Source organism: Gastrolobium bilobum, unplaced genomic scaffold (genome assembly GCF_033153095.1).
Source record: "Gastrolobium bilobum isolate Gb01-03AN ecotype WA unplaced genomic scaffold, APGP_CSIRO_Gbil_v1 utg26386, whole genome shotgun sequence".
Lineage (NCBI taxonomy): Eukaryota > Viridiplantae > Streptophyta > Magnoliopsida > Fabales > Fabaceae > Gastrolobium > Gastrolobium bilobum.
This window is the reverse complement of record NW_026895189.1, coordinates 3,480-75,324: the sequence shown is the minus strand read 5'-3', so window position 1 is coordinate 75,324 and position 71,845 is coordinate 3,480. Positions and strand designations below refer to the sequence as shown.

General features: G+C 33.9%; 5 protein-coding genes across 12 annotated transcripts; 1 reads left to right on the top strand and 4 right to left on the bottom strand.

Moving 5' to 3' along the window:
- Positions 1–3,772: 3,772 nt before the first annotated feature.
- LOC133298884 (RNA demethylase ALKBH9B-like) lies at positions 3,773–10,754 on the bottom strand. 5 transcript variants are annotated; one of them, XM_061498292.1, is made up of 8 exons: positions 10,511–10,754; positions 9,887–10,384; positions 7,693–7,778; positions 7,247–7,557; positions 7,034–7,105; positions 6,007–6,937; positions 4,329–4,413; positions 3,773–4,252 (listed from the first exon to the last, which is right to left on the bottom strand). In XM_061498292.1, exons 1-6 carry the CDS (start codon positions 10,686–10,688, stop codon positions 6,592–6,594), a joined length of 1,491 nt encoding a protein of 496 aa, XP_061354276.1. In that variant the 5' UTR covers positions 10,689–10,754; the 3' UTR covers positions 3,773–4,252; positions 4,329–4,413; positions 6,007–6,591. The 5 variants fall into 5 exon arrangements, with proteins under 5 accessions (XP_061354276.1, XP_061354264.1, XP_061354283.1 ...); XM_061498280.1 differs by lacking the exon at positions 4,329–4,413 and having other exon boundaries at positions 3,773–4,328; positions 6,007–6,051; positions 6,130–6,937; XM_061498299.1 differs by lacking the exon at positions 4,329–4,413 and having other exon boundaries at positions 6,007–6,051; positions 6,130–6,937.
- A 1,405-nt stretch (positions 10,755–12,159) lies between these two features.
- LOC133298962 (chorismate mutase 2-like) lies at positions 12,160–14,614 on the bottom strand. 3 transcript variants are annotated; one of them, XM_061498355.1, is made up of 6 exons: positions 14,537–14,614; positions 14,008–14,239; positions 13,360–13,446; positions 13,121–13,264; positions 12,808–12,900; positions 12,160–12,653 (listed from the first exon to the last, which is right to left on the bottom strand). In XM_061498355.1, exons 2-6 carry the CDS (start codon positions 14,230–14,232, stop codon positions 12,420–12,422), a joined length of 783 nt encoding a protein of 260 aa, XP_061354339.1. In that variant the 5' UTR covers positions 14,233–14,239; positions 14,537–14,614; the 3' UTR covers positions 12,160–12,419. The 3 variants fall into 3 exon arrangements, with proteins under 3 accessions (XP_061354339.1, XP_061354344.1, XP_061354333.1); XM_061498360.1 differs by having other exon boundaries at positions 14,008–14,233; positions 14,537–14,605; XM_061498349.1 differs by lacking the exon at positions 14,537–14,614 and having other exon boundaries at positions 14,008–14,292.
- Positions 14,615–31,222: 16,608 nt separating this feature from the next.
- LOC133298933 (formin-like protein 18) lies at positions 31,223–49,773 on the top strand. The gene is given in 19 exon segments (XM_061498327.1): positions 31,223–31,360; positions 32,002–32,741; positions 32,743–32,796; positions 33,600–33,881; positions 33,989–36,660; positions 36,774–36,900; positions 37,380–37,451; positions 38,985–39,083; positions 39,197–39,238; positions 39,580–39,660; positions 39,766–39,816; positions 39,903–39,984; positions 40,224–40,318; positions 47,551–47,622; positions 47,718–47,834; positions 48,331–48,399; positions 48,503–48,569; positions 49,063–49,446; positions 49,549–49,773. Coding segments are annotated over 18 exon segments (4,980 nt in total). The 5' UTR covers positions 31,223–31,287; the 3' UTR covers positions 49,248–49,446; positions 49,549–49,773.
- Positions 49,774–49,946: 173 nt separating this feature from the next.
- Positions 49,947–52,498, bottom strand: LOC133298949 (WRKY transcription factor 18-like). Of its 2 annotated transcripts, XM_061498344.1 has the most exons (5): positions 52,222–52,498; positions 51,608–51,871; positions 51,382–51,498; positions 50,612–50,675; positions 49,947–50,470 (listed from the first exon to the last, which is right to left on the bottom strand). In XM_061498344.1, the coding sequence occupies exons 1-5, from the start codon at positions 52,231–52,233 to the stop codon at positions 50,280–50,282; spliced, it is 648 nt and encodes a 215-aa protein (XP_061354328.1). In that variant the 5' UTR covers positions 52,234–52,498; the 3' UTR covers positions 49,947–50,279. The 2 variants fall into 2 exon arrangements, with proteins under 2 accessions (XP_061354328.1, XP_061354324.1); XM_061498340.1 differs by having other exon boundaries at positions 49,948–50,675.
- Positions 52,499–64,114: 11,616 nt separating this feature from the next.
- Positions 64,115–65,830, bottom strand: LOC133298941 (probable WRKY transcription factor 40). The gene is made up of 4 exons (XM_061498336.1): positions 65,629–65,830; positions 65,165–65,506; positions 64,750–64,866; positions 64,115–64,651 (listed from the first exon to the last, which is right to left on the bottom strand). The coding sequence occupies exons 1-4, from the start codon at positions 65,686–65,688 to the stop codon at positions 64,298–64,300; spliced, it is 873 nt and encodes a 290-aa protein (XP_061354320.1). The 5' UTR covers positions 65,689–65,830; the 3' UTR covers positions 64,115–64,297.
- Between the last annotated feature and the right edge of the window lie 6,015 nt (positions 65,831–71,845).

The window sequence follows — 71,845 nt, the reverse complement described above, 5'->3', positions numbered from 1 at the left end:
CCAGCTCAATCCGCACCGCCCTCTTTTTATGTTTCCTGAAGACAACAGTTACCCAAATCATTCAAAACCAATTATTTAAAAATCCAAGGCTTAAAGAACGCAAGAACACAAGTGGAAGAGAGTAATCCGAAACTGAAGTAGAAGCTAGGTTTGGGAGTTGGACACGACAACATTGCATTGGGACTCTCGCGCATGAAGTTTTCTCTATCTTTCGAAACTTGAAAAAGGTGTCTATATGTTTTTTCTTTAGTTATCTCTGACTTGTTTGTTCAGTTTGCTTGAGCTTCTCACTAGTCACTATTTTACTTCCTCGACTTCATAAAGGGTTCAATTTCAGTTGGGACCTTGTTCTAGTAATCATTGCTAACCATGTTGCACTTTCGAAATATTTTTTAGTTCAATTTCCTTCAGTTTTTCTTTGTCCGCCCTCTAACTCTGCTCCGTCACCAGCCCAACCGCACCACCTTGTTGTGCTCATATTCTCCATTTTCAATAGGTGAGTGTTTTAGTTTTTGTATTTGGCATTTCAATTCATTCTTCCAAGATGGGTTTTTAAATTTTGCAGAATTTTGTGTTTGTACATCTCTTAAGCATTTGATTTTAATTTTCTGGTTTTAATATGCTCAAGCAATGGTCAGTTGAAGACAGAGAAAAGAGAAATGTAGTTGAAGGTAAACTTTTACAGTTGCATTTTGGGAGCTCGAATCTCCAATCTGCAAAGGTTAGTTTTTTATTTTTATTTTTTAAATTTTGTTCTTTCTTTCCTTTTAGAATTTTGTTAAATTTTTTGTTTGCTTCCGATATGAAACCATCTTTCTAAATATTCTTAATTCGTTCAATCAGCTTAAAATCATTGGTCTATCGATGCTACAGTGTCGCACATTGCATTATTTTCGTTTCTATAAATACTGATTTTGGTTTTTTTTTTCATTTTCAATTTCGATTATCGATTATTTTAGGTATCTGGCAACCTTGGAAGCATGGATGAAGATGTAATAAATTCTGCAAACTTCAATGAGAATGAAGATGACATGCTTGATAAACTGGGAGATGACATATTGAATGAACCAATTAACAATATGTCAAATAGTATTGTGTTGACGCCGACAAAGAATATTGATTGTTTGATTGAGGTTGGAATGGAATTTTCTGAACGAAAGGATATATTAGACTTGTACACAACATTTGCTAGGACAAGAGGTTTTGGAGTTCGGGTTAGAACAACTAAGAAGACCTACATGAAGGTAACATGTGCTAGAGAGGGTTTTACAGAATAAAAAAAAAGAGAGTGTTGATCAAGTTTCTCACGGTAATTTGATAAGGAGGACATCATCAGCACGCATAGGGTGTGAAGCTTGTATTAAGGCTTGTACAAATGAAAAAAATAAAATTGTGGAGAATTACATATTTTTCTGACAACCATAATCATGGTTTGGTTTCTCCAATGAGTGTTTCATATCCGAGATCACACAAAAAAATGCCTGCTGCTGCAAAATCATTGATAGAAAAATTCAATGATTCGGGTTTGCCCATCGGGAGGCAATGATGTATTGTTTGATAGTCGAGATTGTTATAATCATATGAAAAATGTGAGAAAAAATATATATGATGCAGGGGATGCACAAGCTGTGTTACATTATTGTGTTAAACAAAAGACATTGAATCCAATTTTTTTTATTCCATCAAGTGTGATGAAGATGATCGCATGGAAAGCTTTTTTTGGTTTGATGCAAGGTCTAGGCAGGCCTATGAGCTTTTTGGGGATGTCATCACCTTTGTCACAACATATAGGACTAATAAGTATTCCATGACATTTGGACCTTTTGTTGGGGTAAATAATCATTTGCAGTCAATCTTGTTCGGATGTGCTCTATTAAAAGATGAAACCGAGCAAACTTTTGCTTGGCTATTTGAGGAATGGCTTCGAGCAATGAATGGGAAACATCTGATTGCTATAATTACTGACCAAGTACATTCAATTTAATTTCATTTTATTGAGTTGTTTCGTACATTACTGATTGCATACTTACATGTGTTATTGAATTTGTAGGACATGGCAATTACCAATGCGGTATCCAAAGTTTTTCCAAAAGCCAAACATCGATTTTGTTTGTGGCATATTATGAAAAAATTTCCAGAGAAGTTTTCCCATGTTTATCATGAGCATGCATCTTTTGGTAATAAAATACATCAGTGTGTTTGGAACTCCAAAAACACTGAAGACTTTGATGATAGATGGAATCATATTCTTGTTAAGTATGGTCTTGATGGAAATGAGTGGTTGCATACATTATATTCAATTAGATCCTCTTGGGTACCAATATTTAACAGGTCCACTTTCTTTGCTGGTATGAACACTACGCAGCGGAGTGAAAGTATAAATTCATTCTTTGATGGTTTTGTTACAACTGGTACAACATTAAAAGAATTTGTGGAGAAATATAATCAAGCTGTAGATACTCGCTACGAGTCTTTCAGAAGGGAAAACTTTGAATCTATGCACAAAGAAAGGCGTTTGGTATTGAATATGCCATTGGAGAGACATGCAGCTAAAGAATATACCTCTAATATTTTTGACAAGTTCAGCAAAGAGCTGTGTGATAGTTTACAATACTCTACGGAGAAACTTGGAAATGACGGAGAATGGGAAATCTGAAAAGTTTTTTTTTTCACTTTACACGTCAGCGTGACTGACTGGATAGAGAGAGAAAAAAAGCAACTTTTTCGTAGGAAGAGAGAAGAAAAAAAGCAACTTTTCAGATTTACACACAGTATGACCAGTCATACTTTGTGTAAATTTAAAATTTTTTTTTTTCACTTTACACATCAACGATGTGACTGGGTAGAGAAAAAAAAGTAAAACACCTAAAAGGACACAAGCTTGTGTCATTAAGAAGGATACTTCTTTTTCCCTTTTTTAAGAAAGAAGAAGAGAAACTCAGTGGCAAAATGGAGTAAACTAGCATTTTAGTTTAACTTATTTCCTTATGTAATAAATCCTTTCATGTGTTATTTAACACGACCACCATATCATATGAGAGAATACTCATCATTCAAGGGTGAATTAACGGCGGTGATGATTTTATAATTACCTATTCTAATTTTTTTTTTTTCTCTTCGTTATCAGTCTTTCTTATCACCATTGATTCACTTGCACATAGTTATAATTCTTCTCCATGATATGATCATGTTAAATAACACATGAATGGATCCACTACCTTTGCATAATTAGCAACTTAGTTATCATTATAGTATGATTATTCATTCACATTACTGCATTTGTTATTTATCTCTAATTAGGGACTAACATGAAAGAAATAAAAAATAATTTAAATTAGGAATTAAATTGCAAGGGAGTTACATTTTCAAGTAACAAAATACCATTTAATTCAAAATAATAATAAAAAATAATAATAAAAAATCTGACCTTTGGTTGAGCCAGTTACCAAAACGTTGTAAGGTGGAAGCATGGGCTCTCTATTACTAGAAGAAGCCGTTACAAGCAAAGTTTGATTTCTGAAAGCACTGAGGCTGTTACTGTCACTGTAACTGTTACTGTTATTGGGTATGCACAAAATGCAGTCGTTGTTTATGTAAATTTATTTTTTGTAGATGCTGAATTAGAGGGATTATTTTGTGCTGTTCTCCACTATTCTTTATAGCATTTGATTCTTATTATTTTATCCAATACAGAGATGAAATTAAATGAAATGAATCATAATATCCAATACAGAGATGAAATTAAATGAAATGAGTCATAATATCATTGTAACAATCTCATTAACAATAACAATTTTGAATTTTTGAATAAATAAAAATTACATTTGATAAATAACATTGAATCTCATTGGTTGTCCTTAAATCCACTAAATCTGTTTCAACAATTAGCCATATGCATATGAAAAAATCAGCCATGTGACTCTCCAAATAACAATCAGCTTTGTGCATATCCAAAATCAGCCATGTGCATCTCCAGAAATAACCATGTGCATCTCAAAAAATCATCCATGTGTAGCACATAACTACTGTAGGAGTGTAGCCATGGAATTTTGAATTACTCTTTGCAAAGAAGTAATACAATTCCGGCAATCAGATTCAGCAAAAATGTGAAAGAAACTATAGTCCCTCAATAAAGTTGCCCCAACAGCAAGCTAGCTGCTTTAGCACCTGAGACATCCATATTTTCAGTGAGCTTCCATGATGCATCATCCATATCTGATCTCAACTAATGACCAGCTACCTTAGAACTTTCCTGTTGATATTCTTAGAGTAAGCAAGACTCATGAGTAATATACCTACACCAAGACCCAAAAAGTTCAATGGCATACCTGTGAAACAGACAAGGATAACAGATAAGTTAACTGTAGCGTAAAAGAAAGTCGGGGAAAAAGCTGACTGGGCCATAAGCAGTTGCTGAGATAAAATTGACAAAAATTACAACAAAAGACCCAGATCAAGCCTCAATAATAACTGAGCATAGAGCAGCAAAAACTGAAAGATCTCACTATTCACTACACATTTCTTCACTCAGATTATTTAACTTTTGCATCACTTCACAGGATAAAACAAAAAGAATGGAGATTTAGCCATCAATTTGCCACATTTGTAAAAGGAAGAATCCAGAGTGCAAAAGTAAGATGCTGTATTTTTTCTTGGATTATGATACACAGAAAGAACAAAATGCATGGAAGACCAACTACATAGCAATTCTTCTCATATATGCAGGGACGAGAAAATAAAACAAGCAAACATAGTAGGTTGCCATGTAGTCACTTCAAAGTAAGAGATATCAATAGCAAGTGTCCTTATTGTCCACCTCGTGAGTCGTGACTGCTTTTCCTAATATTATAACAGATTCACTCTTCAAAATCCATAAAAGAAATCAATCTTTTGAAATAATTATGTAATACCATAATGACAATCTTCATACTTAAATTAGAGTATTAAACAAGTTGAACCTAAGAAATTAACCGAGTTTGACTATTTTTCTTGTGAGAAGCCATTTTGACTGTAACCTGATTTATAGTGAGAAGCAAGATATAAATATGACGGACCTAGAAAGTAGGAGTAGGGTATCTTATTACTAAATCACGCATTCCAGCTCTCACGTATTGACTCCAAATTAAATACAAAATTTTCAGACATCACTTCCTATCCATCAATAACATATGGAAGTGAAAATAAATTTCCAGTGTACCAAGTGAGTGATGTGACCTTGAGAAATGAATGTAGTTAGTTTATCACTTGTATGGTTAATATAGCTAGAGGCTAAAAGTCCACTCACTGCACGCAGATAACAAAAAAAGGAGAGAGACGGGGCTGGAGATGAATATGAGATTGAACTTTTAAGGAAAGCTTGACTAAGAAAAGAAACTATAATAGACAGCATTTGAGTAAGAGAAACAGAATAAGAGCGTGCTTGGTTGAGCTAAAAATATACAGGTGAAAATTTTAGAATGAAAATTAATTAACACATAATTAGTACCACAAAAGTGTGGGATAATACAAATTGGAATGCAATCCTTTTTCATACCACCATATTTGTTCCATAACCAATAAATAATCCCATAGTATGAAAGTGAGCTAAACTAAAAGTACTTGTCCGTCCATTGAAACCTTTCCATCTCACTTGATTTTCCCTCTCCTCTCTATTTTCCAGATTAAATAGTTACCAAATACCAATATACAATCAGTTAAAAACATATATATCGAATTAGCCTAGAGCGACAACATTAATATTAGAATAAAATAATTAAAAAGGAGACTGGAAAGCTAATTCTGAATTATTTGCACGGACTTAAGAACTTGGCTAAAAAAATGATTCCAGCAACTTAAAAAGTTTGCTAATAAATAATTTCAACATCAACCAGCCCAGTATACAGATTGCGGCCTTAGGGTACGTGAAAAAATTTTCAAAAGGTAGCAAAATGTCTAAAATGAACCGATTAAAAGAAGTTCAAAATGAAAGAGAAGCAAAGAAAATAAATACAGCATGAAACAACAAACCTCTGAAGCCCCATCCTACCCCGAAACCGCAACCTACACCGAAACCTGAAAAACAAATATAAGCGTCAGATAGAAATCTGACATTTCGAATATGCAGAAATCATGGCACCCAAATCAGCATACCAAATCTGACATTTCGAATATGCAGAAATCGTGTCCAACTCCCAAACCTAGCTTCCACTTCAGTTCCGGATTACTCTCTTCCACTTGTGTTCCTGCGTTCTTTAAGCCTTGGATTTTTAAATAATTGGTTTTGAATGATTTGGGTAACTGTCTTCAGGAAACATAAAAAGAGGGCGGTGTGGTTGGGCTGGTGACGGAGCAGAGTCGAAGCATAAAAAGAGAATGAAAACTAAAGAGGGTAGGAAGAAGAGAAAGCTGAGAAAGAAGAAAGAAGAGAGAGATTGTCGAAAATTTAAAACTAATAATAACCGTTGATTAATATGATAATCTAACGGTAATTAACAAAGTAGTGAATGGTAGTAAAAAACCACGGTAGTTAGTATATCGGTCCTCTTTTTATACAATAAGAAAAAAAAAGAAAAAGCAGGTGCCTTGGCTTGGATGCTAATAACACAGCATCTGTCAACTATCGAGCTTTACCCTACTCCACCTATTCGCAGGCCTTTGTGAACTTTGAGCCAACTGACGAGGCTCCAAGAATCTATCACTTCTAGGTCTCTTACGAGGCTCCAAAAATCTATCACTTCTAGGTCTCTTATGAGGCTCCAACGAACTTGCATAACCCATAGCATCAGTCCTTCCACCTCTCGTGTCTCTATGTCTCTTATGACGATTTGGTCTTGGTCCACTTGACTTCATTTCCTTGTCAACTTCATAGACCAATGGTTGGATATCCTGAAGATCAGGCTCTGGAACATACCCAAAAGGCCGCTTGGATGGATCCATTCTTCTAAATGTTATTGATATCCTAATAAGAGTTTTAACAAAAAAAGAATACGGATCAATAATAAGTCATTGGTGTCAAAGCCACGGATAGAAGAATATCATAAAAGTAAGTAAATACCTTCTCATAGGAACTGCAGGTACACAGTGTTTGGCTACATCAGCTCCATTTCCATTTAAGACAAGTACAGATCTAGACAAAAAGGACAAACTATAAGATTCTGAATGATAGAGGCAGATTGATGAAGATTTTAATCTAACTCGGTCTATAGTCATGAGCAAAAGTTGAAAAACTAAACAAAGTCTAGTGGATAAATCCAGATAAAATACTTACCCGAGAGGTAGGGGAATAGTAAATGAACCATCAAATTCACCAGGGCCCACAATCTTCAAGTTTGACCCAAAAACTATATTGCACTCACTAAGAAATGAGACAGTGCAAAACGGTCGAAGAAAATCATGGCTATCTATATGTGGAGGTATACAGTCCCCTTCCTCATAGATATTCACAATGCAACTGTCTGGCACACAAGTAGGAGGGAGCACATGCCACTTAATGAGGCGTCGGATGATGACCTTAAACAGATCGGGTATGGGGTCCACCGTTACACGCGGAAGAATACCGGGTGGGTTACCATCTCTATCCTGTAAGCAGAAAATTAGATTTTAAGAGTTTCATCCCTTAACAAACTCATCAGCAATTATATTGCACCACCAAGCATTAAAGTTAACTTGTTTCCAAATAAAGAAATGATAAGTCAGCATGAAAGATGCACTAACCACTGCATAATTGTAACAGCAACCGAATTGGATAGTCTCACGTCCCTTGCCTCTCATCCATTTTTTAGGAGCCGTGAATGTCCGATCTGAAAAAGTTAAGAATTAACATCATATAGCCCCTCAGAAGTAGCACCACCCAACACATTTACCAAATTATCAACATGATATAGTCAATTGGGAAAAAACAGAATGTTTTTAATGTTTTCATTATCTTATGATGCATAGTTAGCATATCTGCATATGCATAAGGCCCAACGGATGTAAAGTCTGAGCCCCACCAAGTTTATTCCTAAAGAAGAATAATTCTTTATTAGTTCCAAAGTCATGGCCTCACTAAGTTTTGGTCAGCCCTCAAAATTCTGGAAAGACATGAAAGTTACAGCTACATAAATTTGTTACTTCCCATGGCTAGTGTAGTCAAAGGCATCAAAAGACACTGAGGCGAGGCACTAGAAGGGGTCAGTGCCTCTGGCTGGTTGAGGCACTGCCTCTTGATTGAGGCACATGCATGCCTTTTTGATTGAGGCGAGGCACACTTTTAGCACCTCATAACTGTAAGAAACCCAAAAAAGCATAGCCACCTAACTTACAATTATGATGCAGAAGGGGTAAAATCATAATTATCAATCTTGGATTGTGTAGCAGCCAACCCCAAAACCTCTAGCAGTATAGCCTCTATAGTGAAGTCCACATTATGTGATTAATTAGAGAATAAATACAAAACCATTATGTGATCATAATCATTACCCAAAACATGAAAGAGAAGTAACTGGTTTAGATTAAGAAAAAAATACTGGATTAAAGCACTAAATTCAGTCTACTACTATTCCCTGCATTAAATGCTCCCGTTACTTGCATGCTGCCCTTTTATCCCTAGGACTTAAAATATTAGTAGCAAAAATAAAATCAATTCTTGATCAAAATATGATTATGAACAAAAGAGAAAGGTCGATTCATAATTATAGGCTAACAAAGTAAACAGAGACAAGAGACGAGTAATAGACTGTTAATATAGAATTTTAAACAAACCGGTAAAAAGACCATAAAGCCCATGAAAAATGGCTGTTGGAAATTTTAATCGAGGGTAAACTTGAAAAATCACGCCATTTCACTTGCACTGTGAAAGGCTGCAATTTGTCCACAATTGCAGCCGCAACATCTTGTTGCATTGCAGCACGACAAGTAGCGGCCACCGTCCACTACCGTCGTGGGATTGCGCGCAATTGCAGCACAATTGATAATTGTGCATGATAACAAAACCAAAAAACTCCATTTGATTGAATTTATTTAAATTGAATAACATTACTTTCAATGTTTTTCTCTTTTCTCTTTCAATTTTACTACATCATAACATCTATTTTTATTGACATAAATCTCTCACAGTAACACACACATGAAGGAACAGCCTTCCAATCTCATCTCTCTCTCCTAGTTCTTAGAATTACCCCTAACTTCTTAGTAGGGGAGCAATTGGCCATGGGGTCGCTACGGCGCAATAGCGTGCTATTAATAACCTAGGATAAAATAATTAGAATGTTAAAATAAATAACTACTTGTCCATCTTTGGGAATTGGGACTATTAATACCACACAGCTTAGGGTTATGTAAATTTTGAAGGTTCTAATCTTTTATATTTATTATGAATGATAGGCTTGAGTTGTTAATTTATAAGGCAAATTTACTTAAAATAGTCAAACATTATAATATTTTCTTATTTTTCCTAATGTTAACACCTTTCTTCAATAAGATTTTTTTTTTTTTTTGGCACATCCTTCCTCATAGAGTTAAAAACCACTACCGCCTTAAGGGCGCTTAAGGAACACTATAAATAATCTATTGCATTTATATAAAACTTGCAGCACAAGAAGCCAGACAGAGTGATTACAATTTTGGACATACATCAGATCAGGTGTAGTTTATTTTCTTCTTTCTCGAATGAAAATTAATTCAGAGAACAGCAATAGCAAAACAAGGAATGGTTTCAATCAAAGGTCAATTCAATTCATGCATCATTAGACAATTACAAAACACATAACAAAAAAGACATAGAAAAATAACAGAGAACAGCACTAGCAAAACAAGGAATGGTTTCAATCAAAGGTCAATTCAATTCATGCATCATTAGACAATTACAAAACACATAACAAAAAAGACATAGAAAAATAACCTAGAAGTGAAGGGTGAAATCACAAACCTTTCAATTCTCCCTTTCTCCCCATCTCTTGTAGTGAAGCAACGTAACTGACGATCCTCTTCTGTTCAGCAGCACTGAAAATACCCGTGTGGAGTTCCAGTCCTTCGAGGATGTTAACGAGCTTCCCATGAACCCTCTCCAAACATATGAAATCCTTCTTACGCCTCACGTTCATAAACCTAATGTACTCCCTCTGCTCCCTAGGTAATGTAGGCTTCTCAGCAACAACTTGGATTGCTTCTGAAGAATTTGAATTTGAATTTGAAGCAGCCACCACAACATTAGATTTTTTATTCTTTTGTTCATGAACTACTTCATCGAAATCATCATCTTCCTGCGCCATATCAGCCCAGGACATTCGAGGAGTCTCGAAATTCGAATTCGCCTCTGCCCCATCATTCCAACTACCAAGAGAATGCGCGTCACAGTTATCTTCAACGCCGTCACTCATCTCCTGTGGTTGCACGTTCGAAACATCATCTCCTAGGCTTTGAGACTCTGCACATGCAAATGCAACGAAACTTGTGAAATTAATTTCGATGGGTGAAATCCAAGAAAATCAAGAACCAATTAAAAAAATCAAAAATTTCAAAAGAATTACAAGTTTTGGGGGGTTGATGCTACCTGGGTGAGGGTCGATGGAGCGGATGCGATCGGAGAGCGATTGGGCGCAGTTGGTGCAGAGATCTCGGGAAAGGAAGGGAAGCCATGTACCCAAAAACTCAGAAGCAATTCGGCGTTCAGAAGGGTTGTAATTCAGGAGGAAGGGATCTTTGTTGGTAGCGTGAGTTTGGTCCTCCATGGCGTTAACTCGATTTGCTTCGCCGTATCTGAATATGAAACACAAACACGTCCTAGGTCTCGAAGAGAAGAGGGTTAGCAACTTCGCGTAGGAACTACGATCAAGTTATATACTTATATATATGTTTTGTTTATTTTATTTTATTAACGCGGTAATAAAAAAAGATTATGTGTACTAACAAAAAGATCATGTGCAGATACGGTAAGATATCATACTTAAAATTTCGATTTTAATTCTGATTTAAAATTTTAAATCTGTATTTTTATAATTTTATGATTTTTTCTTAATCAAAAAAATTCCAAATATTTTTATGATTTTTTTACTTTAAATTTTTTTGTTTTGGGATTTTTTATCCTTTTTCAATGTTAGGTAAAATTTCAATTTTTTTTAACTATTACGGTAGGCACCTAATAAAATAATGCCTATCTATCTTAATATATAAAATTAGAGGTGAAAATATTGGTTGAGCCCAACACCCGTCAAAATGGGGTGGGTTGGGTTGAAGTTTCAACCCACCAACCCACTTCAAACCGCCTCGCCTAGAAGTGGGTCAAAAGAGGTTAACTCGTCGGGTTATAATTTTATTTTTTTATTTTATTTTTACAATTAGGTAATATTTCATTTCTAATTAAATTTTTGTGATATCTAATTTTTTTTTATCTTAGTACTTTATAGAAAAAATAAAGAATAACAATTTTATTTATGACAAATGTTATCTATATATGGAGATAAATGAGTTCCTAAAGAATGTTTAACAAATATTAGTATACATTTAATATTGAAACTGAAAAAAATAATAAGAGAAGTGTAAAATAAAATAAAATAAAATAATATTAGAAAAATTTATAAAATATAATTTATTTTTAAATTTTAATTAATTTTTTTTAATTGGCGGGTTGGAGGGTCGACCCGTCAACCCACCATAAAACGATGAGTTCATTTTTTCAATCCATATTTAATGACTGGCCAACCCGCCCCGCCCTGTTTTTGGCGTATTGGTGGAGGGCGGGTCAACCCAAATTGCCACCCGTGTATAAAATCTCCATCCAAACTTTGGCAACTTTGTTGACGTGTCACTCTTTCCTTTATTCTCAGGTTTGTGTTTACATTTGAAAAAATTTGAAATGTTTCTTTTTTACAAAAATTTTAAAATTTAAATTTTCAAAATCATGAGTGGGAAAATGGTTCAAATTATATGGTGGAAGTAAGATGTATTATATGGTGGGAAAATGGTTCAAACTAAATTTTAAACTTATCTTAAAACATAGATTTTGACGTAACACAATGGCGTCGCTTGATTCATGTAATGGACCCAATTTAGTGAAAAAAGAATTTTGTTGTCGATGTTTCTATGATTTTCACGAACCAATTAATCAATTATTCACTACTTATATCCTTTTCTACCTACTAGTTTATCATGTCAATGCACCCTGAAGGAAAAGATGGGTCTTGGATCCTTGGGTATGCCTCTACGAAGATATGGTCATTCCCATGTGCTCAAGGCTCGAAAGGGGTCTGAAATTTTGACTCCAACTCGTGACACATAGGTTTGATCGCATCCTAATCCCATTTTGGAAAGGATATCAGACAAAAGAAAAGAAAAAGAAAAAGACAAGTATTGTTTTGTTAGTTAATTGAGCCACTAGAAATTGGCAATAAAGGATCACAAAAGAGCTTAATCATTTGAACAAGGACATCATATTCCTTTCTTCTAATTGCATTGAAAAGTCTTCAATCGAGACGGCGCAAGAGGTACTCGACCTGAACCTCCTTGGTAAGAGGTATTACCCATTTCTGGTATAAGCGAGAAGCCACTGATGGATCAAACTTGTGATTTCCATTGTTGTCATCAACACTATTAAGGCTTATTTGCCGCCCAAACATCATGGCCTTCTTTTCAACCCTCTTAATCACCATCTCTTCAACGCTCTCAAATGTCAACAATTTCATCAATGCTTCTCTGTCCTACAATAAACAATAGTGTACCGTTTTAAAAATGTAAGCTAGAATAGCATAAAAAACTAAGATTATAATATAACACTTGGACAGTGATCATAGATATAAATTAAAATGATGGAACTAAATTTGCCTACACTCAGCAATCTGCACCCATATATACCTTAGCACGAATTAAAGGCTCATAGTCTTGAGGAGATTCCCTGAATTTCACCTCAGCTACAAACTTTCCATAATGAATCCTTCTAGAGATTGCCTGCAGATATTTTGTAGAATGAACAATCAGAATCAGCACTAGTTTAAGGCCAATAGGACACTAATGAAAATTCTCTTATAAGTTGGACCAGAATACATGCACAAAATGATAGTTGAGATTGCTTTTCACAAAAATTAAACTAGTTGTTGATTACCAAGATTGCTATACAAAAATTCATCCATAAACATACTCCTAAGAGAACTTCAAGAGAAAACCTTACCTGCAATAATGAAAGATCACTAGCTGCAGTTTGTGCATAATTGCCATCATCACCCGAAGTAACAAACAATGGAAGCAACTCATGAAAGTACATTTTCCAGATGGACTTGTTTATGTTAATCGAAGAGGCTCCTGGATGCAAAATCTAAAGATGGAATTAATTTTAAAAGAAATCCTTCTTCTTCTTAGTTGCATGAGCTATGGAAATTGGAAAATCATACTAGAGCTTTGGTGAATTACCTGTGTGAAGGGGTAAGCTGGCACAATCGATGGTGGTAAATTTTCTGGGAAGAAGGGATTTTCTTCAGGGTTTTCGTATCTTCCAGCCTGTAATATACCACATTATTTTACGTGTAATATTCTTTCAAATGCAATAACAGACTACAAAGCAAATAAGAACCACTCACGGTAATTAACAGAGATCTAATACCCTTATTATTGCATTAGTTCATAAAGTCCATATATCCCCAGGTTAAGAAACTTGATCAGTGAGTGATAACAGAAGCAGAAAATCCTAAACTAAATCTAGCAAAAGTTCCATCTCGTTAAGACACTAGGAATATCAATTTATCCCTCCATACTCAGCCACTAGGAATGCTTTGTTGGAGACTATTGGCATTCTAAGTCGTGTAAGTATTCAACATATGTCTTAATTCTAAAGTCTATGCTGCTAGATTGCAAGAGAAATTATCAGCTAGCATATTTAATAACACCCTATTCACATCCATTTGTACAACTACAACTACAATCTTAAGAATCTGCCCAAATTCATGGAAAATAAGGCACATACCAAGGTGTCAGTTAATGACATAATTTGACAACCGAAAACAAAACAAGATATGAAAATAAGACAAGCTAAGAAAAGACAAGGTAATAGTAATTACTAACCTTAGCTTGAACAGCCTCTGTATCCTTAACAACAAAGTCAACCAATGAGCCACAAAAATCCGGGATTTTAGAGTAGCTTTCATCATAGGTGTGAGAATTGATAGGGAACTTGGCTCTCTCAATGAGACAAAAAACGATGGTATCTTCTTGCCTAACCAAAGCCTCCCTCACTGAATCCAGCGTGTATCCATTCCCAGACTCAAGACTCGTTTCTGCTTTGGCCATTCTGTATCTAACAGTAGAAATCAGCAACACAAGAACCAGCAAGGGAAATCGAATCATCATTTTATCAACCAAAATTGTCAAACAAAAGACCCAAAAGAACACAGAAGATTATGATTATGATATGATAATAAGATCCACATTATATAGCATAAGGAGATATAAATATATAAATGCAATGATAAATGGTAAGTCAAAACAGGGCCGCCACCCATATAATCATAACATATATGTTTGACATCGTAAACAGAAAAGAGGCTGTACATAGTACATAGACAAAGTCAAACGATGGAAAGAGGAAAAGTACCTTTGTAATTAAGGTTGTCGAAGTTTTACGGTTGCGGAATGGAATTTGATCCTGGGAAGAGTTGTTGGAATGGGCTTGATTATAGACTAAAGTGTTTTCAATGTATATATATATAGGGAAAAGGGTGGAGTAGTACTGTTTAAGATTAAAAATATTGGTGTTGGGAAACAAAGCTTAATGGGGAAGTAGCAGAAAGTGCTTTGTCGTGTGTAACGTGTCTTGGTTGTCCCTTCCTTCTGAATCGGAACTTGCCATTCGCAAGAACAAGCGTGTGGGTCACCACACAACACCCAAACCTCCTCCTTAAGAAATCCTGCCGTTATATGGGCCCACTCCTATGCTTTTTATTGGAAGGGTGATCAAAATGTCATCATTTGACAAAAAATTTATTTAAATGGCACGTGAATAATAATTTTTACCAAACTGCCACATAAGCATACAACGGGTAGCATATTATATTCGTCAATGATTTTGTGACACGTGACACTTTCGCATGAAAAAGCTGACGTGTCATAATCGCTACCATTGGTAGTGAATTTGGTTTGTAATATGGTCACGTGTCACGAAATCATTGGCCACGAAATTCGCTACCAATGGTAGCGAATTATAACACGTGACAGTCTGATAAAAAATATTGTTCATATGACATTTGGATAAAAAATTTAGTAAAACGTGACATTTTGGTCATGAATCCCTTTTTCTTCTTCTTGCTTCAAATTTCTTAGTAATAAATTTGTTATTTAATAAAAGGGATAGATTATTTTACTTATTTTTTCGTATTTATTTTATTCATCATTTTTCAATATCATTTTATTAGAATCTCAATAGAAAGATAAATAATAAAGGTTAGTTGAGATTTTGATATAAGAAAATTATAGAGTAATAGTAATGTAGGCTTGGAAAAAAAAAGTAAATAGATTTTTTCATGCATTTCTTATCTTCTACTATCCAACACCGTTAATTCATAATCTCAACTAACATTTATCATTTCTCTCTTTTCTTGATATTCTGATATAGAAAATGATAATAAAGTAGACATAAAAAAAAAAAGTAGAATAACTTATTCCAATATAAAATTATTAAATAAGTATTGAAAATTTATAATTGCAGTTTAAAGTATTTATTGTCGAGAGTTATTGAAGTAGTCATATTTAAATGGTATAATTTATTAAATAATGTTATTGAAATTCCCTTACAGAAGTTTTTAGCATTTAATAATCCTAGAAAGATATTAACATGCTATGATTAACTAAATAACGTTATTTAAATTTCCTTACCCAGGTCGTCGGCAGTTGATTGCGGAGAGCACAAACATGACCGATATTCCGTTTCCACCTCAGCCTTGTAATTTGTATTTGTCACCGTTTACATCATCTTATGACTTTACAATTCGTTCAGGCGTTGACATTTAACAAAAATACTATAGAAATCTCTTCAAGTTCAAGGAATTATGTCAATTCATGTGATCATTTTAGAACATGAGATGGAGTCACCTAATTATTCTAAAAAAATATTTTGACTTAAATTTAATATTAAGTTCAAATATATATTTTTTATAAGTAAGAGGTATCTTCATTCAACTCCTTCCAGCCAACTTGCTTCGGAGTATGACTCTAAAACTAGCTCTTCAATGAAATAGAGGGTGCATTGAAAATTATCACCGTAAAGAGAATGAGACTAATCTTCGGTCAAAGCTCACAGTGTAAGGGTTTCGCCTCTAACCTCAAAGAATTTTGCCGATCGAACCCAAAACTCAATCCTTCGAGACACTTTGCTACCAAATGTGCCACCCCTTAGGGTTAAATATCTTTTTTTTAACCCCTGAAATAATTTTGGGTCCAAAACATAAATGGAGGGACTATTTATACAAAGGGGAAGGGAGGAGGAGAAGATATGACCTCTCAAATATTGGACTTAGAGTCTGTTTGGATCCTTTTCCTTTTAAGTTAGAAGCTATTATAAGATAAAGCTAAAAAAAAAAGCTTAAAAAAGAAAACTAAAAGCTGTTTGATAATTGCATAATTTGTTTAGCTTAAAAGCACATATTTCAAGAAAACTCTTTCTATCTCTATAGCTCTTCATTTAAAAAAAAGAGTAAATACCATTTTTGATCCTCAACAAATTTCATGAAGCCCGCTTTAGTCCCTAGCAAATAAAAAGGCCCATCGTGGTCCCTAAAAAATTCAAAATGGACTCATTTAGTTGAAATTGAGGTCTCTCACAAATTCAAAAAAAGACCCATATTAGTCCTCAAAAGGACTAAAATAGGTCCATTTTGAATTTCTTAGGGACCACGATGAGCCTTTTTATTTACTAGGAACTAAAGCGGGCTTCGTGAAATTTGCTAAGGACCAAAAATGGTATTTACTCTAAAAAAAGAAAACATTTTAAGAAAAGTTGATAAGAGCTTAAGAAAAAACTACTCCTAGGAGCTTTTGACTTTTAACCTTTTTTTATTATAAAAAAAGAACTTTTCATTATAAGAGTTTTTCTCAAAACATGTTTAACTTAGCTTCTATTTTACAAATAGCTTCTAGCTTAAAAAGAAAGGATCCAAACAGGCACTTAGATCCTATTTGACACCTCTTTTTTATTAAGATAAAAGCTAAGAAAAAAGAACTTTAAAAATAAAACTAAAAGTTGTTTGGTGATTATATAAAATTTCTAGCTTGGAAGTTATTTAAAAGCTATTCATTTCAGAAAAAGTTGTTCATTTATAAAAACAAAAGCTGAAACAACTTAAAAAATATTCTTTTTAGGAGTTTTTGGCTTTTGACTTTTTTTCATTATATAAAAAAGCTTTTTTTATTATAAGATCTTTTGTAAAAATCTATTTGGACTAATTTCTATGGGATTTGTTTTTCTCATGTTGCATGAGAAAACAAACACTTCTTACACACACCATAAAAAGGTGTGCCACTCATTTTTTGTTTTTTTAAATAGATGGGTCCCACACATGGTGTATCTATGACATGAGATTAAAATCTCCTACAACATAAGATTTATTTTTTCCAATTTCTATTTATAAAGAGAGAGAAAAAAACTAAAAAAAAAACTCCCAAACAAGCCATTAGAAGAGAAGGGACATAATTTGTATCCATATGGAACTTCAACATTTCTTTAATTCATTTTTTTCTTTAATGGTTTTAGTTATATTTTTTATCAATTAAAAATATGGATAAAATTATATGTTTTTTATTTTTAAATAATTGAGATAAAATTAAGCGTTTATAACCATTTCCCTTTTGTTTAATTCATAACATAATATTTATAATCAAGGAAAAAAAATCATAATTGTATTTTTCACGTCAACAAATGCTGATTCAGATGATGAAAAAATTACTTATTTTAAATTTAAGAATTTAAATCTTTTGAAAAAAAAATAATTTTTCATAAATTAATAAGATCAGCATAAATTTGATAACATTTTTTTCAAAAGTTGGTTATTGAACTATTTTTTAAAAACTCTACGTATCTATCTAATATCTATTTAGTTATATTCAAGTAATACATATTTAATTTTTTTTATGTAAGGTATTAGGTTTAAGTCTCTTTAGAAGAGCTAACCTCATGTTCCTAACTTGAACAAAATTATCTCTCGTAAAGAATAGGTATAATTTATAAAAAAATAAATAAAATTTCTATTTAGGTATCAGCTTGGCTCTGCATATAAGACGTTCATTAACTTTGAATCTGTGCAGAAAAAATCTATTTCAACAAATCTCAATTTGCAAACTAAATTAAACTTTATGATTGCAAATTATAAAATAAAAAAAATTGCAACAAAAAAAAAATTCCGTTGAATCAAGACGTAATTTTGGAATTTGGCCTGAAATAGTTCTTTGGTTAACCTTTTAATAGATAAAATCTTGGCCCGATTCTCCACTAAATGCGAGGATCCCTTCTCAATTTTTATTTATTAAAAGGATTAATTAGGGTAATATAAAAATTTTAAAAGCATATCATTGTGTTCGAAAGTATTTATTGTTGAGAGCTATTGATGTAATCATTTTTAAATGCAATAATTTATTAAATATTATTATTTAGATTCCTTTACCGACGTGGTTGGCATTCGCAGAAAGTCAAGGCTGTGGGCAAAAACAAAGACATCGACCATACTGACATGTTTGTGACTAAAAAATATCGATATTTCATGTTTTAATTAAATTTTGTTAAAACGTCACGTCAAATTTTTTGTTACGGCACCTAGCGAAAATAGACTGGACATGTGGCAACATTTACTTGACCAACTATTCTCGCTAAATAACCTAGCAAAAATGTCAGTATGCTGATACCTGACAAAAGTACATGTATTCTTGTTGGGCAGCCTAGCGAGATTAGCCATCTAAACAGATTTTGCAGAGAATACCTGTACTATTGTCATGTGTCAGCACCCTGCCATTCTTATTGGGCTGCTCAACGAGAATGGTTGTCCATGCAAATGCTGTCACGTGTCCAATCCATTCTCGCTAGATGGCGTAGCGAGAATGTGACGTGGCATTTTGACAAAAATTTTTTCTAATGCGACAATCTAATAAATTTTTTCCTAAAAAGTGACATATTGTCCCGCAAAAACATGGTTCAGGATTCCATTTCCACGTTTATCTCTCTCTTTCTTTAGTTTTTATTTTTCAATACATTAAGACGTTGACATTTAACATTACCATACAAAACTCAAGCTACTAGCATTGAGCGTGCAGTAGAGAGGAATTTTTTTTTTATTCGAAAATCACGATTTCTGAGAAATTGAGTTTTTTAGGAATGTTACCAAAAATTTATTTAGTAGACTAAAATATTCTCAGAAATGTTGGGTTAATTTTCTTTATGCTTGGTTAATTGTATTAATTTTTTCTTGCCATAGAAATCCTAAAATACCACCCCATGGATATTATTCTTGGATGGTATTTTCAAAAAAATTAACACATAAAATAAAATTTCAGAAAAATCAGATTCCCGAATTTTTTCTGAAATCCTAAAAAAACTTTGTACCAAACGGATCCTTAAGGGTGTGTTTGGTACAAGGTATTTTTGAAGATGACTGGTAAACATGAATTGCCATGTTTGGTCCAAGTTAACAACATGCCTTTCCCGGGCACTTTCGTTTACCGATAATCGAATTTATAAAGAAAACTAAAATTTCAGATTACCAAAAAATATGTGGTAATTGAGGAATCCAACATCAAGGAAAGCTGAAAAGCAAATTGTGAAACAAAAATATCCCAGCTCACATCAAAAGCAAGGTTTGGTGTTTTGAAAAGTTAAAGGCTAGTTTCGTAAGTTCATCATATATTACTAGTAATATTTACATCTACCAAACAACTTTTTTATACCATTCCCATAAACTCAATTCCTCATTATATGACTGGAAATCATGATTTCCAGACACTAAAAAATTTCTCATGTACAAAACACACCCTAAATGCACACACCCTAAATGCATTTTCTTAAAAGTTTAGTTGTCATCGTCTAATTTATTTTATATTTAATTTTAACTAAAAGCATATATAAGAAAAGTAAAAAGTATCACTTTTTCAATTAAATCAAGGGAGATATAGTTTGGTGTACATCATGTGACCTTACTGTTATTGAAACACTTTTTTTTTAATTAATTTATTTATAATTTAAATAGCTTGGAGCTCGGTTAATAATATATTTTTTAGAAAATTTGGAAAAGAGTATATTTCAAGAAGGTGTATTTTATCCTTCACTTTAAATTCTTTAAAGTAAATGGTGTATTTTAAAGAATAAATTGGAAGATATTATTATTAATGAAAAAAATTAAAAGAAAGTGTTTTAAATTCGGATCAATTATAAACTTGGTCAAGGCACCGGGTAAATGAGTTATTATTTGATCTGTTTAAATTGAATTTATGTAAAGATATATAATTGTTGGGTATGACTCATACTTCGCATGCTGATGAGAGCCCTTATTGGCGGGGTCAGTAGAAAGGGGTCTTGCTCTTAGGTGAGTAGGTAGGGTACGCGGGCAATTCACTCGATCCCGTAAAGGTCTGGTACTGTTATGGGCCTCTGACTTATTGTAGTTTTATTTTTCTTAATAGTTTGGGTTTGACCCATGAATAGCTGTTGTTAGAGTTTTCTAAATCCTATTTATATTCATTTGTAAACCGAATGACTTGTAACGAGTGGCGGTGAGGTGAATACAATACAGACAAGTTGGACGTAGCCTGCATTGGGTGAATTAGGGTAAATAACTATGTTAATTCCTAATCTTCCCTTTTTCTTTTCATTTTTTGATTTGTGTGTGTCGATTTCCAACATTTGGTATCAAGAGCTTTAGTTCTGCGATCCGGGTTCCTGTGATAGATTGAGGTTTCGCGATTTGGAGTTTTTTTATTGGCGTAGAGGAAAGTGTGAAATTGATCTGGAAGGATGTCGACGGGACAATCACAGGTCGAGGTTGAAAAGTTTGGATGAAAGCGGTTCGAGTTATGGAAACTGAATATGGAGGCTTTGCTCATTGACAGGGACATGTGGTACGTGATCGAAGATGAGAAGCCGTCGGTACCAACGAAAATTGTCGGTGACAGAATGTCAGAGGAAGGCGAGTCAAAGGAGTTGAAGGCATGGACCAAAGACGATCAAAAGGTGCGAAGCCTGATATAGTTATGCCTGGAAGATAACGTTCTGGTTAACTAACTTCTGAGAAGACCGCGAAAGATCTCTAGACTAAGCTGGGAGGTCTCTATCAAAGCAAGTCACTCGTGAACAAGATGTTCTTGTGAAGGAAGATGTATAATATGTGGATGAACGAATGTGATTTTTTGTCTGCTCATTTAAATGAATTTAATACTATTTGTGCACAACTTTCGTCTATAAACATCAACCTAGATGAGGAAGACAAAGCTTGCACCTTGTTGTGTTCACTGCTCAACTCTTTAGAGCACATCATTGTGTCAATTGGTACTGGTGTTATTAAATTGTCGTTCGAGATTGTTGTTACTGCCTTATTGTCTGAGGAGATGAGAAGGGTAGGTTCTTAAGGTACCAGCAATGAGGCTCTAGTTGTTAGAGGGAGGAGTGGTGACATATCAAAGTCTAGTCACAGAGAAAAATCGAGGGGGTGGTCAAAGTCCCGTGATAAATCTAAGATGATGGTGGATGGAATTTTAAGCTGCAATGGAAGCAAAATCGAGTGTCTTTCGACTCCATAAGAGGAAGATCTGAGGGGATTCTAGACCTGATACACTGCGATGTGTTTAGCCCCACACCTGTTGCATCATATAGAAAATCAAGATATTATGTTTCTTTTATTGATGATTTTTTCAGATATATGTGGTTATATTTTTTGCGCAGCAAGTGTTTGATAACTTTCGTGAGTTCAAGGCTTTGGTGGAAAATCAATTTAACCGAAGAATCATGGTGTTGAGAACTAACAGTGGAAGGGAGTTTTGTTCAACAAAATTTGATAAATTTTGTGCGAGCAATGGGATTGCAAGGCAGAAGACTACGCCATGCTCATCTCAACAGAATGGGGTGATAAAGAGGCTGAATCGATCTCTCATGGAGTAAGCACGAAGTATGCTCAGCGATGCAGGCTTGGCAGCTGAATTTTAGGTGGAGGCAGTGGTAACTGCTTGTTATCTGAAGAACAAATCTCCTACATCGACCTTGAAGGAGAAGACTCCATATGAAGCACTGTTTAGGAAGAGGCCATACGTATCTCATGTTAGAGTGTTTGGTTGTGAAGCATATGTGCATGTACGCAATGAGAGAAGAAGCAAGCTTGATAGTAAATTTGGGAAGTGTATCTTTATTAGGTACAAGGATGACGATACAAGTTATGGAATCTTGATACTCAAAGTGTAACTTACAATAGAGATGTTGTGTTCAGGGAATCTAGGCCGTATGAGATTTTTCCAAAAGCTTCTGAAGAGCCACGAACTGTGGAGTAAGATGTGGGTTTGAAAGAGGATGCAGTACACTCATAGGATGGAGTGAAATGTTCAAATTCTGAAGCTGTTGAACATAATGTGGTTGAAGATTAAGATTTTGAAACTGGGGCTGAAGTTGAAGCATTAACACTGAGAAGGTCCACAAGGGAAAGAAAACTATCTGAGAGGTATACACCCGAAAACTATATTCTTTGTGCTAGCGATAATTGTTGTGCCTTGAATATTATAGGTGATGATCCAATCACTATAAGACAAGCTAGGAACTCGGAAGATGCCAAACATTAGGAGGAAGCAATGAAAGATGAGACGAAGTTTCTGATGAAAAATCAAACTTGGAGTTTGGAGGAACTACCTGCAGAACGAAAGGCGATCGGTTGCAAGTAGGTGTTCAAGAAAAAGGTTGGTTCCAAGGGGAGATTGAGTGCTACAAGGTTCGGTTGATTACAAAGGAATATTCACATACATAAGGGGTTGATTATAGTGAGCTATTTTCACCTTTTGCAAAGTTAAATTTCATAAGACTGATTTTGTCTGTAACAACTGCATATGACCTAAAGGTGGAGCAGTTACATGTGAAGATGACTTTCCTTCATGGTGATTTGGAGGGGGTTATTTTCACGAAGCAACCAGAGGGGTTCATAGTAAGAGGCAAAGATGAGCTAGTCTGTAAGCTGAATAAATCTGTGTATGACCTGAAGTAGTCTCCTATGATGGGTTACATGAAGTTCGACACTTATGTGGTGAAGCTTGGCTTTGACCTCTGTGATGCTGATCATTGTGTTTATTTGAAAAGGTTAGAAGGTGACTTTATTATTCTAACTTTGTATGTTGATGACATGTTACTCGTTGGAAACAGTTTGAAGATGATCAGCACTGTTAAAAGGCTATTGGAAAATCAATTTGAAATGAAAGATCTAGGTGCTGTAAATGTGATCTTGGGTATGCAGATTAAGAAGGAGTGTGACAAGGAAAGATTATGGTTAAGTCAGCAGAAGTATATAGATGACTAACAACAAACTTATGTTGACTCCCATGTCTACTAGTTCTAAGTTATCGGCTGACCAGTGTCCTAAGACTGAAAAAAAAGAAGAAGAGATGACATCAGTTCCTTATGCTAGTGCAGTTGGGAGTCTGATGTATGCAATCGTTTGTACTCGTCTTGATATTTCTTAAGCAGTTGGAGTATTGAGCAGGTATATGTCCAAGCCATGAAATGAGCATTCGACGATGGTGAAGCGTATATTCCGCTATCTTGGTGGTACATCTGACCTTGGGTTATGCTATGAAGGTGTGAAGGGCTCAAGGGACAGGCATTATTAGAGCTTAGATGCTTTGTGGATGCTGATTGGGGAGATGACATTGATAGTAGAAGGTCTACAAGTGGATATGTTATTCCCTCATTCGACGAAGCTATTATTTAGATGAGTAAGAGGATGAGTACGTTGCATTGACACATGTTGTCAAGGAATCTATTTGATTGCGGAGGTTGTGAAAAGAGCTTGGCTTTGTATAAGGAGAGATGACCGTTGGGAGTGACAGTCAGAGCGCCATTTTCTTGGCTAAGAATCCAGGTTTCCATGCGAGGACCAAGCATATCAACATACAGTACTATTTCATCAGAGAGAAGATTGAAGACAAGGTTGTATTGCTAGAGAAGGTTGACACAAAGGTCAACATTGCTGTTTTTTTTACCAAGGCATAGACTTCAGAGAAGTTTGAATAGTGTACAGCTGCATTGGGATTGAAAAAACATATGAAGTATTCACCAAGTGAGATAATGTTGACTATGACTCATACTTCGTATACTGATGAGGGCCTTTATTGGCGTGGTCAACAGAAAGGCAACTAGGGTTTCACTCCCAAGTGAACGGGCAAGGGTCCGGGGGCAGCACCCCTGACCCTGAAGAGGCTTAGTACTGTTGTGGGCCTCTAAATGATTGTAATTTTATTTTTCTTAGTAGTTTGGGCTTGTGCCCATGAATAGCTGTTGTTAGAGCTTTCTAAATCTTATTTATATTCTCTTGTAAACTGAATGACCTGTAACGAGTGACGGTGAGGTGAATATAATACAGACAAACTAAACATAGCCTACATTGGGTGAACCATGGTAAATTTCTGTGTCGATTTCTCTCTTCACTTTCTCTTTTTGTTTTTCGATTTGTGTGTATCGATTTTTAACAATAATAAATATATAAATAGAAGTAATATGACAAACAAATTAATTTAACTTAGTGATAGCTTACCAAAAAAAGATTGACTCAGAGATTAACATTTCACTCCCCTTTCCTTACGTGCCATGTTCGAATCTCAAGAGTGAAATTGCGGTGGAATATTTTTTCACAATTTTCAAAAATCGGTTCAACCAGAAAATTGGTGTAGAGTTAGCACCAGTTGAACCTTGTAACATCCTACATAAAGTAGTATTTTTACACTATTTAAACTATAGGAGGATTTAACACTACCATTATGATAATTAATTATACATGAAAGAGATATTATTTATACATAAAAAAGATGCAACGGGTACATCTGTTTCATTCTAGTGATACAAACTTACTAACTATTTACATATTCTTCTCGCTCTTATCTATTTATTATACAAAGTATGACTACAAGTTTGAGTTCTATTAGTCTCTCACATTAAACTGAATAGTTTCTTTACGGTTTAGGTAAAATGTAGCAGTCACTCCACGAGTTCCAAGCATAACACAAAATTCAGTTTCTCCTTCATCAATTGAGAACGCCATCCCCATCCGTCCCCTGTGATGAAGATGCTCAACATGATTCACTTATGGGCAAGTTAGTGTATATATATATATATATATATATATATATATATATATATATATATATATTGAGATAAAACTAATGTTAAGGTTTCCTAACTATAACCACTCCAGCCGTAATAATGGAAAATATCATTCTCTCATAGTCTCATGTGTGTATATAAAATAATAGAAATAATAAATATATAACAAAATATATAGAATTTAACTGAAACTATTAAAGTCCCAACTTCTGTGGGGTTTTACATGTTAAAATTCTAATTGGAGGAGGTCAAACCGGGTAAAGCGTCCTTATCATATTATTGTCTAAATTCAAATCTTTGTGGGTCTGTTCACATTAGAATTATAGTTAAAAATTATATATTCTATAATTATTTATTTGGTACCAAATAGAAATAATTTAGCTAACAATATTTCTAAAGATTGAACACAAGAATACAATATTAAAATCTTATATAACAAATATTTACCGAAAAAAAATCTTATATAACAGATAATGAACGAAACCAGAGAAAAGAAAAAAGACTAAAGAGAGTGATTTTATTCTCCCAATATCGCCTTTCTTCTTTTGAACACGATATTTTCTCTTTTTCTTTCTACATGTCTTTTTTTTTTTATCTTAAATATTGAACTTTGACAGCATTTATAGACGTTTCCTAGTTACATTGTCTTCAAGTTACCAAGATTTCAACCTTACACGTATCTTTATTATATGGTTAAAGTTATCTTTACATTTTACTACAAATACTATTACAATTTAGTTACTTTTTCCTTTTAGTTAGTTTAGTTACTTTTTCCTTTTAGTTAGTTTTTAATTACATTACTATTTAATTTGCCACCTAAGACACTAGTACCTAATTATTTTTCAAATTCATTGTACATAGATATTTACTATATGCAACGTGTCTCTTCTTCAAAATTTTGTCAAATTTTTCAACTTCCATTTATGCATATGCAGACGTCCATTTTGATGAATACATTATGTAATCAAAATGTGTATTTTAATAAGTACTATATCTACCTATTAATCGTATATTATTTTATATAATATGTATATATAAAATAAATTATATAAATATTATAAATTCATTTATTTTATTTATTTATTATTGATTAATAAAATAAGAAATAATATCAATATCTACTTAATTATATAACCCAATTATTATCTTTAAAATTTCTAATATTAATATTTATTAATCTATTTATTTATCATAATCATTATTATTTACTTTAAATATTATATATATTTTGTTTTATTATTATTATTATTATTATTATTTATATCTATTATTTATTTATTTATTATTTCTTTTTATTAATATTATTATTATTTAATTTTAGATGTTATATTTTCCCTCCCCCAAATTTAATTTTGTCCCTAAAATTTATACATACCTTTTTTAAAAGAGCTCTAGATAACTTTGTCGTAGTTCATCTTCTTTTTCCCACCTGGCTTCGTATGGTGAAAGTCCTTCCCAATGTACTTTGATTAACGAAATCATTCTATTTCTCAAATCCTTCAAACTTTTATCAAAGATTTGAAATGACTTTGTCTTAATAGTTAGACACTCTTTAACTTGTACTGAATCTATATCAAGAATATGAGAGGGATCTGCGACATATTTTTTAAGCTGAGAAACATGAAAAACACTATGGAGATTGAAAAGATGAGGTGGAAGAACAAGTTGATAAATAACCGGCCATATCTTTCGAAGTATTTGAAATGGATTAATATACCTAGAGCTTGATTTTCTAACTCTAAGGGTTCTAACTATTCTTGTGGAAAGTTTTAAGAACATATGTTCTCCTTCTTCGAAGCCAAAGGTTTACGCCTGTTATCAGAATAATTTTTTTGTCTGCTTTGAACTTTTTCCAGATTTTCCTTAATCCTCTGAATTTCTCTCGAGGTTTCTTGGACTAATTATGGTCCCAACAACTGGTTTTCCCTTTTTTCATAATAACACACTGGAGATTTACACTTCCTTCCATAAAGTGCCTCATATGGAACGATTCCAATACTATAATGAAAATTGTTATTATAAGCAAATTCTATGAATGGTAAGTATTTATCACAGCTACCTCCCTGTTCAAGGATACAAGTTTTGAGCATATCCTCCAAAGCCTAAATGGTTCTTTCAGTTTGACAATCAGTTTAAGGATGATAGGTTGTACTACGTCTCAACTTAGTTTCAAAAGCTCGCTACAAAGATCCCCAAAATCTAGAAGTAAATATAGGATCTCTATCTGACACAGTACTCAGAGGTACCCCATGAAGTTTAACAATTTCTTTTATATATAATTGGGCTAATCTCTTTGGTTAATCGATCAATCATTATCCAAATTGCATCATACCCCTCTTGGGTTCTTGGTAAATCCATCGCAAATTCAGTGGCTACACTTTCCCTCTTCCATTCTGGTATGTCTAATGATTAAAGTAATCCTGAAGGCTTTTGATGTTATATTTTTACTTTTTGACAAACTAAACACTTTGAAACATACTTAGCAATATCCTTTTTCATTTCTGACATACAAAAATATCTTTTTGGTCAAATAAATAATTAAGGCTTTTATGATCACTAAAAATATCAAATTTGACCACATACAAATAATGCCTCTAAATTTTAAGTGCAAAAACTACTGCAATCAATTCTAGGTCATGGGTTGGATAATTTTTCTCATAAGGTCTCAATTGTCTTTACATTAAAACACATTATAATCCCTTTCTAGACGCATCACTATAAATTTCGAATTTCCCTAATAGATTAAGGATTGTTAAAATTGGTGCAGGTGTTAACTTACTTTTTATATTTTAAAAATAATCATCCCACTCTTGTATCCAAACAAAAGAATTTTCCTTTCTATTTAACCTGGTTAAATGTAATACTAATTGTGAAAATTCTTTAATAAACCTTCTACAATATCCTGCCTATCCTAGAAAACTCCTAATCCTAGTGATAGTCTTAGGTCTCTCCCAGTGAGTGCATTACAACCTCAACTTTACTAGGATCAACTAACACTCCTGCTTTTGATATAACATGCCCTACAAATTTAACTTCTTTCATCTAGAATTCATATTTTGAAAGTAGCACACAATTGCTTGTGTTTTAAAATTTGTGAACCTATCCTCATATGCTCCTTATGTCCCTTTTCCTTCCTGTAATATATTAAAATATCATCAATAAATACTACTACAAATTGATCCAGGTAAGGCCTAAAAATCCTATTTATATAATTCATAAATATAGCTGGGACATTTGTCAACCCAAAAAACATCACTGGATACTTATAGTGCTCGTACCTAGTCCTAAAGGCTGTCTTTGGAATATCCTCAGTCTTAATCCTGATTTGACGATATTCTGACCTTAAATCCATTTTAGAAAATATTGTGACCCCTCTGAACTGATCTAAAAGGTCATGTATCCTAGGCAAATGATATTTATTTTTTATGGTAACTTTGTTCAGTTGTCTATAATCTACACGCAATTTCATACTTTCATACCTTTTCTTGACAAAGAGCATTGGTGCTCCCTAGGGTGACACACTTGGTCTGATGATCTGCTTTGATAGAAGTTTCTCTATTTGTTTTTTTAGTTCAACAAGTTCTACGAATGACATCCTATAGGGTGCAATAGAAATTAGCCCTACTCCCGGTGTCAAATTAATGGAAAATTCAATTTCTCTGACTGGGGTTAAACTTGAAATATCGTCCGAAAAAACCTCTAAGTATTAAGAGATAATATGAATACTAGTTGCATCAGGTTTAGCCTTTGTGTTTAAAAGATTAAAGAGAACATACCCTTATGCTCTCTTTAACAAACTCTTCATAAGTTGGGAAGTTGACAAAAATAAATATTCATTTGAAAGTTCTGACTCTTTTGTGAAAGTTTATTTTATTATGACAATCAATAACCACACAATTGGCAGACAATCAATTCATGTCAAGAATCACATCTATATCAATTGTAGATAGACAAACTAAATCTACCTCAATCAATTTTCCTTCGAGTTGAAGATGATAGTTTCTACATACTTGAAATGTGGTTAGTTTTTCTCCGTTAAGAAGAAAGATTTTAAGATAAGAAGGTAAAATAGGAATTGATAAACTTTAACTTTAACTTCTGAGCAGTAAATAATGAGATGAAAGAATGGGTAGCTCCAGAATCAAAAAGTACAATTATAAGAGAAATAATTATAAAAACTATATTGGATGTCTTTATTTTTTAATATTTAATTTGAATTAATTTGACTTAAAAATCAGTTTCCAAGCTTGCAATATTATAAAAGTTATGATTTTAATTGAATAAAAAAATTAATTTTCTTGTTTGTCTCCCTACGTACTAAAATCATTTTCTTATTAAAATATCCACTCTTATTTAAAAATATATATTTCATTTTTTAATTTTAAATTCAAATTCTTTTAAATCAATTTTGCATAATTTTTTATATAATTTTAAATAACTGGTAATACATTAAAGACAAGTCAAATCGAAATTTAGTTTTATATTATTACTTAGAATAATATAAATTTTTCCTTCAGAAGTAATGGATATTGATATGTAAAATGGTTAAAATAAGGAGGAAATAATCAATTTCAATATTGGTCTAATAATTAATGAAGTATAACCTCTACTCTAAATAAATAAGATACTCCACACAAAACTCAACTCTAGTCAGTTTCTAATGACTTTTCATATCTATATAATTTTAATGAAAATTTGTAAAATGAAATCAATTCTTATATTAAGATATTCCAAATAAATTTATTTCTTTTATAAATTAAATTTATTATCAAATTTTATTGTTCTTACTTTGAAGAAGACATTTGGGAAATATGAAACCAAATTAACTTTTTATTTTCTAATAATATAGAAAAAAAATTCTTTAGAAAGACGATAACGTAAGCAAAATTAGAGAGAAAGTGAGAGAATAAAATAAAGGAAAAATATGTGTTATTTTAAGAAATAAATAGACTTAGTTTTACAAAAAAATAAAAATAAAAAATAAAAGTATGAATCTCATTTCTTTGTATCTATTTCTTTTTTAACATGATAAAACTCCTTTTAAGTCCCTAACAAAAAAAAACATAATTCCTATTTTTGTCCCTCACAAAAAAAACCCTATTAATCATTTTTTAGAAACTAATTTGAATCTTCCTTAAATTTTTGAGACCACATTTTCAATATAACCTAAGTTGGTATATTTTAAAGGAAAAATGTGTGTCATTTTAAAAGATATAAAATTGTGTCATTTTAAGAGAGAGAAATAGATAAATAAAGGAGAAGAGAGAGTTGACAAAAAATAAATAAATGTGTGAGTCCTATTTCTTTGTGAGAGTAAAATAATGTAAATTGTGTCATTTAAAAGGATAAACAATCTTTCCTATTTTAAAAGTACACACTTTTCCATAAAATAAAACATAACCCGGTATCTGTTTGATTTGATTATTGTTAGGGGTCCGTGTTTAGTTGCCTTGTGTCATTATTTGTAGCGGGAAAAAAACACACACACACGTGACCGCAACCTTGTACGGATCTTATCTTATGTTTAATTTTTTTGTCCTTAACCTTAATGAAAAGAACTAACATAGGCACATCATCATCATAATGTGTTTATTCTCAACAAAACAAAAAGATTAAGATACGGACATAGAGACACAGATTGAGTTGGAGAGAGAAACATCGGATCCAAATTGTTCCTTAACAACAACTACCATATCTATCGTCTTACCCTTTCTATGAACATGATACAACTGTGGATTCATTCATATATGACCCCCACCCACTTTGTCTTTTTTGATTGAAAGCTAAGTTTCCCTTTCTTTCTCTTTCCTTCAGATAGATAAAGTGTGCATGTGAAGACAAGGACGATACCCAGAAAGTGTTTCTTAAAGAGCCAGCAAAATTCCATGCCTCTGGTTCCTGAATATACACTCCCTTCAATGCCAATACCATCATGATTGCAATTGATTTCTATTTGGTGGGGTTTGTGGGATCTCAATATTTGAGCTTTGGATGCAATGTGGGTTGAATTAGGGCAGTTCTAGACAATGGCATTGTTCCGCAAGTTCTTTTATAAGAAGCCCCCTGAGGGGCTTCTAGAAATCGCTGAAAGGGTTTATGGTACGTTTTCTGTTGGCTCATTTTTGTAGAGATACATTGGTTCTTGTGGAAGTGAACAATATTGGCTTCTTCTGTTGAGTACAAATGTTTAATCTTTATGCATTTTGTGTTGGTGGGTTGTGGTATGCATGGCTTATTTTGCAGATTTAGAGTGAATAATGGGAATTGTATAAATTTTCTACATTTTCATTGTACTGTTTGCAGTCATTGTAGTCTGAATGCCAGTTGTTCAATAGGCTTTTGATATCTTGTTTAAGACTGAGCTGAAGGGATGTTTTCTCTTTTAGACATACGTATTTGTTGTGGGAGGGACGAAGGTAAAATTAATGGGAAGAATCTCCATAGAGTTGATATGAAACTCTTAAGCTGATTTTTTTTTTTCCATATATAGGTATAAATTTTCTTCTTCCTTTCAGTATTAATAAATCATGAAATATTTTCCATTGATGATTGTAGGGGACTAGTGACTGAAAAATGGCTTGATGACTTTATAATCTCTCAGAATTTGGGCCTTTTGATTTGTACACTTGCTACTCTGCTTACATGTGTGGCATGTCATAGTACTTGGTGCATTTCATTATCTTAAAGAGTCTTTACTTCGTATGTATGTGATAGTGATTATTTTACTGTTGTATGTGTAGTCTTTGATTACTGCTTTACCACGGATGTTATGGAGGAAAATGAATATAAAGTGTATATGGGAGGGATAATTGGGCAACTTCGTGATCATTTTCCCGATGCTTCATTTATGGTGTTCAACATGAGGGAGGGAGATAACCAAAGTGACATTTCAAACATTTTGTGTGACTATGATATGACTGTGATGGACTATCCTCGACAGTATGAAGGTTGCCCATTAATTACCATGGAGATGATTCACCATTTCTTGAGATCAGGTGAAAACTGGCTTCAACTTGGGCAACAGAATGTTGTTTTGATGCATTGCGAACGAGGTGGGTGGCCAGTTTTAGCATTTATGCTGGCTGCACTCTTGATTTATAGAAAGCTGTTTACTGGGGAGCAGAAAACACTAGACATGATATACAAGCAAGCTCCTCGGGAACTTTTGCAGTTGATGTCACCATTGAATCCACTACCTTCACAATTGAGGTATCTTCAGTATATATCAAGGAGAAATGTTGGTTCGGAATGGCCTCCTCTAGACAGGGCACTTACACTGGACTGCGTAATTATAAGACTCATTCCTAATATGGATGGAGAGGGTGGTTGCCGTCCTATATTTAGGATATATGGACAGGACCCGTTTATTCCTGCTGACCGGTCTCCCAAACTTCTCTTTTCAACTCCAAAAAGGAGCAAACTTGTTCGGCATTACAAGCAGGTGGTACTTGAGTCCTTTTACTTTAACATAATATGCTTTGTTACAGTTCAAGCTAGATCATGATTCAAGACAATGATTGTCTCCCTTTTTTTTTGTTTTTGTTACTAGTATTGGGATTTTTCTTCCATTGTTAGTTTCATTATCTCAATTCTCAACCATAAGCGATGCTGTGGAATTCCTTTAGTGAATTAATCTATACATTCATACAGACAGGAAGACAACATATAAATACATAAGGTAATTCAACTGAATATCATTTTTTTTCCTTTTCTTAATACAACACAATTTTTATGTAAAGTTACCATGCCAACTGAAGTCAATATTACCCAAAATTATTTAAATAAAATTAGAACTATATTTCTTCCTTTTAAGCAGGAAATTTTTTATTGTTTTATATTCCATGTAATTGGAGAGGGGGTGGGGTAGGGTTGCACGGTGGTGGCTTTGATGGGATCTGAGGAGGGATGGTTTGATCACAAAATGTACCATCTTTGCTCATGAACAGAATGGAAGAAAACATGTATAGCTTTAAAGGAGGATACCCTGCATGGACATATTATTGTCAATCTTAACTTGAACTAAGAGTATGTAAATTTTTTTGCAATGATGATTTGTTATGCCATTTCGTTGTATGGGTTAAACATGAAAATTCTCTCTGGAAGTTAGCAAATATTTGCATTAATTGATCATGTTCTTATGATTTGTATAAATACAATTGGTAAAAGTCAACATAAAATTACGTTAAATGCAACTACAAACTGGACTTTTTGTTTCTTCTTTGTACCACGTAGGATATGATTAGTTTGACACTGATAGAAACTCAGAAGCTAAAAGTAGCATCATTGTCTCTTCATTTTTCTCTATTTGGATCCTGCCTACACAGGATTCTTAAATAAGGATTTATTGTTTTCCCCATTTCCCTTAATCTATTTATTTTTTGTTTCATACTTGTTGCAGGCTGATTGTGAACTGGTTAAGATTGACATCCATTGTCATGTTCAAGGTGATGTTGTTCTTGAATGCATTAGTCTAGACAGTGATTTGGAACGTGAACAAATGATGTTTCGGGTGATGTTTAATACAGCATTCATAAGATCAAATATTTTGATGCTTAACCGTGATGAAATTGACATATTATGGAATGCTAAAGATCACTTCCCTAAAAATTTTAGAGTAGAGGTATTTATCACTCTCTCTCTCTCTCTCTTTCCTGTATTTTATAATTTATGATTAGTGATAAAATCAACTTAATGTTTACGGAGTATATGTTGTATTTCTGGTTGAAGGTCCTTTTCTCAGATATGGAAGCCTCGTCTTCTGTTATTTCAATTGATTTGCCTCGTCTTGAGGAGAAAGAAGGCCTACCAGTTGAAGCATTTGCTAAAGTTAAAGAAATTTTCAGCCATGTTGATTGGCTAGATTCAAAGACAGAGGTTGCAAATGTGCTCCAACAGATCACAGTATCAAATATCCTTCTGGAAAAATTGGACAGTGGGGTTTCTGCTGGAACAAGCAGCTTGCTAAAGGAGTCATTGTCTGGAAGATTGAAATATGATTCAAAGACACAAAATGATATGAAGAGTCCAACTTCTGCAGTTCAGGGGGGTGTTTCCTCATTCGAATCATTTGGGGATTCTTCTACAGAAAAGAAGCTAGAACCATTAGAATCAAAGGCATTGCCAGAAAATAACATCAAGACTCCTACACATTTAGGTCAGGGGAACCAACCAATTTCCTCAATTGGACTCTCAACAGATTCAGATTCTACTAAAAAGGAGACTGAATCATTAGAATCGAAACAGTCCGTGGAAGATGATACTAAGTTTCCTACGTCCATGGCTCAAGAGAAACAATCCATCCCCTTAATTGAACCATCCATGGATGCAAATTCAATGAAGACAAAGATTGGACCATTAGAATCCAAGGAAAAGGATACTGAATCATTAGAATCAAAGGCACTGTTGGAAAATAACACCATGGGTCCTGCATCCGTAGCTCAGGATAAACAAGCTGTTCTCTTAATTGAACCATCCAATGATGCAAGTTCAATGAAAAAGAAGATTGGACTGTTAGAATCTAAGGAAAAGGAAGTTGAATCATTAAATTCAGAGGCATTGCTGGAAAATGATAGAAGATTTAAATTTGAACCAAAGACACTACCAGAATTTGATGTAAAGAGTCCGACTTCTGCAGCTCAAGGGAAACTTTGTTTGTCCTTATTTGAATCATCCGGGGAGGCTCCTATGGAACAGAAGATTGAATCATTAGAATCAAAGGCACTTCCCCAAAAAAACATCGAGACTCTTGCTCCCATGCAGGAGAAACAACCTATTCCCTCATTTGGACTCTCAACAGATTCAAACTCTACTAAAATGCAGATTGAATCATTAGAGTCAAAGACATCGGTGGATGATACTAAGTTTCCTACATCTATGGTTCAGGAGAAACAATCTATTCCCTTACTTGAACCATCCACGTATGCAAATTCAATGAAAAAGAAGATTGGCCAATCAGAATCAACTACACTGTCAGAAAATGATATCAATAGTCTCACATCCACAGTTCAGAGGAAACAATATAGTCCCTTACTTGAGCCGTCCATTGATGCAAACTCAATTCGAAAGAAGATTGAACCTCAAGAATTGCAAGTTTCTCTTCAGCTTCCCACCCAATCTAAAATAATTTCTCCACGGGTACGTCAACCTATTCGATCTGCTTCAGCTTCTTATTATAACCCCTTGCAAGGTTCACCTGTAGCTGTCTCAAGATATCATAGTACACCATCAGCTCTTGGAATAACAACTGTGTTGCAGGATCATGCACCAATGGATATCAAAGAAGTCACTCATGAAGTTACAATAACCCCCAGTTCTTCTACTTTGCCTCCTTCAGAATCAAAGGTGCCAAAATCTGTAGAGCCTAGTTCTACAAGTGTTCCTCCAGCATCATCACCAGCATTGGTTCCATCTTCGCCATTAAAATCTTCAGTTAATGCTCATGTTTCCATGGAGAAGACTTTTGGACCCTTTGCTCCTGCTCTTGTTGCTCCTTCGCCTCCACTTCCACCTCCTCAACATGAGCCTATTTCAACATTGATGCAATCTATTGATACTAATACAATGCATGATAAAGGTCAGAAATCATTGGTTACTCCCCTTCCTTCACCCCTTCCTTCTGAGGCTATCGAGAGCTGTCTTTCAATGCCTGCCCCTCCAACTTCAGCTCTTTGTTCTCCATCCTCTGCCACGAATAGCTCATCTTTATCCCATCCACCACCTTCTTCCCTTCCTAGAACATCTCTCTCCACCATCAAAGATTCATTTAAAGGTCCTCCTCCCCCACCTCCACCTCCATCTTCAACTGGACATACTTCATCATATTCAATACCTCCTCCCCCTCCTCCGCTTCCATCTTCAACTGGACAGACTTCATCATCTTCAATTCCTCCTCCTCCTCCACCATCCGAATTTCCTTCTTCAGCTTTCCTCACTTCCTCTTCTCCGTTGAGTTTGAACAAGTCTGCTGCTATGCCTGGCCCTCCTCCTCCTCCTCCGCCTCCTAAGCATTCTGGCACCGCACCTGGTTCTACACCTACACCATTAGTGCCGCCACCACCCCCTCCTCCTGCTTCTGCAACCCAAAATTCTTTGTCTAAGAGCTCTGGAAATGTTCCACCTGTACCTCCACCTCCTTCCCCTTCTGCCAATGGGTTATCAAAACCTGGCACCACCTCACAGCAGTCTCATGTTGGTGCTGGAAATGGAAATGTGCCTCCAATTCCTGGACCACCTTCTGGTGTTCCATTTGGTGCAAAGGGACGTGGTCTGTTGCGAACTAATCCAAAAAGTCAGTCTCAGACTAAAAGGAGCAATTTGAAACCTTACCATTGGTTGAAATTAACAAGGGCCATGCATGGAAGTTTATGGGCTGAGACACAAAAACTTGATGAAGCTTCTAGGTATGAGTTGTTTTTTAAGATTTTTCTGACTTTAGTTATAAAATCTGAGCTTATATGAATTTCTGGATATTATTTATTCTTTATTTATTTATTTTTTATCTTGTTGGTGACAGGGCTCCAGAGTTTGACATGTCAGAACTTGAGAGTCTTTTCTCTGCAGCTACTCCAAATTCTGATCATGGAATAGGAGGAAAATCAAACCGCCGCGCCTCAGGGCAAAAAGCTGACAAAGTTCAATTGGTATGCCTTTTCTTTTCATTAACACCTATCCAGTCTAATTACTTCAAATATTAAATACTCTCCCCTGTTGATAATGAAAAGATAGGTAGCTTTTCATCTTCAATTTTCGTCCCAAAAGTCCAAAAGAAGTCCTTTATCCAATCTTATCTCCAAATATTAGGTTTTACATTTAAAAACATAATCGTTAGAAATTGACATTTTAAGTAACTGCATTCCATTTTACTCCACTTTCTCCACTGCTTTTCTCTTGACTGTTCACATGTAGGATGTATGTGTAATATTTTTCATTATAGAATCTGGAGCATAATTTTATTTTCTTTTGCTAGTAAATTGGTTTGGATCCACCTGTGTAGATTTTGTTTAGTCTCCTGGTTCTTGTTCTCATGCCTATCACTAAGGCCTATGTTCTTCTGTTAAATTCTTGTCAGGACTTCTTACAGAATTTGAGCTCTTGATGAATGATTCATGTTATCTTGCAGATTGAGCTCAGGCGGGCGTATAACTGTGAGATTATGCTTACAAAAGTCAAAATCCCTTTGCCTGATTTAATGGTTAGATATTCCTTATGGTTTTTATTCACAAGTAAATGCTATGAGAATTTTGATTTGAAGTTATGTCCCAGAGAAAGTTCACTCTCGGTCAGTGTTAAACCTGATCTGATATATTTGTTGTCACAACTGGGTACTTCTTGACTTAAAAAGTAGTCTCACTCTTATGGTGGACTGAGATTTGGTCTTACTTGATGTTTAATTGAAAGTTGAAAGTTTAGCTGAAGCCTGGTTATCAACTTATGAGTATATCTATTACAGCATTACAACAGTAAGTCCATGTGCTGCTGCTATGACTGCAGAAGCTAAATATTTGGCTTGATTTTATATTTTGCCATGAAATAGATGAATTCAATATTTATTTTTTTAGAATACTTTGCTCTTCTGTTTAGATGGGCCTGTGTTAATTCTTGATGCAATTTTATTTATTTATTTTTTAAAGGAAGACTATTGACAGAAAAGATAGATACTGACAGAAAAGATCATGAATTGTCCTTTAACAACAGAATGATAAAGAGAAAGTAAACTAAGAAAGTACATAATCTCAAAAGAGCTCTTCATTCCCTATGCATATCCAGTAAAGAGTTCTTCTTAATAAAACCATGAGTGAAAATCATGAAGGGGCAAGAAAAACTGTCCTATCCGAAGGAAGATTCACATTTCTTTTTCTTTTTTATTATTCTTTTCAAAATTAACTAACATACATGATCTTATGTTTTTCCATTATTTTTTCATGGTCAAAAGGTCTAATATAATTTCTTAGCCTAACACAAACCAAACATCACAAGATTAGTTAAGGTTGGGATTATGATGCAGTCAGTTTGGGTTGAGATGCTCCTAGTGTTAACCTGATTTGTTCAATTTGTTATCTTATTACCTTTTAAACCAAACTCAATTTACACTTTGAACACTCCTAATTTAGAAAATCAAAATCTAATTCCCATGCATTCTGGCTGATAGGTATTCAATACTGTAAACCTGGGCAGATACCAGTTTATTTTAGATTAAACCTGAACGGCTGGTGACTATATTAATAACCAATTGAAAATGAAAAAAATGGATTAAATTCTTTCAACTTTATTTCATGAATGCTGTTTTCATTTATTATGACATTTTGAAGGGGTTGCATCAGCTATAATTTTGCTTTAATTATAAATTGCACACATTGTTATTTGTTTTATCATTATATTCAACTTTGAGTTCAATAATTGGTCTTATTTATTAATTCTTAAAACTAGCAATGAGCTTTGAGTTATGACCATTTTCTTCTGTGAAACATTTAGTAAAACTACATATCACATTTCCTCTGTTTTAAAAGTTAATTTAATAGTTGTCATTTGAATGCTCCTGGCTATGCTTATTTGTAATCCTATAATTTCCTGCCTGACTATTGAATGCTCTTGTACTGTTTTAAATTTTTACTGAATGTCCCAAATGTTAAACCATTCAATTAGTCAGAAAGGCATGTCTCCAATCACAGAGAAACTCACCAATTTATATTTGTTTTCTCACTTGCTTTACACAATTGTCTTTCAGAGCTCTGTGCTTGCATTGGACGATTCAGTATTATTCGTTGATCAAGTTGAGAACCTCATAAAGTTCTGTCCAACCAAAGAAGAGATAGAACTTCTCAAGGTATCAAACCTTTTTTTTTTCCCTTCAAACATAAACTTCATGTCATAGGAGGATCATCAATAACTTTGCAGCAATCTATGTTTATTTGAGCCGTAGCCATACTTTATGTGCAGAACTATAATGGAGATAAGGAAAATTTGGGAAGGTGTGAACAGGTGAGTGGATTTTTACTGTTTGTTCCTCTCTCTCCCTCTTAAACTCTTCCGCTTTTCCTCTTTAAGAAACTTATGGTAGAATGACTAGTCTAGCATTACTGGTACAACAAAAGATTAATCTGTAGTGAATCATATAACTAGACTAGTCAATCTTTTTCAATGTAAACCTGTGAATACATTTGTGGCCAGTGATTAGTTTTAAGATATCATTTAAATTGGAGATGAAGCTCTCTAATATGGTTAACTTGCTATGTTCAGTTTTTGGAAATCACCTTCAAGATTGCCCTGTTATTCTTCTTTTTCCCCATCACATTCTTATTTGCTTTTGCATTTTTTTATAGTTCTTCTTAGAATTAATGAAAGTGCCAAGAGTGGAAAGCAAGCTAAGAGTTTTCTCTTTTAAGATGCAATTCTGCTCCCAGGTCAGAACACAACTATGCAATGCTTTTGGTTATTAATTAATTCTGTTTTCTAGCCATTAGAAATTTAACTGCTCTGGTGCACCTTGCTATATAATATTCATGTAGGTTTCAGAGCTTAGAAGGGACTTGAATATTGTAAATTCTGCATCCGAAGAGGTAAGTCATACATACTTTTCTTTTAAATACTCTATTTCCTAAGTCAATATCCTTTTCTCTTCAGCTTCTATTGTTATGTATGTCAGATAAGGAATTCAGTCAAGTTGAAAAGAATCATGCAGACCATTCTTTCTCTGGGTAATGCTTTGAACCATGGAACTGCAAGAGGTAATTAAAGCTTAACATTCACCATTTCACCAGCTCAAAGCACGTGATTATGGACACAACCTAGAAAAATTTAAAAGTCAAGCATGGACTTTTCAGTTACTCTATATCGTATAATTTATGTGCATTCTGTATAGAGTGTTTGGCATATATGCCTGTTCTTTGAATGAATAAAATTTTATTGGGAAACAGCACCATTGTAGTCTTGATTAATTTCATGTTAATTATTATGATTACTGTAGGTTCTGCTATTGGGTTCCGATTGGATAGTCTTCTTAAACTCACAGATACACGAGCCAGAAACACCAAGATGACTCTCATGCACTATCTTTGTAAGGTAAACACCCATTATCCTTAAATTAAAATATGAATTATTTCTGCACAAGAAGTTTAGTTTCTCCTGTGTAGAAGTACAAACCATAAGTAAGAATTATCTTGATTTCTTTAAAGAACCAATTCAACCTAAAAGCTCAATTCAACCCAAAAGCTTAAGCTTTTGGGTTGAATTGGTTCTTTACATGGTATCAGAGCCTCGGTGTTCCGGGTTCGATCCTCACTGCCCCTCGTTTAATTAATCATTAATTAAGTCTTGTGGTAAACGAGATCTGAATCAGATGAGAGAAAAGGAAGAGAGAGAGAGAGAAGAAAGAGATCGTGTATTTCATGTTTGTGATCAATAATGAACAGTACATGAAGATTTCCTATATAAAGGGACGATACAGCCACGTCACCTAATTCTATTTGTAACAGCACAGCTGTTACTATTACAATGAAGCTAAGCCACTAAGCCAATTGGCTATTTACAGAAATATCCCTATCCTTATACACTAATATGCCCCCTCAAACTCAGGGTGGCTGGAAATGAGAGTGAGAATCCACCACCATGAGTTTGTCTCGTAAAACAGCAAAGCGTGAAGCTGAGAGAGCTTTGGTGAGAGTGTCAACAACTTGATCCATTGCAGGAATATGACAGACCCGTATATCCTTTGCAATAACATGCTCCCTAACAAAAAAGATATCTAACTCCATGTGTTTAGTGCGGGCATGCAGAACAGGATTGTGAGATAAGGAGACAGTGCTCAAGTTATCACAGAGAATGAGAGGAGGACTATGCTGAACCTGAAGCTCAACAAGAAGAGACTTGAGCCAAAGAACTTCAGCTGTAGCTAAAGCAAGGCTCCTATATTCTGCTTCAGTGCTGGAACGAGCCACCAAAGTCTGTTTCTTAGACCACCATGATACTAGATTGGAACCAAAGAAGACACAGGCTCCTGACGTGGATCTTCGATCATCCGGATCACTAGCCCAATCTGCATCACAAAAGGCTGTGATGGAAAATAGATGACTAGGATTGCAGGGTTGCATCAACAGTCCATGAGACAAAGTGCCTTTAAGATAGCGTAGGATCCTTTTCACAGCAGCCCAATGAGCTTCAAGTGGCTGAGCCATGAATTGGCAGGCTTTATTGACTGCATAACTAATCTCAGGTCTGGTGAGAGTAGCATACTGTAAAGCTCCCACAATGGAACGGTAGAGGAAGGGATCTGAAAAATAATCAGACCCAAACTTAGAGAGCTTGCAACCAGACTGGAGTGGAGTAGAGATGCCTTTTGCATCAGCCATATTGGCTTTGAGAAGCAAATCCCTGATGTATTTTGCCTGAGAGAATTAAAGCACCAGATGAAGTCTTCTGAACTTCTATGCCAAGAAAGAAATCCAGCTCACCAAGGTCTTTAAGAGCAAAGGAGGTGTTCAGCTGCTGAATCAAAGACTGAATGAAACTTGAATTACTCCCAGTGATGATTATATCATCAACATAGACTAGAAGAAAAACCACTAGGGAAGACTTCCTGTAGATGAATAAGGAAGGATCACATTTGCTAGCCAAGAAACCAAGGTGCAGTAAGGCAGATTTGAGCTTGTCAAACCAGGCCCTTGGTACTTGCTTCAAGCCATAAAGGGCTTTATGTAACCTGCACACAAGAGATTTATTAGGTGACTCAAATCCAGGAGGCTGTTGCATGTAAACTTCCTCCTCAAGAATGCCATTGAGAAAGGCATTATTAACATCTAGTTGCCTGAGTGTCCAGCCAAAAGAAATTGCAACAGTCAGAATAGTTCTAATAGTGATAGGCTTTACAACTGGAGAGAATGTCTCAGAATAATCAAATCCTGCTTGTTGATGAAAGCCTTTGGCAACTAGCCTAGCCTTGTACCTATTAACTGAGCCATCAACATTCTCCTTAACTCGAAAGACCCACTTGCAGCCAATAGCTTTCCTATTAGGAGGAAGAGAGACTAGTGACCAAGTGTTGTTTCTTTGAAGAGCATCAAATTCGGACTGCATGGCTGAAAGCCAATTAGGATTGGCCAAGGCCTGTTTGATTGTGCTAGGCTCAACAGAGGTTAAAAGTATTTGAGGTCTACATGTAGTTTTAGACCGAGTGGGAATTGAACGATCAGGTGAGGAAGGAAGGGGACCAGATGGAACATACTCAGAACCAGAACTCAGATGAGAGGAAGAGGAAGTAGAAGGACTAAAAGAAATAGCAATAGGAGAACCTGGACTGGATGTGTTGCTACTGTTGGAAGTAGATGAACTGTGATTGGAGCAGGTAGACGTAAGTGCTGGGAGAGGAGAGTTGTGCACTGGTGTTGAGGATGGTGTAGAGGAGATACTATTAGGATCCCTTGAGATGGTGAAAGCTGGACTGTCACTGTTTGAAGGTTGATGTGAGTCAGAATGAGTTGAAGTAAAGGTTGTGGGTGCCACCAGTGGAATTAAATTGGAGACAGAAGAGGTAGGACCAGGGGTAGGGCTAGTGTTTGTGTTTAAGGGAAACCAGGTAGGATAGGGAAATTTAGTTTCATTAAACAGCACATCTTTTGAGATAAAAAGTCTCCCAGAAGAATTAAGGCATTTGTAGCCTTTGTGACTTGGTGAGTAGCCAAGAAAAATGCATTCACTGCTGCGAAATTCAAGTTTATGACTGTTGTAGGGTCTTAGGAAAGGGAAGCAGGCACAACCAAAAACTTTGAAGGACTTGTAATCAGGGACAGTGTTGTGTAATTTTACAAAGGGAATTTCAAAATGTAAGGCAGCAGTGGGTAGGGAATTAATAAGGTAAACGGCAGAAATAAAGGCATGATCCCAAAATTTGATGGGTAAGGATGCATGAGCAAGAAGAGTAAGTCCAGTCTTAACTATATGTCTATGTTTTCTTTCCACCACACCATTTTGATGATGAGTGTGAGGGCAAGCTACCCGATGCATTATACCAAGTTGCTTAAGGAGTTGATTGAAGGAACGAAACTCTCCCCCCCAGTCAGTTTGTAGAGCTTTTATAGTGGACTGAAAATGGTTTGACACAAGTTTTTGGAACTGAGTAAAGATGGTTAAAGCTTCTGATTTCTGTTTTAGGGGATAAATCCAAGTGTAACGAGAATGAGCATCTACAAACGATATATAGTATGTAAATCCCATTGTGGATTTGACAGGAGCTGGTCCCCAAAGATCACTGAAAACCAAATCAAAGGGTTTAGCATACACTTTGGTTGAGGGAGCTGAATGCAAACGATGGATTTTACCTAAACAGCAGGCAGAACAGAAATCATCATTTGTTTTATTAACAGTAGGAATATTACAAAGTTTGAGAACTAAGTTGAGGGCCTCAGTGTGAGGATGCCCCAATCGACAGTGCCAAAGAGAGTACATATAATTGGAACCTATAGCTTTTACAGAGCTAGAAGCTGTATTAGCTGTGGAATGTGTGATTACACTAGTAGGAACAGTATGAGAAAAATCTAGGCTACTGTTTGGTGATGAATTACAAGAAGTAATTGTTGAAACAGAAACAGGAGAATGATGATTCGGTTGCTGACTTGAGTTGGGAGAGAGATGAACTCCTTGAAAGCTATATAGTCCATCTGGTCCTAAAACACCTTCCAACAGGACTTCATGGGATGCCTGAGATTTTACACAACAAGTAAGAGGGTGAAATTCAAAATAAACACCATTATCTCGAGCAAACTGACTCACACTAATCAGATTCTTAGTTATTGAAGGAACAAGAAGAAGATTGTTAAGGTGTAAAGAGGTGTGTGGTTTAAGTGGGGAAGAGAAAGAAGAACAGCCCATAGCATTCACTTTCAAACCTTGGCCATTCCCTATGTAAACCTGATCAGCACCAGAGAGTTGTGTGCTTTGCAACAGGTTTTGAGGATTGGCAGTCACATGATGAGATGCACCAGAATCTGGATACCCCTCAATTGCTTGAACATGTGAAGGAGTGGGAAGAAGACCTTGTCCTTGAGTTGGATTGGCAGTTAGCAATGCTTGAGGTTGAAGAGTGGTTACCAAGGCTTGAGGCTGATGAGGAGCAGTAGGTCTAACATACTGATATGGCCTCTGAAACGAAGGTTGTCCTGGTGGAAAGTACTGAGGAGCTGCTGGTGGAGGGAGTTCAGGTACAAAGTTCTCATCAAATCTGTACCAGCAGCTCTGAACGCCATGACCAAACTTATAACAAAGCTGGCATTGAACATTGCTACGTCCACGACCTCTAGCTCCTCTGTTGCTTCGAGTATAGGATCTGCCTCTGCCTCTTCCATAATTTGGACCATATGACCTCTGATTATATGCAGTTGGATCCAAATTTGGTTGCACAACATTTAGAGGAGACCTTACAGGTGCTAATTCAGATCTGTTTGCTTCTTTTGAATCAGGAGAGACCTTGTGCACAACATTCACAGTCATTGAATCAGAAAGAAGAGCTTCATTTTGTCGTGCAAGCATCATTTCATGAGACATCAGTTCAACTCGAAGATCATTGAGTGAATAAGGATTCTCACGTGCTCTGACTGATGTGACATAGGCATTGAACTCAGCAGGAAGACCAGCAAGTATCAGTTCAGTTTGTTCATCAACTGGAATTGCACTTTTAATTGCTTTTAGTTCATCACACAGAGACTTAATACATTTGAGGTACTCAGCAACAGATCTTCCACCTTTCTTGATGGTGCGAAGCTCAGATCTGAGCTGGTGAGCTCTTGACTTCATCATTCCTTCAAAAAACTTATGGATCTGATCCCAAGCTTCATATGCATGGCTAACTCCAAGGATTTCATTCAGAAATTCTTCTGAAATAGTGGAAAGAATCCATGAGAGAAGCATCTGATCTTGACGAAGCCACTCAGTATACAGATGATTGATGACTCCGTCAACACGATCTTGCTCCGAATCAAACTGAAGCGGTACTTTAGGGTTAACAAGAAAATGTTGAAGCTGATGAGAGGTGATTACAGGTTCCACAACCTGATTCCAGAGAAGAAAATTGCTCTCTGTTAGTTTAACAGAGATTTGGTGGCTGAATAGCGAGGGAGAAGACGAGCGATTCTCAGTCGAAGAGTTTCCGGTTGTGTTTCCAGTCATCGAAGGAGAAGGAGACGATGACGGTGACGAAGACTTCGTAGCGGAAGACATAGTGAGGTGCGATCTGTATCAGGCCCTCAAAGAGAGCTCTGATACCATAAACGAGATCTGAATCAGATGAGAGAAAAGGAAGAGAGAGAGAGAGAAGAAAGAGATCGTGTATTTCATGTTTGTGATCAATAATGAACTGTACATGAAGATTTCCTATATAAAGGGACGATACAGCCACGTCACCTAATTCTATTTGTAACAGCACAGCTGTTACTATTACAATGAAGCTAAGCCACTAAGCCAATTGGCTATTTACAGAAATATCCCTATCCTTATACACTAATATGTGGAGTTTCTTAGCACTGATAGGTGGGTCTGTGCATTATCCATTCTTCAAGCCCAGTGGACTTTTTTTTGAGGGGGCGTGTTAGAGAAATATAAAACCATTGATGTGTATAAGTTGATTCGGGAAATGCAAATGTAATAAGGTTGATGGAATAATTTATAGTATAACTTCCTTGGCATGTTGCTTATCTGTCTCTCTGTGATAAATGTTTACAAACGTTATATTGAATTTTTTTGTTTTCAGCTGATTAAATTGTGAAGTTATAGAAGGGATGTGACCCTCCCTTTCCCCCTTGCATTAAAATAAGAATATGAGAAAATGGGACTAAAGACGTTGGCAATGAATATTGTTAGAGAAGTATAAAAACCATTAATGTAACCTCACCCAACAGTTTAAGCTTTTGGGTTGAATTGGTTCTTTACATGGTATTAGAGCTTTGGTGTCCTGAGTTCAATCCTCACCGCCTCCCATTTTTTTGTAGAATTTTTTAGCACAGGTAGGCTGAGCTTAATGCATCATCCACCTTTCAAACCCAATAGGCTCTCTTGTGAGGGGACGTATTAGAGAAGTATAAAAACCATTAATGTAACCTCACCCAATAGCTTAAATTTTTGGGTTGAATTGATTCCTTACAAATATAAAATATGAGAAGATCTCCCTTGAACATGAAACTTCCATCATGAACTGTACACTAAACTATGAGAGAGCACAATTACATTTCAAACAGAGCTCATGAGAAAGAAAATCCCAAGAAGCAAGAAAGAAAGACACCATTTGTTTGTAAGGAATAATTGAGCGTTTGCACTCATAATATTTGGATAGCTTCTTGTTGATTCTCATATTGCTTGTTCTGCAATTACCTAAGGTAATTTTAAGATTATGTATGTTGCTTGAGCTTTTCTCTTCAAAGAAGAAGCAAAGCAAAATGATTCTGACTATAACAAGATCAAGCGTATTCAAGGGTGGATGGAAACAAATAGGAAGAAAAGAACTTGTTTCAGTGGAAAATCCTGATTTATATTGAGAAAGATATCATTTTCTTTTGAAGATAAACAGCTTCTCCAGTATCCATCCCTCTGTGGCTTGCTGAGAATAATTTATATTTCTCCCTTTGGGGATTCGGCTCAGGCTCGAGATAGTGTGAGAAAGAGATTTCTCACTTTCTCTACAAGAAAATTGAATAACTGCTAAATGCTCTTCTCCCCTCCCACACCCTCCTCCCTCTTTTCCTCCTTGGATTTTAGATTTACTGAAAAAATATGGAAAAGGACTGAAATCTGGATCTTTGGAAGCCTTCCCTTGTGGATAGGGTAGGGCACTCTATGAATTTAGTTTAACTTATTTGCAATGCTGTTAAGATATATAAAGACCATTAATATAGCCTCTCCCAACAACTTCCTAGGCATTGTCCACTCTTCAAGCTCAGTGGGCTCTCGTGTGAGGGGCGTGTTGAGATATATAAAATCATTAATGTAACCAGCTTAAGCTGTTGGGTGAAGTTACATTAATGATTTTATATATCTCAACAAATGCATATTAACATTTCATATTGCTTTGCTTGTTAAGCATTAGATTTAACTAGATCCACAAGAAAATGCAACACTATTTCATAGTTGTTTTGGGAGATTCAACTGTAAATGTTTGTTCTGTCTACAAAACTTCTCTCATTGTGCTTATGGGACCATGGAAGTCCATCTGTGAACTGACTACTCCAAAACCATTTAAATGTAAATTTTTGGGCATAGTGCCTTACCATGAAATACGTCAGACAGTAATTGTTTTGATTATTGACAAGTTGTAGGTGCTTGCTGAAAAGCTTCCAGAACTTTTAGATTTCCCCAAAGACCTAGTGAGTTTGGAGGCTTCAACCAAGGTATCTTTGTTTATTCTACTGTCATGTAGGTGGTTTCAGTTCTTTCGGAGTTGGATTTTGGTGTATGCTGAGTTATAAGCAAGTATTCCATACAGATACAATTGAAATATTTGGCGGAGGAAATGCAAGCTATTAGTAAAGGACTGGAGAAAGTAGTTCAGGAATTGACTGCATCAGAGAATGATGGGCCTGTGTCAGAAAGCTTCTGTAAGGTACAATATATAGCAGGTCATCTAAATGCTTCAATCAGATTGAACTGATCCGAACTTCTGAATTCTGATGAAATTTGGATCAGTACCTTATTATAGAAGCTTGGCTTACAGGCTACGCAAGCCGCAAGCATCAATGTCAATCTTTCCATGCTGAATGCTAACATGCTGTTAGCAAAGGGTGCATTGGAAAGCACATCCTTTTTTGAACGAGCATATGACAATACAGATATTTAAATTTATGTTGGCTTGAATATTACGACAATGGAACTCCGAGCTAGAGTCACAACAGACTAATGCATATCTGGGTCTCTTATGCGGCCTCATATATAGAATTAACAGTGATATGAAGTATTCCAGAGGCATAGTTACCCTTCTGTTAGGGTTATCTGCAACTTATATGAATTATAGATTTCTTTGCCTATACATTTTAATGGTGACCAAATGTTTAGCTTTACATTAAATGATTTTTTTTTTTTTTTTACTTGTTAATGTTCAGATTCTGAAGGAATTTCTTAGTAAAGCTGAAGCTGAAGTAAGGTCTTTGGCTCAACTTTATGCCAATGTGGTATGAGATTAGTTAATTCCTTTTGAGGATAGTTTGTTTCTTAAATGGTGAATTCCAGATATGACGAGGTATGTGTCTGAAATTCTGAATCTGGATGTACCAGGGTAGAAATGCAGATGCTTTGGCTCAATATTTTGGAGAAGATCCTGCACGTTGCCCATTTGAACAAGGTGACTTGTTGCTATTTTTAATCAGTCTCCATTATCTTTTTTTTGTCCCACATTAGTGTTCTGGTTCAAAAACTATTACTTTTGGAATTGGTTTTGGATCTCAATGGAGTTCAATGTGATTGTTATCTTTAGGGACACCAATTTTAGGGTCATCACTACCTCTATATTTTATTTAATTGTAAAGAAATGTTAGCAAAAAACTTATTTAATCTCATTTTCAAAATCTTATAATAGTTTAAGCCGTAATACTATTGTATTGTATCCCCATATCTCACAATAACCACTATGAGAAATCAAAGAGGATTTTTTCCCTTAAGAGATTAATTACCCCTCAAGTGAAAGCCTTCCTAAGATTTCTGGAAGCTATTTTCATCATTATAAAAATGCTTGAGACAATGTAATTATGATGTAAAGAAAGCCATTGTTTTACTTTAAACTAACCATAGCAATCTTTGCGGGGAATTTTCTTTTTTCTTCTATTTTTTATCTGTAGTTGTATCTACTCTACTCAACTTTGTGAGGATGTTCGTCCGAGCACATGAAGAAAATTGCAAGCAGCTTGAATTAGAAAAAAAGAAAGCAGAGAAGGAAGCTGAAAATGAGAAGTTGAAGCTAGCTGCTAAAAAGAAATCTGAACCAATGATACGGACCACCATCAAGAGTGGTAATATTAAATGATCAGATTTTTTTTTAAGGCCTCAAGCTGCTAAAAAGATGTTTCACAGTGATAAAGTTGCCATCTGGTCTGATGAAAAGAAACACTTTCCATGTGCAAAATCATTATATTGTGGAGGATGACCCCCAAGAACTGAAGTTATCTAATGCAAGAAATGTAATGCTGGTGACATATAGTTGAGGATTATATTCATTTGAAGGAGTAAGCCTTCTAAAATCTCGTTCATTTGAGATTTATACGCAGCATAGTCGTGAGTTATTAGTTAACATTCATTTCATTCTCAACTTGTTTTATGTCCAGCAGAAAAGCAGTTTTATGGTGTTCAGTTCGGTGAGGCACGGTGAACTATGTTGGGATACAAAGTATTATATGATTTAGTTTTACTCTGCCAGTCCTAAATTTGTTGTACTCAGCAATAGCAATGTAAATGCTGATCCAGTGATACTTATTTTCTACACAAGATAGAGTAGTATTTCAGTTTTCTTTCTTTTTTTAACTTCAGAGAACATAGAGGCATCTATACTTGTTTCCAGTTAACGCTCTTATGCTACATGCACTGATGAAGACAAATGCTTTGTAAATATTAAGGTATTGTTTAGGATACAAGTTATTCATATTTTACTAAGTCATCCATTGTGCCATCATGTTTATTTTCCCTTCATTCTTTTCGTGTCATATCATCAAATGATCAAACCAAATAAAGTAAAGAAACTAAGGAAAACTGCAAACTTCCACATATATATATATATCTTCTAAATCCTACATTCTCCATGGAGTGAAAACTTAGGAGAATTTTCTCACTTGTCAGTGCTATAGCCTACCATTCACTGAACTAAAATTCATCTTTATTTGACAATATGGGTTCAATAGTGCTCGAACCGAAATAATCCGATGGTTGATGAATTAGTGGATATATCTAAAAAAATTCATCTTCGTTCGCCAGATTGAACAATTTTTCAAGTGCTTAAAATAAATACCTTTACACTTTCATATTGGCTTTGGGGTTGTGGGGTTGGGAGCAAAAAGCGTTCACATCATTCTTCTGGAACATCCATGTTGAGGTTTATACCTTGTTGCTTACGCTGACTAGTGATGGTGCGGGCAACTGCTTCAGCTAATGCTACTGTGAAGTCAGGATCTTTAATTAGAGAACTTACATATTCTTCAATTTTGATGTTGCTGCCATGGTCATGTTGTTGCATGACATCCTCACAAAGTCTCATATCTGTTTGAGCCCAACCAGAAGGAGCAAAGTCAATGTTCATGGCATCTTTGCCGTTTGGTATGATTGTCAGAGGTGAATTATTAGTCATTGAAGTGCCTGTGAGTGTGGATGAAGATGGTCTTAATGACTTATGAATGATACCATGGTTGTGCTCTCCATCATAAGTTGCAACAAGGATTGACCTATCATGTATGCATCTTTGCACCTAAAATGAGTAATTGCAGCAAGGTTATTAAGAGTCTCTTAGACCACTATTTTGTCTTCGAATCATTCATCAACATACAAAATAAACATTAAAAACCATATAACAAGGCAAAACAATGACAACCTTGCAAGCTTTCTTGAAATCATGCACTTGAAATACATTAATTAATTATCATGCATAAAATAAAATGATTTTACAGTATTGTGAAAACCAGACCGGATAATGGGAATCGAAGGCAGATCATGAGATTTGAGCATGCAACCCCCTATAAGACCATCCTCATTTATTGTTTATGATGCTTCTAATTTTATATTTATTATATATTTTAATATAAATTCAATTCAACCGATTTAACTGTAATTCACCGGTTGAAACAATGATTCATTGACCCAATATCCTGACCGAGTCGATGATCGGTCCAAGTTTAATAAAAACTTAACGATTCACTGCAAAAGCAAAACCTTTGCTATTTCTTGGTCTGTTCCAAAATTGTGTAATCTTATGTCAATTTGTTGAGACAGAACTATATGTTTGACAAACAATCAAATAACCCAATATTATGTATGTCCTAGCAGTATATATAGGTCTTGTTAACTTGTATACTCATTTATCACTCTTTTAAATCATCTTAAGTACTTAAAATCATCTTCATTGTTTAAAGAAAAGAGTATTAAGTGAATTTAGTACATGTTTATATACTTTATACCTTTTTTTTGGCTGGGCAACTGGGAGCCATGGAGCACCTGAAGTAAGCTCGAGGTGAAGCATTGTCTTTAGTAACCTTCTGTCCATACTTTCTCCACTGATAACCATCTTTTATTATCTACGTTATCAAAGGAAAATTTGTATATAAACTTACGAACTTGGTTATAGAATTTGAGCATTAATTAAAATAATTTAATACACTACAAAGTAGTGATGATGGGGCATACCATACTATCATCATTGGGGTCGGTTCTGACAAAGATTTCTAATGGTTTTTTTGCTGTGGTAAACTCTAGTCTTGCTTTCTTGTTTGTATAAAGTTTAGATGCTGACCCAATTTGATTTGAACTGATGCCAATCTGTTCTACCTTGTTGATCTCTTGAAGATGGGACCAAAGCTTTGTACATTTGCTGCTCAGAAGTTCAAGCATCAGTCTTAGAGTATTATTATGCTCTCTCACAAGTTGTAACTCCGCTTCAAGTGTTTCCACCTAATTAAATTAAGATTATTATGAGCTTTGCTGCATGTTTTCATCCTTAGTAAAATATATGTTCATGAGAAATTTCATATTTAGGGCTTCTCTACTTTGCGAAAGTAGAAACGAGGATAAATTGTACGCAGTCTTATCTTTTCATTTTTGTAAAGAAATCGTAGACTAGGATCGATAACTTTCCGGTCACAAAGGAGCAACCTTACATCTAACCCAGAAAGCAAACGAGAAGGGAAAAAAAAATGTTGTTCTGAATGTATATGCTATATATATGTACACATATACACATGTTTGGAGTATACAAAAACATGAATCAGAAGCAAAGAAAAGAGGCGTGCAGTTAGAGTTACCTTTTCATCCATTATGATAGCTAGGTTGAAGTTGGACGACCTATTCAATCACAGTACGAAAAGAATTTATCTTACTATATTACATAATTGAAATTAAGGATGAAGGACAATAACAAATAATGGAGGAGCCCTTATTTATATAAAAATTAGATCATAGAATAGAATATAATGGGGTTGTTGAAGGGTGAGTAAGATGAAAGAAAATCAATTCATCAATATTATGACAAGGCTGGCTCTTGCTTAATTTCTTCAATAATTCTTAGTTCTGAGCAAATTGTTCAATTCAACTCCATGTGTTAGAAAAATCCATTTATGGGATATATATAAAGAATAATCGCATTGAACTAAGCCAATATTTTCAATATGACGTAAATGCAATTATGTCATCCACGATGACATAAGCTATCCCTTTCGGCAGTTAGGAAAAAAAAAGTTTTCTTTTTCTTTATAATAATGTCTCCCACGTGTTTCTGGGTACAAAGATAATTAATAGTAGACTCCAACAAGTCTTTGATTAGTCATCATTAGATAGGGAATTCTATATATCTATATATAAACAAATCATTTTATTAATCTCATGTTAAAGGAGATAAATTATCTTATAGGACTTTATCACCTGAAAAAGTAAAAAAAAAAATAAAAAAAAATGACACAGTTATCGAAGGATGTGCATGAGAGAAAACTTATTTCATGTAGCATGAGAATAAATTTTCCCACAAACAAACATGAATAACAATGCATCTCATTTAAACAATTATTTCCATCAAATTTCATTTTTTTTTTCTTTTTGCAACTAGCAAACATTAAAAATAAAAATAAAACGAAAAAAATATGTATATTCCAAGATGTATACTCTACAGTCTATGTTTTACCAAACGCAGTAAAAGTTCATGGTTTTCCAAATGCACTTAAGATCTCCAGTTCAACTGTATTTAACGTGTGATACGTGAGAAGAGTTGAATTTGACGGCTCAAGATTTGGTGACATGTTCAAAGAACTGGCTTAAATTGTGAAGAAAATCCAATTAAGAGCAATATAAGGATCAAGTGTCACGAAGTGCATGCATTTTACCCTCAGAAAGAGATCCCAATGCTTGGACACAAACTAGAAGTTGCCACCTCTTTCTTGAAACTCTCTTTTTTCTTTCTCTTTTCATAGAGCTAGACTACTCAACAAGTAATATTTGATTGCATTTGTGATTGATTTACATATCAATTGAAAAGTAATTTATTAATTGAAGAAAAAATATTCATATCCATCAAAATCTAAATGAATTTATATTTCTCTAACACATTCCCTCATATGTATTTATGTTAAAAAAATTCATAATATTTAATTATTTATTAACAGGATAAAGGGTAGTGATGATCAAACTCGTGATCCTATATTTCGCGTGAGGTTTTAAGATCATGTAAAGAACTAATTCAACCAAAAAATTAATTAATAATTTTATATTTCTTTTGACATTTTCTAATTAATGTCGAAACCTTTCTTTATATGGGAGGGTCATTTTTCTGTTTCTCCGATTTCTTTATTTGTATTTTTTCAATTTTGTTTGATCTTTCTGAATGGATAGGTTAAAAGGTTGAATTATACAATTAAGGATAATTAGTTCATTTTCTTAAATTATAATATCCAATATATATTACTTAAATTAGGTTACTTAATTTGTTGGCTAACTAAGTTTCAGAAATTCCCACTAGATATGATTAAGAAGAAGAATGTTTACATTTTGATGTAGCCATATGGTAATATACATGGAGATGGGAACATTTGAGTCCCCATTACAAGAGGGTTGAAATTATGCCCGCGGTGAAAAGGAGTCAAAAAGTCTTTGTTTGTTTACACAGGAAATTCATTGCGTTTTTGAATTTGGAAATCCTTCACAAACCCCACGCGGCCCCACCCTATAAACGACATTAATTAGTAATTAAGAAAGTAGAATAAAATCCATGCACGTAACTCGCACATTGACTTCAATTTTGGTATCATCCTCACCCATTGATATTATATTTGGACAAGACTTGTTCCTTCTCCTTCAGTCACTGAGCACTTGTATATGTGTTGAGATATATAGTCCCACATTGATTAGATGGGTAATTAATATGGTCTTTATAAGGCCTTGGGCACACCCTTTGAGCTAGCTTTTGGAGGTGGTGTATCTCAAGGTTCTTTACATGGTATCAGAGCCTTACTGTCCCCCGCTTTAAAAAGTGGAATTAAAATAAAAAAAAGCACAAAAAGTTAAACCAAAAATGGGCCTGTGCAATTTCCACGCTTCTAGCCTAAAAAGGCTCTTGCGTGAGAGGGTGTGTTGAGATATATAGTCTTACATTGATTAGATGGTCAACTAATATGACCTTTATAAGGCCTTGGGCACTCCCACCATTTGAGCTAGCTTTTGGGGTGATGTATCCCAAGGTTCTTTACAATATGTTTACAAATTAACGAAGAGAGTAATTGATTCTTCATTTCAATGTCCAAGATTATAATTTAGACTTAATTTTTTTTGCTTATATAGTTTAGAGATTATGAGTTTGTATAGTTTATAAGAGTTCATATATTCAAAATTCTATATTGTTATTGTCACCCGCAAAAAAGTAACTAAATAAAAAAAAGATTGTACCTAATTGTACTGGACATACCTTTTCTAACCTGAATTTGATGGGTCCCCAAAGAAGAGAAACAATATATATTATGACCATAACAGTTAATGGATTACCCCGACCTGCTATAGATTTTGACATCAAACACTCACAAATAGCAGCCTATATACATCCACTTTGTAAAGATTTCAGACCTTCTAAACTTGCTTAGATTATTGGCTTTCTAGTTTTACGTGGAAAATCATAGTCACATATTTAATAAGATTCAGATTAATTAAATTTTAAATATTATGGATCACCAATTAATTAGTTTGGCTCATGTATATGATCACTTTTATTATAAACAATTAAACTTTGTGAAGATTATGTTCGGTTTGTGATGAGTTTCTTATGATGGGTAGGTTAACCCATATTGTTATCGATCATAAGTAGAGGCATTTATTCTCATTTTATATTTAATATTGTTTTCCAATTGATCCATTAGAATTTTGCGCACATAAGGAATGAGAATAGTTTCTCTCAACCTCACACACATAAATATCCAATCAATGCACATCTCGAGATTGCAGCGTACTCGAAAGTAATTGTTATAGGAGACGGTTATATTTACAAACTTTTTATTTACAAACTACACTAAGTATGACCGGTCATACTTCAATCAAGAGTGTATGACCGGTCATACTTAGTGTAATTTGTAAAAAAAAATTGTAAACGGATCCTTCACCATTGTTATATTTGAAACAGCTGTGTTGATATAATAGAGTTTCCTTACTTGAACATCCTCAAAAAAGAACAAACCAACCATGCAATGGCATAATAAACCTCCAAATTGAAACCCCGCAGAAATCATGAACACTATATATCTATATTGTACATCAAAACACATTTGGTAATGTATTGTTAACTATTTTAATATTATCTACATACTACAACTTACAAACTATGCTGATAAGAGTTTTGTTATTTTTATGTTATAGGAAGAGAAATTTTTTCCTTCAATAACTAAATCTAATATTTTATCTTGGGTTTTTTTTCTCTTCCTCTATTAAATTAAAATATTTGGTTTAGTTGTTGTAAAAGAAATTTTCTCTTTCCTGCAGTATAAGAGTAATAAAAGCCCTTTAATAAACAATTAATAATAGCATCTCTAATATAAAAAACGGTTGTTATTATTATTATACTAAAAAATAACACGTTGTTCCTAATTTTTTTTTTTTTTTTTTTTTTTTTGGGGTACAAGTACCGTTGTTCCCAATACTATTCTCATTCACACGAAGGTGTTGTATCAGTCAAAAAAATAATGGATTTAGATGTCGACATAGTAATGCTAATACTATGTCAGACTATGTGGTGAACCACGTGTTTTCTGTTCCGTTTCACGCTGCTAGAGCATCGATTCTTGTACGGAACTTTCCAAAAATGAAAAGCGCAATATTTATAATTTTTTTCATACATCTCCAAAAAGAAAAGTAAAACTGTGGGTAGAAAAATTTCATTCCTTCCTTAGTAAATTTAAATTAGTTTATTTTAGGTTTATTTTTTAAATTTTTTATTTTTTAAATAAAATTTAAAAAAGAATTTTCACAAAATAAATCATAAGGAATTAAGCACCTAATTTGTAAGAAATTCTAATAACCCTTTTTTAAAGGTGTCTAGCTAGATAACATATTTGTCAAAACTAACCTGATCAATTTAACTTTCCCGAAAGAAAAAATGAAAGTTATATTGCTTATATGAATGAAAATCTTTTACAATGAAACCAAAGTATTATTTAATAGTTTGAACAGGAATTTAAGAGAAATTTATGAAGATAAAATTTATATAATTATCATTATTCTCCTAAAAATACTAACATTCAGCAGGTAGTAATAAAAGAAACACCCTCAGTTTTTTGGCATGTTTGAGAAATATTAATTGACAGTGTTTGGAAGCATTAAAACTAGATTTTAATTGAATTAAAATTATTTAATTAAAAATTATTATTTTGATTACCAAAAAAAATAATTATTATTTTTGTTTAAAATTCGCTGAAAAAAAAAAGATTTTTTTTTTTTTGGAGGTTACAAGGAATTGAACACAACACCCTACACTACACACACTCTTAACACACACACCCCACACCACTAGGCTAACCCTAGTGGTGCGAAAAAAAAAAAAGATTTTAGTGCTTTTTAAATTGAAATCAGTTAAAATTATTTTTTTTAATAATCTTATTTTCTTATCCTTAATTAGAATAGATGAAACATATAAATAAGGGTAAAATTCTCAATTCCTGCGAGCAAGATCGAATCAAATTTCCTCTAAACTAACTAAATTTGAAAAAAATATAGATATAAACTATTTAATTATAAAAAGTTCAAATCAAATTAATTATTAAAATTAATGATTCCAACCATACTGGTTATGTCTTTTTTTTTTTTGAATACATAGAAAAAGAAAAGGACAACAAGCTACACACTCTCGGCAACGCAGTGCCTAGATCATCTTCAGAAACCAACTCCCTATACCCAACATGGGCACTATTATACCAGTGAGTATTCCAATCAGACGAATCAACGTGAGTAGCCATCCAATCCGCCACCTTGTTGCCCTCTCTCTATATATATGACATAACTCCACCCTCCAATGCTTAGAAATCAGCAATCTGATTCTGTTCACAAGTGGGTGGTAGGGATGAGAGCTGACACACCCCTTTTCTACAAGATGAATAGATATCGTGGAGTCTCCTTTTAGAACAATCTGCCTAAGCCCCTGGTCCCAAGCCTAATCCAAACCTATTATAAAGGCCCAAAGTTCAGCCATTGAGGTTGTCCCATGGCTTAACTTCCTGAAAAAGCCTTTGATCCAATTCCCTGACTCATCTCTTATGACCCCACCACAGGATAACCGGGAACCATTGCCAAAACAAGATCTGTTAGTATTAATTTTAACCCAACCGATTGGAGGGGGCTTTCAGCTAATCAAAATCTCTTTAGAGTTCTCCAGCGCAAGGCCAGCACCTGATAGAATATCATTAGCAACATTAATGTTATTAGCAAATAAAGAAGCCTGAGAAAAAATATCCTGAGGGGAGGAGCTTTTTACATTAAAAATTAGAGTGTTCCTGTCCTTCCAAATAAGCCAGCAGATCACACCAAATTTCAATCTCCAATTAGTATTCTGGTTACTCCTATCTAGGTTCTTACCAACCCATCTATCCATGTCATTACAAAGAAAGGAGTTTAAATCCAGAGATTCCACACCTCTCGAGCCCAGTGCATCTCCTAAAAACATGGTCAATGTCTTCAACCAAAGAGTGACAACTGGGGAAAAAGTCAGATTCCGCCATATGCCTACGATGTCTTTTTGCATTAGTAAGCAAATTGTTACCAAAAAGAAGTCGTAGAAAAAACTTAAAGTGTTTTGGCCCTTCCCACTTCCACACTAGACCCCAGGCTTTAGAATTAGAGTTCATATGGTTCATGGAAAGGTAGTTATAGGCTAAACTGATAGTAAAAGACCCAGAGGTGGACTTACTCCATATCACCTTGTCATGTCCTTCAAGGTTACTCGGAGTGGCTATATTAGCTATAGCATTGAGAGACTCTCTTGTGAGGAATTGATTAAACTTATTCCAATTCCAAGCCCCATCTATCACACAGTCTATCACCTTTCAGCTTTTTGCTTCTTCGAGAATGTTAACAATAACATTATCAATAAGTTTACCAACATGAGGGATCCATCTATCAAACCAGAAGGCAGTGTTTGAACCATCACCAAGAATTATCCTAGAGCCCACTCGGACATACTCCCAGACTCTTTGAATACCTTTCCAAGTATTGGAGACGTTTCTACCATTATTAAGCTAAGGAATAGGAACATCTTTAACCTTGTACTTGCTACGAAGCACCTTAACCTAGGGGTGTTCATCAACCGATCCAAACCGATTCAAACCGCGGTGACCGAACCGAAAAACCGATAACTGATAACCGAATAAACCGAAAACCGAAAAATCGAAAACCGAAAAAAAACCGCAAATTTTAATTGGATTGGATCGGTTTTTGGATGGGATGATGAAAACCGATCCAATCCAAACCGATCCAATATATTAATTTCCCTCTACCTAATTGGGTCTTTTTCCAATCATAGTTCAAAAAATTCTAAATCAAAGACCCGTTAACTCATCAACTAAACCCAAAAAAAATCTAGTCACATCTCATCAACAAAATTTTATCTTTGTAGAGCTTCATTTCATTGCCCAAAAAAAACCTATATTATAGTTTACTAATGCTTTTGTATTTCAAATTTTTTTTTTACAAAGCCAATATATATAAAAGATATGATTTCCATAATAATCATGAACTAAATTTTAGGATTTTCAAAAAACCGAAAACCGATCCAATCCAAACCGAAAAAAAATTGGATCGGATTGGATCGGATTTGAAAAAAAAATCAAACCGAATGGATAATTGTATGATGAAACCGAAGGGATTGGATCAGATGATTTTTGCTTCCAAAACCGATCCAATCCAGACCGCGAACACCCCTACCTTGACCCAAAGATCATCTTTGTTGGTCAACAGCCCGAAACCCAACTTCTTAGAGGAGGCATTGTTGATTCTTTTTTGGTCCCTGAATCCTAGACCCCCATCCTTTTTTGAACGACAAAGTCTATTCCAACTCACCAAATGAGTCTTCCTTTGTGCATGAGATGAACCTCATATGAAATTCCTAGTTATATTTTCAATTTCATTACAAACACCACTAGGAATCACAGCTGACTGCATGGGATAAGCAGGCATAGCTTCTAACACTGATTTAGCAAGGGTGGAACACCTTGCTAAAGACAAAGACAATTGGTTCCAAGAGGAAAGACGACTCTGCACTCTGTCTAAGACATGCCTGAAAGTGCTCTTAGTAACTCTTTTATGATGGAGTGGAACCCCTAGATATTTGCCAACATCCGAAGTGATACCTACATCAAGGGACTCACTGATATTTTTGGCCATCCCAAAATTGATATTTTTGAAAAAATACACTCTAGTTTTATTACCACTCACTTTTTGGCCTAAAACATAAAAAACCTAATTAAGCATCACCATACTGGTTATGTCTTCATCCGATTCTCAATCACCCAAACACATTAGTCCAAAATTATGGGGTACTGTCGTAATGAACACAACAATTTGAAATGTGAACATAATTTATTATTCCAAAAAATTTATGTGAATTCAAATGTCATCACTGGTTGAACAATTCGTCAACTATTATGGTAAAAAAAGAAGAAAAAAATTATATCAATCAATCTATAAAGTTGGACAGTATACTTCCCTTTTAGCATGATCCATGTTTTTCATCTGGTATCTGATCAAGTCAAATACAATATGGGCTGGCCAATATATATCGAGCCTAATCACCCACGGTTGAGATGTGGATTGTTGTTCTTGGTCTTGGGCCAGGAGTTGAGGTTGGATTGTCTTTATATTTTGTAGTAGCGCGTTGGATCCGAATGGGGGGTACCTGCGAAGACACTCCGATGCTTAAGTTAGTATCAGAGGCAGGAGTTTTTATGTTATTATTGTAAAGGATGATCGTACCTTGGTGTTGTACCATTTGTTTATATAGTGGTTATGATGCTGCCTTAGTAAGGCGGCTTGGACTCTGAGTGGCCAGGCTTGGGCTGCAGGTCAGTGCTAGGACCTGAGTAGCCTTATCTCCAGTTGTAGAGTCGCGGCAAGCTGGAGCTGTCTGTCTTTTATTGGAATAAAGGCGCGGTGAGATTGCCTTGAGCCTTAAGTTAGCTTCCTTAAGGAGGTTTTAACCGCGATATGGGCATCGCGTCTTGTCCAGCGCGATGAGTCCATCGCGTCTTATGCGCTATGTTTGTCCATCGCGCTTGCTCTGGATCCTTAATGGGTTTGGGCTTCTCCGTATGTCACTGAGCCTCTCATGGGCCTATATTTTATCCGGATCAGTTGCCCCCTAGGTTGCGGTTTTGCCATGCGGCAAAGCTGTGAGCTATATGTTGTTTAAGCGCGGTAGTTGCATTCCATATGTCCTTTCTGTTTGCTGCGGTAATCATGTTAAAGTGTCATCATGATTGTTAGCCGCTTAAGAACGATTGATTAGACGTTTAACTGTCAGAAGCATTAAATGATGGTGCCGTTACGTGGGTGTTTAAGTGTAAGCGTGAGTGATTTTTGAAGTGAAAACGCTTCCCCTTTTAGCCACGTGTCCTTGTAAAACCGTTTTACTCAACCCGTTTTTGGTGTGTTTTGGACTATCCGTTTGAGAAAACCTTTGTATTTGTACTTTTATGTTTAATACAATAATTTCTTATTATTTTTTAATAAATTAATATATTATTATTTTTCAATAAAATAATACCTTGTTATTTTTTAGTAAAATAATATCTTATGTTTTTTTAATTTTTTTAATTTTCGCAATCTTCCCTCTTATCACTTGGCAAATATATTTTTTCTTAACTCTAAATTCCTTTGTCGTCATCGCTCTTTTTCCTTCCCTCCTTGTCCAAATTTTGCTACTTTTCTACCCCTTCCTCAACTTCTCATCATCCCTTCCAAACCGTCTATCGTTCACCATCGACTCTCAGACTTTCCTATACAGGACGAGTCAACATCACATGCTATTAATTTGCTCATATAAAGGTTCCTTAATCGATCAAGACATGCAAATTATAATTCTAATCCTAATCCTTCTGGTGGTGTGGATGAAGCAAACAAAGTCAACAAAATCTAAATCTCTTAATGTTATGGATATGAATATCATATCCCAACTACCTACTAGGATATCTGGTGAGATATGGAATCAGCAACATCTCAACAACTCCAAACAGCCAAAGGGTATAAGATAAGGATCACATCCCAACAGAAGGAGGTTGAATCCTACTACAATTGGGGAATCTCAAAAGGCACAAGCCTAGGAAGGTAATCCTATAAATAAGAGCCTAAGGACCCCAGGTAAACACTCAGAACACATTTACTACTTTCGCCCACGCTGTGCACACACCCACGCCTTGGCTATAAGCCTATTGCTTGTGCGCAGTGATTGGGACCTCGGCTATAAGCCTAGTATACAGTTGATATACACTATCTCTGAGCGCATACCCTACGGTATAGCAATACGGTCTATCCAGGATCTAACATTACCCTACGGTATAGCAATACGGTCTATCCAGGACCTAACACTTAATAAAGTTTTGATGATGTTATTGAACAATTTATAATGTTTAACTTTTGCCTTTTGTCATCATCACGATTATCATTTTTGTTTAGTGAAATTTTTTAATTCATGAGTGAGTGAATATATATCTTATTTAATATAATTAAGCATTCTACTTCCTTGCTATTTTTTAATTTTGATTTCTAGCAACATAGTTAAATTATTAAGTTTTTGAGTTGTTGTGTGCATAGAAAAGAAATATATTCCATCAAGTTAAATATTTGAAAAAAAATAAAATAATCATAAGGCTAACAAGACAGGCCAAACTTTTATAGGTTTGACAAGGCAAGTTAAAACTCGTATTTTTATGGAGTGCAATTTGCTATTTTTGAAGGTTTGGTATGCTTGACAAGCCATACCAAAACCTTGTATTTTTGAAAAACAAGTCAAACCAAACTTATAATTTGGCTTGTATAAGGCTAACAAGCCAAGTCTGACTTAAAATGATTTATATAAGCCTAGCCCATTTAGGCTAAAGCTTTGCTTGGTTTGGCTCATTTACACCCATGTGCACTACACTCTTTTTCCTTTATCAAGTTTTTATCTCATTGGGTATTTCTTCGAAAGGTTTTTAACAAAGCAGTCTAAGTTAACATATAATAAAAGATTATATATTAATTATGAATATTGCACTCTTCTTTCTTTGCTAAGTTTTTATCCCATTGAATTTTTCTTACAAAGGTTTAATTTAACGAAACATATTATGTAGAGTCATCCAAGAAGGAGTGTTGAAAAATATCTATTTTAATATGTGGATGACCTTTGGCCTTTCATATGCTTCATGATGTATGGACAATGTTTAGATTGCTCATGACTTTTGATATATCATGTAACCACCACACTGATGGTGTATTGAAATATATTTAGTGGCTTCTTCATGTATATCCTACACAAGGACTTCTATGTAAATGTGATGATTAGTAAATTAGAATTTGATAATATTCTTATGGTTTTCCGAAGGTTCATGCTTTGATATTCGTATACTTCCTTTCTTCACTTTTTTTTCTCTATTTTCCTCCTTTGATCTTCATATACTTCCTTTCCTTACTCTTGCAAGGGAAGGTCACGTCAAGTTTGGGAACCTTATGAGTCAATGTTTTCCCTTTTATAAAAGGGATCTATTAATCTCATGTTGCATGAGATAATTATCTCATGCAACAGAGATAAAATTGTGGGGTCCACTATTTTTTCAAAAATAAAAATAAAAATAGTGGACCCCACTATTTTGTCTTTGTTGCATGAAATAATTATCTCATCCAACATGAGATAATTATTTCCCTTTATAAAAATATGGAAATAGCTAGATCCTCTTATACCTAATTTTAATATGATCATGTAATGTGATGAATCCCACATAATAGTTTAAGGGTTTGCTTTTTCTAAAGTCAATGTAGATAAGTTATCTACATTGAGCTCAAAACGACGTCGTTTTGAGGCAGAAATCAAGGTATTTTTATAATTATAATTTATTTCAGGGTTATAGTAGTTTTTTTCATTATAATTTTTTAATTTTTTAACTCAAAACGACGTCGTTTTGGGAGCGAATGTAGATAACTTATCTACATTCACTTTAGAAACATTAAAGTCATAGTTTAAAGGGAAAAAAGTTTCCGATGTTACTTTAGATAATTTTATCTAATGTTCATCGAAACGATGGGTTAGTTTAAAACTTCAACTACTTTGATAATTAAAGTCGAGTCATTTCCATAAATGCTTGAGAAGGTCCTGTATTGTCCTCAAATGTAAGTTTGTATAGGAATTGAATCGGGATTAAGGGTCTGTTTGATTGTGTTTTGGTTTTTTTGTTCTTAAAACTGTTTTGTAGAATAATTATGAAAACAGTTGTTTTCTATGTTTTCTTTATTTTGAAAGTTAAAAATCAAAACAGAAAACAAAAACAACTCAGACATGTTCTCTAAATTTGATTCTAAAAGCAAAAAAAAGTTACAGTTTTTAATTTTTTTTTACAAAACAGGCCTTACCAAAAGAGTTTTTTTTGTTTTTTTTGTTCTAAATATTAAAAAACTGTTTTTGAAAACAATATTCAAACATAGCGCCTAAGTTTGCAGGAAAAAAAATGTTGCTCAACTTTATTTCCCTAAAGAGGAAATTTCAATTAGCTTTCTTCATTTTAATATTCTATATACATTCGTGCTCGCCATATATTAATTTGACTCAGCAGCATTTCTAAAAAGAACCAATAAAAAATAACATAATCCATGTTCAACGCAATACCCCAGTGTTATAATTCACCACTTGGCCACAGAAGTCTGGTCTAGAATTCTTCCTGAAATGGCAGTGGCAAGTGCTGTTGTGAAATTGGGATCTCTTGTCAAAGAAGTAGCCATTTGTTGAACCAAAAACTTCTCGATAGAAGACTTTTGGGCACTCTCAACCAATCCTGATTGGACCAAGTCAAGCCTTATAGTTGGGCCTGTAGTACTCCCAATAATGGGTGTAGCTGATGAGGAAACATTAACTGACCCTACAGGTCCATCTTTTTGGTTTGAGACCATTGATAATTCAGCTCGCTCATGACCATGGTTGTGCTCTCCTTCATAAGTTGCAACAAGTATAGTAGGGTCTTCTAAGCTTCTTTGCACCTAATTAATATTTGGTAATGATAAAAGATATCAAAAAATGATCATGTTTAGTGATGTTTGAATCTAATTAAAGAGTTCTAATTCAAATTATGAATTACCTTTTTTTTCACCGGGCATCTTGGGGCAAAGGAGCATCTGAAATAAGCTCTAGGAGAGGGGTTATCTCTGGTGACCTTCTGACCATATTTCCTCCACTGATATCCATCCATCACATACTACATACCAAAAAAACAGATTCAAGATTGTCAGTTAGTACTTGAAATTAAACTTCACAATTTACTTACAATATGGTCACAAAGTTATCTTGTATATACATATACAAGGACAAATCCCGATGTATAAGACTGTCTGACTTACGAGGATAAGGATGAAGGTCAATTATACGCAATTTTATTATTGTATTTTTTGCAAAAAAGTTATTTTTTAGACTCAAATCTTTCGTATATCATTAAATTTATACACTAAAATTAAATTAAATAAATTGAAAGCTAGACTCCATATTGAGGAACTTACTAAGCTAGTATTAGATGCTTCCGTCTTCACAAGAACCTTGGAAAACTTAGGCGAGGTGATAATATTATCCTTGTGCCTTTTGAATGACGAATCCTCATCATTTATGGTGCTGCTGCACTCAGTGTTAATGTTTCCTCTAACACAAAACATGTTGATACAACTTTCAGTCTCATCAGCTTTTCTCTTCCGTGATTGTGTTGGGTCTTGTTCAAAATTTGTGTTCATCAATTTGCTCAATTGCTTTTGCATAGCCTGATAGCTCTCGCACAAGTGAGTCAACTTCTCAGTCAGTCTCTTATTCTCACAATTTAAACGATGCAACTCTTCAACCAAATTATCAGCCTGGTCAGAAAATTTTCCAATATTGTTAATGTTAGAAATTCAGGGACTTAAAAGAAAGATAAGATTATATACATATATATTTTTTCATAGAAGCCTGGTTTAGGCCATTTATGTATACAAACCATGTGCAAAGAAGGAACAACATTAAGATTGAGTGAAGTATCCACGCATGTTGATTCCATTTGCAGAAACTGCTGAGAGAAATTGAAATGGTTGTCCAAAGTGGCATCATGAGATATATAGGTGTGAGGGGATTGTGATTTTGATTATTTTTTTCATGAGGGAAGGAAAGTTGCAGGAAATGAGAGCGAAAAAGCAACCTCGTTAATTCTCGTCATACAGTTTCGTCATTGGTGTGGTCTAAATAGTTTGTGGGAAAAGTGTGTATAATTTTAAAGGAGGTAAAGTTGTGTCATTTATGTTATCAAAAAAAAAAAGTTATGTCATTTAAAATGAGAGTGAGAGAAAGAGATAGATAAAGGAGGAGAGAGTGAACAAGAAAATATAAAAGTGTGGGTCTCACCTCTTTGTGAGAGTGAAAGGATATAAATTGTGTCATTTAAAAGAATAAACATTTTTTCCGTAATTTATTGTCTATTTTTTTTTTTTTTAAGTTTTAATTCTACCACTACTTTTTCTGGCACAAGATTATTTATTGGCAAAATCACTTTTATGTTGGTGCAACCAATTACAATTATATTTTATTGATAAATATAATTGTAATTTAAAAAATTATTTTTTTATCTCTCTTTAAAAGACTGTTGGTTGATGTGATAGAGAAAAAAAAAAATATTATAATTATGTCTTATAGATAAAATATAATTATAATTAGTGGGTGCAGAGAATAAAATTTTATAATATTGGGACCCTTATTTAATTTATATAAAGCCAACATATGTAATTTTTTTATGTAAAAATTACATCAAGTTATATTCATAAATTAACATAATATAACTTTTAAAAATAATATGTAAACGAATGACGTGTTGATTTTAGCTCATCAAGGGGTGGCTGAAGAAAAATTTCACCTAGTGGTCAAGCACGTCTTGATAAATAAAAGAAAAGATGATGTTGAAGTTTGAGATCATTTTCCATAAAACAATATCTCATTGACTTGTCGCCTTTTTGTTTTTGGTAATCAATTGTCGCCTTTAAATATTCCATTCCCATCTTATGAGTGTGTTTTTTTTTTTTAAAGCAACTTATGAGTGGTTTAATTTTTAATTTTTATATTCACATAAAATATTAGGTGACATTAAATACCGGTATCACACGGATCATGAATCAGGATAGACCCCTCAAAGTCTACGAGTGGTATAACTTTACCTGTCTGGTCATCTTTCTTAATTAAATGAAAAGACGAGAACCTCTCCTCTTTTTCTTTGTTGTGGGCACGTATGTTTGGATAAATAATTATTATAAAAAATAATAATTAAGAGTTATTTTAATATAAAGTAATTTATTCAAATACATAAAGAAAAGACTTTGTCATGACTCCCATTTGTTTGATGGCATTCTCTGTGGCAGTACAAATTAAATAAAATATTTATATTATTGTATAATATGATATAGCAAAGTCGAAACGAAATTACATATAACTCTTTCTTCTACTACAACAAATAAAGTTATTTTTTACAATTTCAAAATAATATCCTTTTAGGGTTGAGAAAAAAAAAATTAAAAATTTTACTTTCTTCTTATAATATCATGATTTTATTAAAATACTGCAATATTTTACTCAAATGCCAAAGTAATGTCAGTTTAGAGTTATACGAGATAAATTTATTTTATATTGCAAGAAAAATATTAACAATATATATATATATATTACTTAAGTATTTATATAATTATTTCTTTGATAAATGTTTTTATACATTATGCTGATTTTATATATACTAATAAAATAAGTAAAAGTATGTCTTATTCATTTAAATAATAATAAGTTAATTAAATATTCTTACTTTTTTAGTTTTAAACTAATTAAAATATCTGATGTCTTATATAATTGTATAAGAATATAATTATGAAACTTTCATGTTTAATTGAAACTTCTTGATTTGTATTGATGGCTATGTACACAATATTAACTTTAAGTAAAATAAGTCTTTTTAATATATGTACATAATAGATTTGTTTTGAGTTAGTTATTATATAAAGTAAAGTTTTTGTTTGAAAACCACCAAACATGTGGATCAATTGATAAGATGTTGTTTCAGCTTAATTAATGATTTTGAATTTAAATTCCTAGAAATGTAATTGTGTTAAATTTTGGTAGATAGAGAAGGATAATATCTATATATAAAAAAAATATTTGAGTCCTATGTTACGAATCTTTTTCTTTTTCATATTATATGTTTCAGCCATAAATTTTAATTACATAATTCCGATTAATTGCAGTTACCTCTTCATGTACAATCAATTTCCTACTTACGTTTAATAATCCTTATCTTTAAAATGTATATTTAATTATTCCTATACCATTTATTTTTAATTTCAGAAATTAAATTTCTAATCATTATTACCTTTTTTATTTTTCTCCATATATGTTTTACTAATTTTCTCAGTGAATATAGAAAAAATATCTAATATTAATATAATAATAAATTTTACTATTATTTTGTAACTGTATGCTATACACAAATTAAGGTGTTAATATAAGTTAGCTAGCAATACCTTCGTGAGCATGCCCCCGCATTAAAAATAAATAAAAATAAACTAATTATTTTTAGCTTTTGATTAGAACTGTATCCTACTTGTATAAAATTATAAATTGTTTTTTTAATTTAAACGTTGATTACTTTTCTAAGAATGTGAATTTCTTATCACTGACGCTACATTTAACTAATAGGTAGTTTTTGTAACTATTAAACATTAATAGATAAGAAAAAACTACCTACTAATTATTAATTTTGTTAGACAGAACTTTTAATTATTTAAGAGATGAATGGCCGAATCTTTGTTTGATTATACACATGGGAAAATTATATAAAAAAAAAATTGATAATGCTGTAATAAAATGCTTCTCTAAGTCAGTTTTTGTTTTAATTGAAATATTTGTGTTAACTGAATAATCATTGCTTTTTTTTTTTTTACACAAATGTGAGAATTGAACACATAACCTAATACAAATTACATAAATCTCTCACCACTGGACCAATCCTAATAGCTTATGGATTCATTTTTTCTGTAGTAAATGCAGACAAGTTATCTGCATTAAGCCCAAAATGACATTGTTTTGGAGCGAAGATTAAAGTATTTTTGTAATTTTAATTTATTTCAGAGTAATAATAGTCTTTATAATTATAATTTTTTAATATTTCAACACCAAAACGATATCATTTTGGGAGTAAATACAGATAATTTATCTGCAGAAATATTTTTCTGATAGCTTATTTTTATTTTTATTTTTTTTAAGATAATCATGTCCTTTTTTCAAGAAATAGCACTACAAACTTATAACTTATAAGGGATAACTCAAGTTAAAAGTAAAATAGATTTTAATAGTTGAGGGATGTCTTCAAGAATTTGAGTCTATAAAAAATATTTATAGAAAGGAGAAATCTCACCATTCTGAACAAAAATCAATCTCAACTTAAAGAATGTAAAAAATCCTATAATTTAGAAAAAAATTAAGCCATGCATCACTACTCCCCGCACATTCAGGCTTCACCGTAAACTTGTGCTCCCGGAGCCCCCAACAATATAAATCAGCACAATTAATTGCTAAAATAATCAAAACTACATAGTTGATTATTTTATATTTAAAATAATATATATGGAACAATCCCTAAATTTTGCGTCAACTTCATGATATAGTTCCCCGCACAATAATACTATAGTGTCTCTACATAGAAAGGCTTGGCCCAGAATAAACACGTAATGAAAATTATTTGGAGATGTATAGAAACAACACAAGTCGTTACAAATGATTAAAATTAAGACTTTTTGCTTCACCATACAAGAATTTTATATTTATAGTTTTTTTATTTATGGAAAAAGTGTTTGTCATTTTAAATGACAGAAAGTTATGTCATTTTAGGAGAGATACAGATACAGAAAATTTGAATTTTAAATTAAAAAAAACCACTCACTTTCTCTCTCCCATGATTTTCGTTTTTCTGTGTCTATCTCTCTCCTAAAATGACATAACTTATGTCATTTAAAATTATAAACATCAAACCCATTATTTATAGTATACAAATTTTTATATTATCAGTTATCACTTCATTAAAAAAAATTGATCTATTGTATTATTTTTTATTAACTATTCTAAAAATATGACTATATAAAGATAAGAAAGCGTTTGGTACGCGGCTTGTATGAGAAACCTCGGGAAAGCTGAGAAAGAGAAAAAATTAAGCAACATTTGGTATATGAAATTTGCAAAATTTCTCAGGCCACATGTCTTCCTGGAAAACTGCTTTCATGTGTTAACTCAAGTACGGATAAAGAAATCAGATATCTCAAAATTTTGTAGATTTGTTCGCAATCCGGGGAAGACAAAAGTAAAGCATGAAAAATTTGACAAGAATGACCCCGTGTTTGTAGGTGGTCTGTAGATATGGTCTAAGCACAAGGTAAAAGATGAGGTTATTTTGGTAAAATAATTTCACATTCCCACTAATATTTCATAACCAACCAAACACGAATTCAGTAAAATTCTTCATTTTTTTGAAAAAATATGGGTCTACCAAACAACTTTTTATTAATATTCCAGTAAAATATATTTTCTACTACATTTCAATAATAGTTATTTCCTGGATAAAAAAAATTCTCTTGTATCAAACGTCCCCCGAAGGTTACCTTGGAAGTGTCACTTTAAAAAATTGAAAATTATTATTATTTTAAAAAAGGACAACTAACGCGCTGTCAAATGGGGTTAAAAAAGTGCAACTCGCGAATTGATGCAAAATTGCCTTCAATAGTTTAAAGAAACTTACACTCAAACTGAACTTGACTTGAGCTTGGATCAGAACTTCTAATATGAACAATTGGGTCAATTTGGATGCTTAAAAATTCAGACTTACTTTGCTATCCCTATTTAAAGTCACTAATCAATTATTGTCAAAAAAATAAAACTAAAAATAATCAATTATTGCCAAAAAAAAAATAAAACTAAAAATAAAACAGTCGCGAATCAATTATGGCGTTCGCCTTAAGTTTTTGAACCATTATTATATTCGTAGGTTTCATAAGTTTGTGAGTCATTATTGAGTTGTAAAAATAACTGATGTCAGTATAGACTGTTGGGCAAGTGGCTTCTTACACAGGACGCTTACGGAACACCTAGAGGGGGGGTGAATAGGTGTTCTCAACTTTTTCAAAATCTTTTTGAATTCAGTAAACAATTACACAATTTTTCTTCAATCCCTATATGCCCAAAATAGTTTTTCGCAATGCTAAGAACAATGTAGTAATAGAAAGCGTACCTTAGCAATTTATAGAGTATAAACGCAGCAGTTATAATAGAACTAGTGTAACTGTCAATCTCTAAACAAAATATTCAGAAATTAAATCAGAGAGACAATGGACACACGATATATCCTGGTTCACACCCACTAAGCCTAAGTAGGGTGCTACGTCCAGACTGAAGTAGCTGCAGATATTTTATTTATCACAAGTGTATCAGTTTTACAAACACGCGTCACACATGCAATCAAACAAGATATCAAAAATCTTCCTAGTGCCTACACTGCTCCAAGCTCTGAGAATACTCTCAAGCCGAACCTAAGGAGTTCACCAACTCCTCTCACACAAGACCTCCACTCTCCCTAGTGGATTCTTGAGGCTCCAAGCCTTGAGACACACTCTCAAGCCAAGCACAAGGTCGCCAACCCACACGGTTGCACCCACACACCTAGGACAGATTTGCAGCACACAACTACTCCACTTTAACAATCAATACAGAATTTTCAGAATTGTAACAAGTGAAATAAACCAAAATTACAGTGTCCTATCACACCAAATATATCACAGTAATATCAAACTAAGCTCCACAAATTTATGCCATATGCAGAAAATTAATCCAATGACATATGTATTAAAATCTCTAAAATTAATGCACAAAGGAGCTTGGATATTACACAATTATTTTTCTAATCAATGGACACCAAGAAATCTGATTTAAAAAGAATATCACAATTATAACCAGAAAAATCAGATTTGAAATTTATCTCAAAATTTCACATAAAATTCAGAATTAGTTCTAGATAAATCTTTTAATAATAAACTAAAAGAAATCTGAATTTTAATCACAATATACTTCAATTAAAACAGAAAATTCAGATTTAATATTCTAACAATAAAATTTCTAGAACAATTCAAGATTAGGTTTCTAAA

Bases quoted from the DNA above. Each gene is read 5' to 3' on its own strand.
- LOC133298949 (XM_061498340.1), bottom strand. The intron at 51,499-51,607 runs GTATGCCCCATC...TTGATAACGTAG, and splicing joins ACCCCAATGATGATAGTATG to ATAATAAAAGATGGTTATCA. The intron at 50,676-51,381 runs GTATAAAGTATA...TACTCATTTTAG, and splicing joins GTTGCCCAGCCAAAAAAAAG to GTGCAAAGATGCATACATGA.
- LOC133298884 (XM_061498292.1), bottom strand. From the start codon at position 10,688: ATGGAGGACCAAACTCACGCTACCAACAAAGATCCCTTCCTCCTGAAT. The intron at 7,779-9,886 runs GTTTGTGATTTC...TAACTTTTTCAG, and splicing joins GAGAAAGGGAGAATTGAAAG to ATCGGACATTCACGGCTCCT. The intron at 7,558-7,692 runs GTTAGTGCATCT...TTCTGCTTACAG, and splicing joins GCTGTTACAATTATGCAGTG to GATAGAGATGGTAACCCACC.
- LOC133298941 (XM_061498336.1), bottom strand. From the start codon at position 65,688: ATGGAATCAACATGCGTGGATACTTCACTCAATCTTAATGTTGTTCCT. The intron at 64,867-65,164 runs GTAAGTTCCTCA...TTTGGTATGTAG, and splicing joins AAGCATCTAATACTAGCTTA to TATGTGATGGATGGATATCA. The intron at 64,652-64,749 runs GTAATTCATAAT...AATATTAATTAG, and splicing joins GATGCCCGGTGAAAAAAAAG to GTGCAAAGAAGCTTAGAAGA.
- LOC133298962 (XM_061498349.1), bottom strand. From the start codon at position 14,292: ATGATGATTCGATTTCCCTTGCTGGTTCTTGTGTTGCTGATTTCTACT. The intron at 13,447-14,007 runs GTTAGTAATTAC...GGTATATTACAG, and splicing joins CAGAGGCTGTTCAAGCTAAG to GCTGGAAGATACGAAAACCC. The intron at 12,901-13,120 runs GTAAGGTTTTCT...AAATATCTGCAG, and splicing joins GTGATCTTTCATTATTGCAG to GCAATCTCTAGAAGGATTCA.